The 70,910-nt window shown below is 47.3% G+C and overlaps 1 protein-coding gene and 1 long non-coding RNA gene across 2 annotated transcripts in view; both read left to right on the forward strand.

The window, feature by feature from the left end:
- Positions 1–18,684: 18,684 nt before the first annotated feature.
- HS3ST6 (heparan sulfate-glucosamine 3-sulfotransferase 6) lies at positions 18,685–53,632 on the forward strand. Its single transcript, XM_001365603.4, has 2 exons — positions 18,685–19,374; positions 52,751–53,632. The coding sequence occupies exons 1-2, from the start codon at positions 18,836–18,838 to the stop codon at positions 53,367–53,369; spliced, it is 1,158 nt and encodes a 385-aa protein (XP_001365640.1). The 5' UTR covers positions 18,685–18,835; the 3' UTR covers positions 53,370–53,632.
- Positions 53,633–69,084: 15,452 nt separating this feature from the next.
- Positions 69,085–70,910, forward strand: part of LOC103097799 (uncharacterized) — a 19,639-nt gene continuing 17,813 nt past the window's right edge. The window contains exons 1-2 of the long non-coding RNA XR_470342.2: positions 69,085–69,164; positions 69,789–69,884. This is a non-coding gene — a long non-coding RNA (uncharacterized LOC103097799). The remainder of the gene's footprint in view (positions 69,165–69,788; positions 69,885–70,910) is intronic.

Below are 70,910 nucleotides of genomic sequence, written 5' to 3' on the forward strand. Positions count from 1 at the left end.
GTCTCTGTCTCTGGTCTCTGGTCTCTGTCTCTCTGTGTCTCTCTCTGTGTCTTTCTCCCTCTCTCTCACTCCCTCCCTCCCTTCCTCCCCTCCCTCCCTCTCTTCTCTTTCTCTCTCTCCCTCTCTTCCTTCTGTCTCTCTCTCCCTCTTCCTCTCTCTCTGTCTCTCTCTGTCTCTCTCTGTCTCTCTCTGTCTCTCTCTGTCTCTCTCTGTCTCTGTCTCTCTCTGTCTCTCCTCTCTCTCTCTCTCTGTCTCTGTCTCTTCTCTCTCTCTCTCTCTCTCTCTCCCCTCTCTCTCTCTCCCTCTCTCCCTCTCTCTCTCTCTCTCTCTCTCTCTCTCTCTCTCTCTCTCTCTCTCTCTCTCTCTCTCTCTTTCTCTCTCTCCCTCTCTCCCTCCCTCTCCCTCTCCCTCTCCCTCTCCCCTCTCCCTCTCCCTCTCCCTCCCTCTCTCTCTCTCTCTCTCCCTCTCCTCCCCTCTCCCCCTCTCCCTCTCCCTCTCCCTCCCTCTCTCCTCTCCCTCTCCCTCTCCCTCCTCTCCCTCTCTCTCTCTCTCTCTCTCTCTCTCTCCTCTCTCTCTCTCTCTCTCTCTCTCTCTCTCTCTCTCTCTCTTTCTCTCTGTCTGTCTGTCTATGTCTCCCTCTCTGTTTCTCCCTTTTTCTCTCTCCCCCTCCCTTCCTCTCTCTCTCCCTCCCTCTCTCTGTCTCTCTCTGTCTCTCTGTCTCTCTCTCTCCCTCCTCTCTCTCTTTCCCTCTCTGTCTCTCTGTCTCTCTCTGTCTCTCTGTCCCTCCTCTCTCTCTTTCCCTCTCTGTCTCTCTCTCCCTCCTCTCTCTCTTTCCCTCTCTGTCTCTCTGTCCCTCCTCTCTCTCTTTCCCTCTCTGTCTCTGTCTCTTTCCCTCCCTCCCTCCTTCCCTCCCCCCTCTCTCCCCCCTCTCAGGAGGCAGGTACCATGCTCCTCTCTGGAACCTACCACCCCTCCTCAAAACACACACACACACACCACACACACAGTACCTCCCACTGAGTTTTTATGAGGCCAGGGAAAAACACTCAGATTATTTTCCATGTGCCGTCACAACTTCCATCACTCTGTCTAGTGATTAGTGCCAGGCCTTACAAATTACCCTGAAGTCTGGAGAAGTATGAATATCACAGTCGGAACCCTGTAGGCGAGGGGGCAGAGGTGGCAACCGCTGTTGGCAGTCAGTCCTGCTACAATGTCCTCATTATATTTGTATTACTGACCTCATAGAAGTAGCTTTGACATAATGGAAAGAGAGTTGGCCATGGAACCGGGGAAACTCGAGTTCAGGTTCATTTTTGAACACATATGAGCTGTGTGACCTTGGGAGAGCTACTTATCTCTCAGTGCCCTAGCAATGTTCCAGGACGATAAATTGCCGCTACCCTACAGTGGTAAAGAGAGTTTCCTCTCCCAGGAGTTTTCTGTATCAATAAAATCACAGGCCCAGTCCCAAGCCCCCCAGTCCTATTAACCTTACGGGGCTTAGCTGGGAGGGAAGCTCTTCTTCAACCTGACGGCACTGTAGAAACATGAGCTGTTATTTCTGGTCTCCGAGCAGAGTTGTGTGACAATCTGGGGCAACTCTGCAGCGGCGGAGCCCTTCTGGAGGACCGAGAAAAGGATCTGTGTTTTCACATGGCCATGTACATGTATGTTCATGTATGCACACCTGGAAGCACTCTCCTGTTTGTGTGCAGACACATCTATGTATATTCATCACTGGGTGCATGCACTCACATGTACGATGCAAGCAATGATTTTTCCAAAAGCAGAGGGGAGGCCTCACTCCTAGCCCCTCCCCCACTACCCCAACACACTTGAGACCTGCCCCAACATGAGTCTGTGGCGGATGGTGTGTTCCAGGGACAAGTCTTGCTGGGCTCCCTGGGCCCTCTTCCCTTGATCTGGAAGCCATCTCCAGGCTTCGGACCAAGGGGGACGTCCTAGCCTGGATTGTGAGCCCCTCGCAGGAGAGGAGGCTGAGGTCTCATCAGGGTCAGGCGCTCAGGCTAGGCTTATCCCTCCTCCAAAAGAGCTCGGGAAAGGCTCTTCCCTGTCCTCACTCTCTCCTTGTGCGGAACACACCCTCTGTGCATCTGTGGCAATCCAAGTTCTGAGAAAATCCAGCCTGTGGAAACTCCCATCCTTGTCCTTACAGAGCAGTGGAGTCTCGGGAGCCCTGGGGCATGAGGAAGGAGGTTCCTTTGATGATAACATCCCCAGAGTGGCTGCCAGGAATTTGAGAAAGGTAGCATAGCATTGTGGGAAAGAAACCTACCCTGGGAAGTCAGAGACGTCGGTTCAAGTCCTACCACTGACCAGGCATATGACTTTATGTCACTGGTCTAGCATAGAACAAGACAGGTGGATCATGGGATTGCTAAGATATTGTCTAGTTCTACTATGGAAGGTTCAGGGCAGCTGGATAGAGTGACAGGTCTGGGGTTAGAAAGACTCATCATCCCAAGTTCAAATCTGGCCTCAGAGACTTCCTAGCGGTGTCACTTCATCCTGTTGGCCTCAGTTTCCTCATCTGAAAAATAAACTGGAGAAGGACATGGCAAACTACTCCAGAATCTTTGCCAACAATACCCCAAATGGGACCACAAAGAGTCAGACATGACTGAAAAAAAACGACTCAACAACAATATGGATGGTGGTATGGAGTATGTGCCAGGAACTTAGTCTTCCCCCCCTAAATCCTTACCTTCTGTCATCAATTGTGCAATAAGGATTAGGTGATTGGGATTAAGCACCTAGGGTCATAGAAGTAGAAAGTGTCTGAGGCTGGATTTGAACCCAAGTCCTCCCAACTCTAGACCTCATGATTTATTCACTTTGCTACCTAACTGCCCCTTAGAACTTGGGCTTATTAGGACATAGAGAATACTGCCCTGTTAAGCTCCCACCGATTTCCCCCCATGGCTCTGGGACCCATTTCTTTGACTTGGATCCTGGGTACTTTTTCATTGTGTCTCTACCCAGAGTGAATAAACAGATTCGGTGCTCTCCTGTAGATCGCAACTCCTCAGTGTTGCTTTATTCTCTGCCAAGTAGGCCGTGGGGTGAGAGTGGAGAGAGCGCTGAGTTTAGAGTCAGAGGAGCTGGATTCAAATCTCCAGGTTCTGTTCCACACGACCATGCGAACTTGGCAATTGGCTTCCTTCTTGGATTTTCTCAGCCATAAAAATGCAACCTTTGTTTAGACCAGATGATTTCCAAGTTCCCCTCAGTCAGAAAGGATGGGGAAAGAGTGGAGAGGCTGCTGGTCTTGGAGCCAGGAGACTCGGGTTGAAATTCCAGTTCTGACACTAGCCGTGCGCCCGGGGAGAGTCGTTTGGCCTCTCCGAAAAGTGGGGCTTATTACACTTGTACCACATAATCTCCAGGGTTGTTACAGGGAAAACGTTTCTGGAACTTCAAAGGGCTACAGAAATTTGAGCTATTCCGATGATTTACACCTCTCTGCTCCCAAGACCCCAAAGCCAGTTTAGACCTTCATCACTTCTCACCTGGACCACTTCAATTACTTTCCAACTAGAAAAAAATAGCTTTTCTCTTATTGTTTATTTTTTCCTTCCTTCATTGCCGAAAGCTTTTTACTGAAAAAATGTCCTTAGAAGAGGACCCATCGTTCCTAAGTGAGAGGAGAAGACTCTTGCTTCACCCCAATGCTCTTGGGAAAAGTACAGAATCAAAGGATCGTGGCTATGGGGCTAGACGGCGCTGAGAAGCCTTCTTACCCAATTCCCTCCTTTGGCAGATGAGGACGTTGAGGCACAGAGAAATGAAGGGACCTATGTAGGATGCCACAGATAGTGACAGAAGGGGAACGTACCAGAATCTGGGAAGCCTTGGAGAGGCCTCCTGCAGAAGACGAGACTTGAGCCGAGTCTTGAAGGAAGCCAGGGAAGCCTGCAGCCTTTCAAGCAGGGGTGACAAATGCAAAGGTTTGGAATGGGGGGATGGAATGTCAGGGTCAAAGAACAGAGAGTAGGCCAGTGTAGCTGGGTTGTGGAATCATGGAGGCGGGTAAAGGGCTAGAAAATTGGAAAGGGAGGAAGAAACTTAATTCTCTAGTAACACCGTATAAAATTCAGCTCTGGAAAGGCTCAAAGTATTTAGAGTAATGTTAGAAATCTGGAGGATTTTATAGGTCTTTAAGAGTGGGGGGAGTTGGGGCAACTAGTTGGCTCAGTGGATAGAGAACTAGACTGTAGTTGGGAGGTCCTGGGTTCAAATTTGACCTCAGACACTTCCTAGCTATGTGACCCTTGGCAAGTCACTTAACCCCCATGGCCTAGTCTTTACTCCTCTTCTGCTTTGGATCCTCATGTTAATTCTAAGATAGAAGGTAAAGTTTAAAAAAAAAAGGATGATGAGAGCAAAGATGCCTCAGAGAGTGGATGGTGGCCTTTATAGCAACAATGGGCAAAGCAAGGCCCAACTGCAAAACTTCTGTCTGAGAGAACCCCAAATCCTTAGGATAGGAGTATAGGTCTGAAGGACTGTATAGGACCCAGAGGGGATTGGGGAGAGGCAGGACTCACCAGAGAGTGGGTGAGGTGTTGACTCTAAAAAAATATTTTTTTTTGTAACAAAATTAAATGCCAAGACAAATAGTTATGTTTGCTTAATAGCTAATTTTATAGCAATTTTTTGTTGCCCCTCAGTTGTTTTTCAGTCACATGTGACCTTTCAAGATCCCTTTTTGGGATTTTCTTGGCAAAGATACTGGAGCAGCTTGCCATTTCCTTCTCCGGCTCATTTTAACAGATGAGGAAATGGAGGCAGAGTGAAGTGATGTGCCCATGGTCACACAGCTAGTAAGTATCTGAGGCTGAATTTGAACACTGGACTTCCTGCCCCCAGGCCCAGTGAGTCACCTTTAAATTCTGACCAATGTATTATTACAACACTTAGTTTCTTCCATTAAGTGTCTATCAGGATTCTCCATCCATTCATTCTCATTCACTTTTTCTCATATGATACTAGTTAGTGTATACTCTATTCTTCTGGTTTCTTTTGCCCTACATTATTCCATAAAGGTCTTTCCAGATTTTTCTGTATTTCTTGCGTGTGTCCATCTTAATTTCTATATTATATCCCATTACGTTAATTATACCACAATTCGTTTAGCCATTTCCCGTTGTCAAACATTTAGTTTGCCTTCAGTTTTTTGCAATTACATATAATGTTGCTATGAAGAATGTTTGAATGTGTAGTTCTTTTTTCTCCTTTAAAGAAAAATAGCACTATTGAGGTATATTTCTAAGAAAAGAATTGCCAAGTCAAATTTATGCTGATTTTTAAATGTCTATTATATCTTTCTAGATTACTCTACAGAAAGACTCCTCAAGGTTGACACTCTAGAACTGAGGGAGGGTGCCTGTTTGCCACAGCCTCCCCAGTACTGAGTACTTTCAGTGGCTGAGTCTCTAACAGCTCTGAGTCCATGGCTCTTCCAGGGGAGTTTAAATCTATGATTCAGAAGAACCATGTAGGTCCAGGAGGGAGAAGATGCAACTCACCAGAGAGGAAAAGGGGTGAGGAATAAAGGATGTCTTGGGTCCAAACTGTTAGCCTTTTAAGCCCAACATGAACTCCTCACCAAGGAATTTTTAGTTGAATGGAGGAGAGGATGATACAAAATCCATTATAGTACAGTAAAATGTGAGATAAATACAAGTGAGAGGTTCAGATAAAGAACTACGAGAAATCTGAGGAAGTGAAAGTCATATGAAATGACGTCTAAAAAACCCTTACCTTCTGTCTTAGAATCAATACTAGGTACCAATTCCAAGACAGAAGAGCAGTATTGGCTAGGCAGTTGGGGTTAAGTGACTTGCCCAGGGTCCCACAGCCAGGAAAACAGATTTGAACCCAGAACCTCTTGTCTCCAGGTCACCCGATATAATTTAAAGATCAGTGGATCAATAGATCAAACCCAATCCTTATTGGTTTTAGACAAATTTCCTCCCCTCTATGAGCCCCAATTTTCTCATCTATAAAATGAGAAAATAGATCCATTGTTGCCCCATTTACACTTCACTGAGGATAAATGACTAAATCCCTGTATTGGAAGAACCCAGGGCATTGCAGGCCTTCCTGGATCTCTTGACTTTATTTACATGGATGGAGCATGCTGGTGATCCATTGATTATTCTTTGCTCTCTGTCATCTCAATCACATCCTCATCAACGACTGCCTGCCTTTATACTGCTTCTATTTAGTTCTTTACCAATATGCATGACATGTTTCTAATGCCCACCATCACGTCTCTAATTCTCATGAAAGGTAAGCATTTAAAAAATAAGAATAAAAATTTGGACGATTCTTGGTTTTTCTTATTTTTAAAAAAACCCTTACCTTGCTTCTTAGAATCAATATTAGTTATTGGTTCCAAGGGGAAGAGTGGAAAGGGCTAGGCAATGGGAGCTAAATGACTTGACCAGGGCCACACAGCTAGGGAATTCAATTTTGACTCTTCACTATTAAAAACAACTTGGTAGAGGGGGCAGCTGGGTGCCTCTGTGGATGGAGAGACAGAAAGTCCTGCATTCAAATTTGGCCTCAGACATTTCCTAGCTGTATGAACTACCCCCATTGTCTATCCCTTACCACTCTTCTGCCTTAGAACCAATACATAGTATTGATTCTAATGAGGAAGATAAGGGTTTAAAAAAAACTTGGAAAAATGATGCAAAAAGAGATGGGCATAGTTAAAGGGAGAAAATTGGGACCATGGAAAGAACCGAGTTGTTTCTTAATGGCAGTCTAACTTGTTCTCCCATATTCAATTCTAGATGTACAGATTGATCTTTTTAATACAAAGCTCCTCTCATGCAACTCCCCTGCTCAAGAATCTTTAGTAGCTCCCCATTGACTATAGCATAAAGTCTAGATTCTTCAGTCTGACAGTCAAAATCCTTCACAATCAAGTATATATTAATTATCCACTTACTTTTTCAATCCCATCTGTTATAGCCTCCATACATATCCTTTGTGCTCCAGACAAATTGGACAAAAATGGCCCAAGTTGCCAAAGGGGTCCTTGCAATAACATTTGATCCAGGGCAATCGCCTTGCATTACAGAGACCTGAAGGGATGAAATGCTGCCTGAAGTCATTTAGTCAGAAGTCAGTGATGAAGCTTGAACTTAAGCCTAGGCCATCTGTTTCAGGGTTTGTTTGTTTTTTTGGTTGTCCCTGTTTTATTCTTCTCCTAATGTGCAGCATACGCATGGCTTCTCCCTCATTTCCTAGCTTTACAATCCCCTTCATCTAGATCTTCCACCACGGGTTTACTCACCCAGGTATCTGTTCAGTCATGCCTAGTGAGTTCTCTTCTAGGGTAACATTGTCATATCTAGAACCCAATTTATTGCCATTATATATGACTATCAATCATTTCATCAAAAAGGCATGTATTGGGGGCAGCTGGGTAGCTCAGTGGATTGAGCTTCAGGCTCAGAGATGGGAGGTCCTGGGTTCAAATCTGGCCTCAGTCACTTCCCAGCTGTGTGACCCTGGGCAAGTCACTTAACCCCACTTGCCTAGCCTTTACTGCTCTTCTGCCTTGGAACCAATACTTAGTATTAGTTCTAAAATGGAAGAAAAGGGTTTTTTTAAATTGGTACTAAGTATCAGTTTTAAGGCAAAAGTCTAGTAAGTCCTAGGCAATGGGGGTTAAGTGACTTGCCCAGGGATTCATAGCTAGGAAGTGCTTGAGATCAGATTTGAACCCAGGACCTCCCATCTCCAGGCCTGATACTCCATCCACTGAGTCACCTAGTTGCCCCACTTAATATTGATTCTAAGACAGAAAGTAAGTGTTTTAAAAAAGAGAGAGAGAAAGAAATTCAGTACTAAAGAGTGGAAAGATAATATTGGAGTTAGAGGACCTGGGTTCAAATCCTAACTGTTCCTTTCTGTATGACCTTGGTCAAGTCACTTTATTTTTGTGCAGGGGTGGGTGAGGTACCATTTTCTCTTCTGTAAAATAAATGGGTTAGGCAAGATAATGTCTAAAGCTCCTTTCAGTTGTAAATCCTAGGATCCTAAGTGGTCCAGCCTGGTTAGCACCCCAGACACACTTTAGGGACTCGTATTTATATCCTCATTCCTTCAGGTCCTTACCCTGGGTATTGGGGAATGAGAGAGGATTGAGAGTCTGGGGATTCTTCCTCATCAGTAGAATTGGGGGAGGGGTGGAGCTCTTCTAAGGCCCCTTCCAGCTCTAAGTTCTATGATCTGAAGAGGACAAGGACTGAAGAAAGCCAGAACTCTGCCTGAAGTTGACTCTTTCTCCTTTTGGAACCTCTTGAGACCTAATTAAGTCTAGATAATTGTATTAACTGACTAATTAACAGAATGCTGATTCTATGCAAAAGGGCCTGTGGGTGCAGACCTCAGCAGGCCCGGGACAAGCAAAGATTGGGCTGGGGCATTTTATGGAAGTCTCCTGGAGGATTCTGAAGGTTATTCTAGCCCAGGGCTTGACAGGTGCAGAATGGAGGAGGGGGTGGTAGGAAGCCAAGGAGGTGCCTTTTGTCTAGGATTCACTCCAATCTGCAGCTTCTCTTAGGCTGTCCCCAACTCCTGGAATGTCCTCCTCCTCCGCCTCTCCAAATTCTTCAAGAACCAGTCCAACTTCCACCTTTTCCAGGAAGTAATCCCTCAGCTACTCTAGCCTATGACCATCTCTCTCACCAACCTTGGATTGGCTATAGTCTTTCAAGAGTATGGGTCTTGTGTTCCCTACCAAACTTCAGGGTCCTCCTTGGTTCAAAGTTCTGGTGTCCTTTTAAGGCTCCCCTACTTAGGATTTAGAGTTGAGAGTACCTTAGAAACCATATTAACCTGAAAGTACTGAGGAGCTATACCTGACTGGCTAGGAGATCTGGACATTCAATCCACTGTAGAAATCTTGCCACCTACCTTGCTGCTGCTCCATTTCACTGCCCAGGAAATAGTACTTTCTAGACTAGGCTTCCAGAAAAAATGCCCCCAGTTCCTGGGGTAATTAATCTAAAGTTTTGGAACACATCCCCTAGGCAAAGTTGTCTTGATTGGTGAATAAATGAAAACTCAAATTTCTATCTCTACATATACATGTATAAAGACATAAATAACTGAAAATGACTAAGCAACAACTCTCCCTCCCTCCCTCTCTCTCTGTCTCTCTCTCTCCCTCCCCCCTCTCTTTCTCCCTCCATCTCTCTCTCTGTCTCTTTCTCTGTCTGTCTGTCTGCCTCTCTCTCTCTCTCTCTCTCTCTCTCTCTCTCTCTCTCTCTCTTTCTCTCTCTCTCTCTTTCTCTCTCTCTCTCTCTCTCTCTCTCTCTCTCTCTCTCTCTCTCTCTCTCTCTCTCTCTCTCTCTCTCTCTCATAGCCATTATGTCTAACTGGCTTCTGATAACCTAGACTGGATCAGGCTTCATATCCCATGTAGCCACCCATCCTGGTTATCTGCCTGCTGCCCTTTTACCCCAAGTGTAATCCCATTTCTCTTTCTTTTTCTTGCTCTGTTTGTAGTAATCAAACAAATACTATTGTTCTGCCATTGTTAATGGAAAGAGAGTGTCAATAAATTGCCCTACAGATTAATCTACCATTCCTGCAATTTTATACTCTCTCTTCCCTGGCTACCATTTTTATATAGTTGTTGCTTCTCTTTATTGGAATATAATCTGGGAGACAAGGATTTTCATTTTTTATATTTCTATCCTTAGTGCTTAGCACAGTACTTGGCAAACAATAAGCATTCAATAAATATTTTTTCATTTACTCATTCATTAATTCATTTAGTTCAAGAACTCTTAACCTGGGGTCCTTGAACACGGCTTAAAAATTTTTTTTACAACTATATTTTGATATGATTTGATTTTTCTATGCTCTTGGATGTTTTATTTTATGCATTTAAAAACATTAAAAATAAGTATTACAGGCATTAAAACATTATTCCAAATAATTCACAGGATTTACTAGACTGTGAAAGAGATCTACCACATAAAAAAAGTTAAGAACACCTGTTCTAGTCTGACTCCCTCAGTTGAAGAATCCAAGGTTTGGCATAGGTGAAGTATTTTAATCACCATTTGACAGAAAACTGAGGTTTAGGTAAGTGACTTATCCAAAGTTCCATAGTTGTATATGCAAAACTAGGACCTCTGATTTCAAGTCAGTTAAGAGTCATTTGGATTCTTTATCAGTTCTCTCATTTGACAGATAAGAAATCTGAGGCTCAGAATAGTGACAGGACTTGACCCAATTCACACAGATACTAAGTGGCAGGACCAGGGCTCAAACTCTGCCCCATTTTGGCAGACTCCTTTGCTGGGGTGTCCAAAGTGGAAATCTTTCTGGCTAAGTTTTTGGGTCTATTCAAGTGGAAAACAATAATAAAACTGCTACCGGACAGATCTCAAGAGGGATTTAGTAGGATCATCCATTTGGAACTAAAGGGATTTGGGAAGATATCTAATCCAAGAGATGAAGAAATTGAGTCTCAGAGAAGTTAAGGAATTGAACCAAGACGAAGTTGGAATTTGAACCCAGGTCTTCTGACTCTAGAGAATGTTCTTTCCACATTGAGTGTCTAACATTTCTTTAGGAAAGGGGGGAAAAAAATAAAAAGCTTGCCAGGAATGTAAACTTCCGGCAGGCCTGGGGCTGAGCTGAGGTTGCTGGTCTGTCTGTCTGGGAAGGATTCCCACCTGGAGGCTTGGAGCCAGCCAGGACCTCCTTCCGCTGCCTTTAGGGGGCAGGTGGTTAATTCTCGTCATGTGGCAGTGTCTCAGCCTTGACAGTGTTTACAATCCCCTGTCCCCTCTGATTAAACGCCCTGCCGCAAGGGCCACGTTTGGCTTTTGTTGCTGTAAGGCTCCCTAGAAGAAGCAACTGGTTTAAAATAGTAATTAGCCTCCCTCCCAGAGATCCTCAATGCAGATCTCGGCCCCAGCAGCGCCACACACGTCTCTAGGGGAGTGGCTCTTCTCCAGCTCTAGCGCCATCTTCTGTCCCCTTGGGCCCCGTCTCCTGCTGTTCATAGCCATCCCAGAGGGGTAGACAAGGGCCCTAACAGAGCCGAGCGCTTCTTTCTCCAGGCCCCCAGCCTCAGCCTTCCAGCCAGCTGGCCGCGGGCTCAGGCTAGTCTCCTCGCCTCCTCCCAGGTTGGTTAGACGAGGCGGTATTCCTGTCCACCTCAAACAGATCCGGAGGCTCCTGGAATAGGAAGTCTAACCAATCAGGTGACTGCTCATCTCACGGGATTCTTGTCCAGGGTCCTCCCAGACTCGGCCACCTCCGGAGGCTTCCCTGGCGCTTGCCTGACGTCGCCGGGAGCGCTCTGCTCGTTTGCCCATCACTCTTCATTCTTGCCCCACTCTTACGCCTGTTCAGATCCTGCTCCTCCATTCAGACCCACTTCAAAACCCAACCCCTCTAGGGAGCTCACCCTGACTATTCAAGGAGAGCCTCTGCCCAGGGCTGGTGGAAAGAGACCCTGCAGGGAAGGCGTGGTGGATAGAACCCGGAGCTCTCCCGTCTGGTCCTAGGAGAGCCGAGTCAGGAGTGGGCGCCCTGGGAGCCACTCAGTAGAAACGTGAATGAATGCCTACCCCTCGGGCAAGGAATAAGGGACTGCCAGGAGACCCGGCTGTGATTCCTGGCTCTTCCATGTAGCTGTGTGACCTTGGGCAAGTTTCTTCACTTATCTGAACCTCAGTAGTCGTTTCGGTCAAATGGTGATAAAAATAGTTGCGCTATGTCCATCAGAGGGCTGTTGTGAGGAGGGCAATCCGCAAACTGAGGCTCTGCACAACACAGGAGCTATTATTATCCCTCCTGCTCACAAAGATGCCTCTCTTCTCTGAACTCTAGAAATGGCATTTAGAGTCTGAGTGACATACTCTAGTCCTTGATCACACACTATGGAGTCTTGGTCTTTAATTGTTCCTTGTCTGTCTTCCTTCCCTAGTGAAGACATGGCACTGGTGCAGAGCTGGCACTCCAGGGTGCTCCTTCCCCCTCTTCCCAGCGCCCAAGGACATTTTTGCATGCCCCCCTCCCTCTGACCAGTGGCCCAATGCAAACAGTTCCCCCCTCAGTTCTCTCTAGTAATGGGGGGGGGGGTGACTCACTGACAGCTTGAATTGCTCTCTGGGCACTTGAACTCTAAAGGTTTACCAATGCTGTCCTAGTGGAACTTCCTGGGAGCTCTCAGTGGGCAGAGGATTCACCTCTTTCTATTGGGTACTCAGTGTAGCTGAGTCAGAGATGCAAATATAGGGAGACTTAGGTAAGGGCGTGCTAAATGAGTGGAGTGGTTGGCTGGTGGCCAGGTAAGGTAAGATAAGGTGATAACTTACTAATCAGAGACTAGGGTCCTTCATTCCTTCCATTGATTGATCGAGTGTGTGTGTGTGTGTGTGTGTGTGTGTGTGTGTGTGTGTGTAAAGTTTCTAATCCTTTCACTATTCTGACAGCCTTTCTCGGCAGATGCTCTCTGGTGGTTAATGACCTTTCTAAAATGTCATGACCAGAACAGAATACAATATTCTAGACCTTGTTTGACCAAGACAGAGTAGACAGTCTTACCTGCTTTGTTCTGGACACTGCTTCTGTTAATTTAGTTTAAGATGACATTTGCTTTCTTGGCTGCCATGACACGGTGCTGACTCATTTTAGTTTGTAGTCCACTAAACTCCAAAGGGTTTTCCACACAAACCTTAGTCCCATCATATCTCCCCCATTCTGCACTTATATACTTGTATTTTTTACTCCAAGCATAACATTTTAGGCTTATCCATTTATCCCTATTAGATTTTATCTTTTTAGATTTAATCTATTCCTCTAACTGGTAGAGATATTTTTGGATCCTGACTATTACCCGGTGGGTTGGCTATCATTCCATCCCAGTTTCAAGTCATCTGTAAATTTGACAAGCATGCCAACTATGCCTTCATTCAAGCCATTGATAAAAATTTTGAACAGCTCAGGGCCAAGGATAGAAATCCCTGGGGCTTTCTACTCCCTCCAGGTTGACATCGATCTGCTAATCACCACTCTTTGGGTCTAGTCATTCAATCAGTTCTGAATTCACTTAACAACTATCATCCAGCCCACATCTCTCCATCCTGTCGACAGGGATGTCAGGAGAGACTTTGACAAAGGCCACCTGACAGTCAGGTAGATATACTGTGTCTACAGTTTTCCCTCAGGAGGGAAAACCTTTCCCTTTGGGGGTCTTCAGATCTTTTTATGGAGCCACATTTTCTTGGGGAGCACTGCAGACTGCAATTTGACATATCTATGGCATGGGTTCATTTCTTGGGGACTGAGGATTTGTCCTTTTGCTATACCCTTGGCACTATAAAGTGAGTCTAAGAAAAAGAAACCGGGTCCTTAGTCCTAATGATCAATATGTTATCCACAAGTAAGAGTACCTGGATTTAGGTCTCTCTTTTCCCTGAAGCACTCTTTATTCAGTAGGGAAGATGTAGGGAGAAATAGGTTAAATTATTTATTATAATTAATGTGTTGTTAAAGATATTTGCAAATTAAAGCTATGTACAGTATACAGCATATACAGTATTTTGCTAGAAATACTTCCCTAATTCAGCACTCACAAGTTGCAGTTGAGTTTTTATGAGCTCTTATTGAGGTTATCTTTAACAGTGAGCCACAATTAGCTCAAAGCAAAAGCATTATTCAAGATGGCATGGTAAGAACAGAAGCTTCATAATATCCCTTCTCCCATAAATTTGGGGCATATTCTCTCATAAAAACATTCAATATCTGGAAGAGTAGGAATAGGTCTAGAATGTGCTGGTGGTGAGTGAGACCCATGGAGGCAAATTATGGACTCTGATATGTTTTCTCTTCTCTTGTACTTTGGGTGTAGCATTTCCAAGTCAGACTTTCTGGACTGATTCCCCTCCAGATCTCACCTTCTATTTGTTAAAGCTAATTTTCCCTTGAATTCACAAATTACTGACTCTCTTCTCTGCTGCCAGGGATCAAACTCTCTCTCTCTCTCTCTCTCTCTCTCTCTCTCTCTCTCTCTCTCTCTCTCTCTCTCTCTCTCTCTCTCTCTCTCTCTCTCTCTCTCCCTCCCTCCCTCCCTCCCTCCTTCCTTCCTTCCCTCCCTCCTTCCCTCCTTCCCTCCCTCCCTCCTTCCCTCCCTCTCTCCCTTTCTCCTGGATGCAGTGTCTACCTCTGGGTATTACTCTACTGCAAGAAATTCATGCCACGCCAGAAGAGGAGGGAATCATACTCTACAAAGCCACTTCCTGCCTCAAATGTCTCCACTGCCTTCGGGGTTGGCAAGCTTACTTTTTTAAAGGCCACCAGGGACATGGCCAATCTTTGGCAAGCTTCCCTTCCAATTCCATCAGGGAAACTTTTTCACACTTCCTGAAGGGATAATGGGACATAGAGAGTCTTTGTACTGCATTTTGTTTAATTCATTAACACTTGGTTACCTCAGTAAATATATCAACTACTAGTGAGAGGACCCCATCTGCCCACTACATATATGTGTATATATGTATGTTCATTTAAGCATATGCATATTTAAAAATGTATTGCCCCATCTGGTCTCCAATGGGATAAGAGTAAGAAGAAGGGTTCCTTACTCACTAAGTTGGAGGAATTACAGGGTACCTAGTGGGGTCATGGAAACTACCAAAAAGACATCGATATCATGAAGGCCCCCTAAATTCTGGGAAAACTTTTAGAAAGAAAAATTTTTTGGCAAGCAGTTCTAGAATTCAGGTTCCATCTGCCTTTTTGCTGGTTCTCTCTCTCTCTCTCTCTCTCTCTCTCTCTCTCTCTCTCTCTCTCTCTCTCTCTCTCTCTCTCTCCTTCCTTCCTTCCTTCCTTCCTTCCTTCCTTCCTTCCTTCCTTCCTTCCTTCCTTTCTTTCTTTCTTTCTTTCTTTCTTTCTTTCTTTCTTTCTTTCTTTCTTTCTTTCTTTCTTTCTTTCTTTCTTTCTTTCTTTCTTTCTTTCTTTCTTTCTTTCTTTCTTTCTTTCTTTCTTTCTTTCTTTCTTTCTTTCTTTCTTTCTTTCTTTCTTTCTCAAATTAAAAAAAAAACCTTTACCTTCTGTTTTAGAATCAATACTGTGTATTGGTTCCAAGGCAGAAGAGTGGTAAGGGCTAGGCATTGGGGGGTAGGTGACTTGCCCAGGGTCACACAGCTAGGAAGGTCCCATTTGAACCTAGGACCTCCTGTCTCTAGCCCTGGCTCTCAGTCCACTGAGACACCCAGCTGCCTTCTTTATGTACCTCCTTATATACCTTTCAATTTCTCAGTGGAGGTGGAAATTGTGAAGTCTAAAGATACTTCCAGCAGGCAAGTCAGCCTAGCCAAAGCAGCAAAGAGCCCTGAGGGAGACATGTGCCAGGTGGGACCAACTTGACAAATCAAACCATTGCCAAAACCTCAATCACCACCTCACTTCAGACTTGGATAGAAATAATTCAGAACCTTGAGCCCAAGAGTCTTGGAAATAGTAGAGCCTCTCTGTCCCACTCTGGTCATTAGTCCTGCTTTTAGCCTAGCATCTTTAGCCATCATCAAGGGGAACAATTCTGGTGGAGAATGGTTCCACCATCTTCACTACAGCTAAAACCACCTGCTGACCAACCACCAATGATGGGTAGGCAATCACCAAAGTCCTAGGAATAGCCATACTCTCCCCCTACTACTGATCCTACTTCCAGAAACCTCCCACAGCCACAATATGGTAAGCAAACCTTATGGAGAAGGGGGAGGAAGATATGAGGTAGCATGAGCCAGGCAAGACAAATCACTGTCATCTTGACTACTGCTTCCTTTCACACCAAAATGGAGTTGACCCAGGACCTGGAATCTAAGAACAGACAGGTAGCAATAATCTCCACACTACTGACCCTGCTTCAAGCCCAGTTTCCTAATAAGGAATCAACCTTTTCTTAGGTGCTAATGTTAATGTTCCTTATGCCAGAGTGATCCCTGCTATGGAAGACCTAGAGAAGAAAGTTCTTGCCACCAAAGTCCTTTGTACTGTCAAATGATTCAACATCAGAAGTAGATTTAGTTTTGTTTCTTTTGTCCCCACCCAGTGGAAATGACATTAAAGATGCATTACCACCAAATCGCAGCTAAAACTTTCTATATATTCTCTCTCATTAGAATTCCTTTAGAATGTGATAACAGGGATGGTTTAGTTTTTCTACTTGGGTTCCCAGAACTCAGCACAATGCTCTGTACATAGTATGTGCTAATAAATATTTTGGTTATTTCATTCATTCATTCCTAGAAGGTGTGAGGTCTGGGACCATTCCATGTACATGTTAAAGTTACCTCCCAGGCTGCATCAGTTTTAGGACCCATTGAATACTTGACCACTAGATATTCTTAAAAACAAGCCTCTGATCCTGGCCAGGAGTTAGTCACATCAGTCCAAAGACACTACTAGATTGGAGACAAGCAGGCATTTCTCAATGTATTAGACATGGAGGAGCACACTTCCCCCCAATCTTGTTGAAAACCACCTATGATGTCCTATGTCCTATGATGAGCAATTCAACTGGCAAGGGCTACTGCCAGGATCCCAAAGCCCATCAGGGTATGGGTGGGTGTAAGACAGTGAGGGAATGAGGACCACATTGCTCCTTTCTTCATTGCAACTACACACACTATGGGGCTGACTTCTGAGCCTATCTTCTATTCTGTCTTCCCTCCTTCAACTGAATTTGTCCTTGGGTAGTAGTGGCTTTGTACCAGTCCCCTTCTAAGAAGAGAGCCACAATGGTGTGGAGCCCTAAAGTTTCAAACAAAGGATGATCATTCCATACTGCTGAGCCTGTGTGTGTGTGTTGGGAACAGGTAGGCCTGCCACCTTCCTTCAGAGTCAACCAGACACTGGGGAGTTGGGGGTGGTGGTGGTGGAGAAAAGCTCCCAGGCAATGAGACTCTGGAGGTGGAGGTCTAGAGGTAGCACCACTGCCCAGCTGGAGACCACAAGCCAGACATCTCCCCTCATGCCAGGTCACTGGGCAGATTTTCCAGATGTGGGAGGGAAAGATGGGGGTGGTGTGCAGTCAAGAAAGTCAGGACAGGAGATGGGGGTAGAAAGTAATGGCTTACACCAGGAGGCTGTGGAGGAGATTGAGAGAGGCAGAGGAAAGGGAGAGTCAGGTGAGGCAAAGGAGGAGAGAGAAGGGAGGTAAAGGAGGGGAAAGGGGAGTAGAGGAGACCCTATTGGGAAGAAAAGGCCATGGGGGACCGGGAAGAAAGAGCTGAGGGAAATGAGGAGGGAAAGGTAAGGTAAATAAGGGAGGGAATATAGGGAGTAGAGGAAGGAGGAAAGGAGGCTGTGGAGAGGAGGAAAATAAGGATTGGACAAGGGGGAAAGGGAAAGGAGGAAGCAGGGGACTAGAAACATGGATGAGGAAAGAATACAGGAGGAGGAAGGGCATCTGGGACCTAGAAAAGGGAAAAGAGGGGGCAGGGAAGCAGGGATGAGAAGGCAGGAAACAAGGGGGCCAAGGACAGGTTGTGAAAGAGGGAAGGGAGAAGACAGGGGAGAGGGGACAACAAGCGGTAGTACATGGACTGGCGGGAAAAGAAGTCACAGCAGTGGGGTCAAGCCACTAGAGAAGACAGGAGAGGAAAAAGGACCCTTGGAGAGCCCCCAAATAGAAATCCAAGTGAAAGACACAGGGACAGATGCTGGCTTTGAGAAGCCTTCTCATAAACAAGAAGTTTCTCTTTTTCTCTGTCTCGATAACGGCGCCGGGAAAGCAACCAGCCCTGGTTGGTTGCTCCCGAGCAGGAGCCAAACGAGCCCTGCCCGAGGCTGTACTCGGACACGGACTCCTAAAATTACACTCTGGCACGTTCAGGCCCTTCTGTGAGAGCGGACAGGGACGCCCCCTGTCCAGTTGTGCCCCCCAGAAGCACTCAATGACGACTCTCTTACCTAGAACAAGTTGTTACCACCGCTCCCCCCCCCCGCCCCCGCCTCTGCCCCTAGGACAGGTCCCAGCCCGAGTTTGAAGTGGGGGAAGGAGTTCTTCGCGGCTTCAGGGGAGCCAGACTCTGAGGAGTGAGAACGGGAAGGGTTTAAGGAACCCTCTAAGCAGCCGGACTAGAGTGGCGGAGTTTGGGTGGGAATCCCAGCTCTCAGCGTTGGGAAGCGCCAAGCGTCTATCCAGGGTCTCTTTATGTGTCCGCATGTACTCTTGGCATGTGTGTCCAAGTGTCCCATAACTTGTGCCCATGTGTCTCCCTAGGGTCCCATGGATGTTTTTGCTCTCCCAGGAAGGTGTATATCTGGGCCATGTTCGCTAGGGCCACATATCTCCGCGTTCCTCCGAGGCCCGCGTTCGAGTGACTGTCCCGGGTTTGCAGCAATTCTCCAGGAGGAGGTGGAGCTCTTGGGACCCCGCCAGGGCTGATTTCGCAGCTCCTAGCACCCCAAGCAGCAGGGACTACCCCGGGGGGCGGCGGTGGCGGAGGAGGAGGATTGGGTAGGTAGCGGGAGGGTAGAAAGAAGAGAACGTACTCTGGCTGGGCGAGGCGAGGCGGGGCGGGCTCAGGCCGGGTTGGGGCGGGGCGGGGCAAACGGGGGCGGGGGCTTCTGGGCCCCTCCCCGCCTTTCCCCTCCCCTCTCCTCCTCCCCCGCGCCCCGCTCCCTCTGCCTGGGCCGGCCGGCGGCCGTGCAGAAGCCGAGACGCCCGGCTGAGGGAGCGCGGCCAGGGCCGGGATGCACGCCCCGTGCGGCACTCCACGGCCCCCGCTCCGGGCTCCGGGCGCAGCGAGGCTTCATGGGACGTAGCGGCGGCGGCGGCGGGGAAGGCAGCGGCGCGGGGGGCCCGGGGCCGGGGCTCCGGGCGCACCTCGGGGCGCTGCTCCGCGCGCCGCCCCGCGCGCCGCTGCTGCTCTCGGTGCTCCTACTCGGCACCTACTTTTTCTATTGCCTGTCTGGCCCTTGCGCCGCCGCTCGCCCCCCGTCGCAGCCCGCCGCGCCCCCGGCCACCCGCACCCCTCAGCCGCCGTCCTGGGCGCCGCGGCCCGGACGGCTCCTCCCAGCAGCAGCAGCTGAGTCTGAGGCTCCTCCAGAGCCCGAGGTGGAGCGTGGCGGAGCTGGGGCTCTCCGAAGCCCCGGGACACCCGGCGGGGGTGGGCTGCCGCTGGCCAGCAGTTTCGGAAGCCGGCGCTTCCCGCAGGCACTCATCGTGGGCGTGAAGAAGGGTGGCACGCGAGCCTTGCTGGAGTTTTTGAGGGTGCACCCCGACGTCCGAGCTCTCGGCGCCGAGCCCCACTTCTTCGACAGGTGCTACAACAAGGGGCTCGCCTGGTACAGGTAAGCGCCCCGTCGTGCTCCCCGGCAAGCCTGGGAGTACGGACCTTAGACGACCCGAGTCTGACTAGGGTAATAGCCATTCCTGAAGGCAGCTGTAATCTCTTTTGACCCCTTGCTTCGCTGGGAGGGTCATCCCATCGGGTACCCTTTTCCTCTCTTCTCTGAGGAGACCACCTTTTGAGACGATGTTCTCTTCTCTTCAACTTGGCATGCTTTTCTCCTTGGGACAATTCTTCGCCCACCCCGGCCTGGGATCTTCTTTCCTCCCCGCAGCCGGATCCTTCTCCTTCCCTGTGGGGACTTATGGCCTCCTGTTTTTCCCAAAAGTCACCTTCGGGCACCTAGAAGGGCTTTTGCCCTAATGTCATGTTCGACACACTCCTTACCCCACCTTTCTTTTTTGGGGAGAGGGAAAGCCCTCCCTCCCAATCTCTTTTGTAGCTAAGGCCACTCGAAACACTTTTCAGGGTCTGTCACAGACGGTGGGGGTGGGGGTGGAGAGGGTGTTGCCCACAAACTTTTAGCAACTTAGAGAGAAATGGGTCCCGGCAGTTCCGGAACGGCTTTTAGCGAATGGCCTAGAAGAGCATGGTATCCTTCAAGACCCCACCCTACCCGGCCAGGTCCTCTAGAAAGGATTGTCTTTCACGGGGAGATAGGAAGAACTGGGGGGTGGTGAGGGGGGGCAACGCACAATGGCTCAGTATCTAATTAGGCCCCTGTGGAAAGTAGGGGAGCAGCGCAGCCTTGCAAGATGGGGGCTTTGGAGGGATAGACGTGTGTGTGTTGGGGGTGGGGGCTGGTTCCGGAGAAGGAGGGATGTAGGCTCAGGAATCCCCCACCTTCCTATGCTTTGGCAGAAGCCCAGAGATCTCTGAAGATGGGAACGAGTAAGTAAGGGTGGGTGACAGCCACAGAATCTTGTAAGGTCGGGGCTCCGGGAACAAGTCGGTTTCTAAGGTAAGGCAGCGGAGCCTTGAGCACTGAAAAGGGTCCCCTTGGCTTCTACATTGAACTGGTGACCAGAACGCAGTCCCCTGAGTCTTTTGGTTTCCACAGTCAGTCTAAGGGACTGGCTGAAGATTTAGGGAGGGTAATAAGGCCTGGAGATGGTCTTTTTTATATCCTGGAGTGGTAGAAACATGTTCCTTATTAGCTGGGAAACCCCAGAATGCAGAAAGCCAGCGGGTCTACCGAATTGCCAGTTGGCAAAATGACTGGCTAGAAGTTGCCTCTAATGGGGATAGTTATTTCAGTTTGGGGGGGTGGGAGATGGGCGTTGAATTTGGAATGGGGGGAACCTGCGTTTTCAAAGGCTAGCTCTGCCTGACTTTGGATGAATCACCCAATCTTGCTGGGCCTCGATTACAGTTCCTGTTATTGTGGGGTAAGAGCTTTACTAGCTGATTCTGATTCTTGGTTTGGGGGGTGAATCTTCCCTTGTGGCTGTGGCTGTAGTCCCTGTATCTTTGCTGCTTGCCTATCTATCAGGGACCAGGAAGCCGCTCAAAGGGAGAGTCTTCCCATGACTGGAAGTCTTAACTAACCCTTTCTAATAGGGAAAGACATTGTGTTTGGGAAAGCGAATAGACTCACAAAGCTTAAAGACCTTCCCTCTTGTGCTAAGCCTGCAGGGAGCCACCCTCCCTGTTTGCCAGCTCTCAGGGATTCAGGCTTTGTGAACCACACAGACAGGCAGCTCTAGAGGTTGCAGGGTCCGAGTGGACATGGGAAGAATGTTTGGGAAACGACCCTTCTCTCTATTTCCTCCCTCCTAGCAAACTCCATCAGGGCATCGCAAGTGTTTGGAACTTTGTTTGGGGGCTCAGGCAAAGCTCTTTGGCATTTGGGGGGGATTTAGAGGCAGAAGTGAACATGGTTTGGCAAGAACAATCTGTGTACACAAATTATTAGTGCTTTAGTCCCCCCTTTTTCTCTTCTCAATTTGATTCCTCTTCCCCAGAGGAGGCACCTGGGGCAGTATCACCATGGCATGAGGTAAAAGTCTCCATTTTCTCAAGGCAGTTAGCAGGAAAAGGGTCCCACAACTCCCCTGCTGACTCCTTTGACACAAGCAGACATTAAGTACTGTTGCTAGAGGAAGCAGCTGGCCCAGGACTGAGTGAATGAGCTTATATAGTCCTGGAACTAATGCCACAGAAATGGCTGGTCTGCGGCGGATGCCCCAGCCTGGTCTGGCTAACTCGGAATCTGGCCCCTCGCTTTCCTAGCCTTCAATCCCAGATCTGGATACCATGCACTGAGTCCTAAATTCGGTATATTGTAGGTTGTGGGGCCTTAGAAGCTTATGTGCTTTGGGCCATGGGAGAGAGGAGAAGAGTTTTGGAGAATAAAGAGAGTAGTGTCACAGAAGGACTGCATCCTGGGCACATTTCAGAAGGCATCTTGGTTTAGTAGCAAGAAGAGTGGAATTGGCATCAAGATAACCTGGGTTTGAATTCTAGATCTGCTTCAACTGAGGCCTTGGGTGTTTCACTTATCTGAGCCTCAAGTTTCTTATATGTAAAACGAGTAGGTTGGACTAGATGATTTCTAAGATTCCTTCCAGCTCCTCTTTCTGTGATAAGCTTATTGACTGGGGTTTTAATTAACAGGAAAGAGTTAGGACGAGTGTCTGTGACTCAGACGTTCATAAACCTTGCAGAGGTTTGTTTTCCCCACTTCATTCTAGTTTAGAAATGTGTATGTGTATGTGTGTGTGTGTGTGTGTGTCTGTCTGTCTTGGGAGGGCTTGAGCCCGGTGTGTTGTTCTGAAGCTTTCAGCTCCAGCCCACCAGAGCTGATGTGGGTTTGAGACAGGCCTACCTGGTGTGTGTGTGCATCCGGGTGAGCCCCACTCCAATTACAGGGTTACTCCATTAGCTTCAGGATTTAGTGTTATTGGCAGCTGGAAAGTGGAATTAAGGAGATGCCTCCAGGAGGGAGGGAAACTGAAGCTTTGTGATCTCTTAGATGGAGGCTCAGACAGTGTAGACATGCTGGTGTCCACCTCAGTCTTTGGTGTTTCCTGGTTATCCTTGCCTCTAAGAGCATATGTACCATATGTCTATCCAGAAACACTATTATCAAAGGCAGCTAGGTAGCACAGTAGATAGAACACCCAGGTCTGGAGTTTGGAGGATCTGGGTTCAAATCTAGCCTCTGATACTTTTTAGTTGTGTGACCCTGGGCAAGTCACATCATCCCCACTACCTAGCCCTTGCCCCATTTCTGTCTTAGAAGTGATACTAAGACAAAAGGTAAGGTTTTAAAAAAACAAAACCAATGGCGAACGGATGATTTCTTTTCTTTTTAATGTTTGTGTCCCCAGCACCCAACACATAGTAGGCATTTCATAAATGATGATGGATTGACTGAGAAAACAGAGACTTAGAGAGGAGTTCAGTGACTTCCCAGTGTCCAGTCTGATGTTCTTTCTGTTCTGCCAATTCCAGCCCAGTTTCCCTCTGGTGCCTCCATAGTTAGTGAATATGCTTTGTGCAGGGGTATTGCCCATTTCCTCCCTGTAGAATGCAAACTCCTGGAGGACCAGAACTACTTCATTTGAATGCATGGGTCTGTGCTGAATAAAAGTTTGTGGAATTGAATTGGGCTGAAAGTATTTCTGATGTTAATTAGAGAGAAGCAATAAAGCTCCCTTTTGGGCTTTCTGGATGACCCTGGAAGGAGGTTGTGCCTGGTCCAGAGTGCTCTGGACGGGGTGTCGGGGAGGGGAGGGCATCCTCGTCTGGCAACTCTGCTTCCGCCCCTACTCACTCTGTGACCTTGGACTAGTCTGTTCCCTTCTGGGTCTCTGTCTCCCCTTATAGCAGATGAGGAGTTTGGACAAAGTAGATCTGGAAGGTCCCTTCCAACTCTTGACAGTCTGATTTGTAGATTGTCTGCCTTCCTTCCTCCCTTCCTCCCGCCCCCTCCAAGATAAATGACTGCTGTCCCCCCCCCCCCCCCCTTTTAGCCCTTGAGTTTATACTGATAGTGATATAGAAGGCTCTTTTTAGTGGTTCCGGGTTCATGTATCACAACCCAATCAATCTCTTAAGGGGTGTCCCTGAGCGGAGGCCTCTCTGGGACCTCTTTTGGGCGGAAGAGAGGGTCAGAGAAGACAGTTTTTAGCTTGCAGGAAGCAGGTATGTCTGTTTAGGAGGGAACAGCTATGCTCTCCCCAGCATTCCTAGTGGCTCATATTCATGGGAAGTGTCAATTCTCTGTTCTCAGAGGCAACCTGGGCTTCCCTGGAACTGCGGAAGGCAAGTTTAGAACAAAGTGTTTCTGCTTGAAGACTCAGGACTGTTTTTAAAAAAATTCTATTTTATTTTAAATCACCAATTCTCTCCTTCTCTCTTCCCCCAGGGATGGAGATGGAGTAGGCTAGGAAAACAAAACCGTTACAAATATGTATAGTCATGCAAAGCAAATTCTCCGGGAGTCTTTTCTGTAGGGTGGGTTAAAAACAATGTTGCCCCTGCATAATAGAGTGAGTTCCTGAGAAACAAAGCTCTCTATATACCTTCTAGACTTCCAGAATGGCTGATGGGGGTGGGGAACAACCTTTGGGGTCATTAAATCCAATTCTATCTGTTTACAGATGATGAAACAGTAAAAGGAAGAGAGGTTTATTATCCAGTCACACCACAAATGAGTGATGGCTGGAACTAGGACTCCTAGTCCCCGACTCTAAAACTTCCTGGGGAAGTAAGGCCCTGGTTATGTCCAATGGACCAGATATTCTCAACACCTTCCTCTCCCCACCCCCCACCAAGCGGATTTTACGCTGGAAGAGACCTCTAGTCCATCCTCCATATTTCACACATGAAAAAACTGAGGCTCATTGGTCAAGTGACTTGCCCAAGATCACCCAGGTAGTAATACATTTGGAAAGGGAGGATTCGAATTTAGGCCTCTGTGCCCACTTTAATTTAAACAATTAACATAAAAGTGGGGATAATTTGAAGAGATGAAGACCAAAGGTTGAGGAGCTGCTACCTCTTACACATGGGTGGATGAACATCTCTGAAATTTCTACCACAATCCTGTGGGATCAAGTGAAGAAATCCAAGCCTGCCCACTCTGGCAGTCAGTAGGAAGGGATGGAGCCAGCCATTCATTTATTGATTGAAACCCAGTGTCAATAACCACACTCTGGCCCCCCTGAGGGTTGGTCCTGTCTCAAATGATCTTTGTCCCATTCTGAAATAATCCTGTTGTCTCTCCGGGTCATTTCTTTCCCCTGAAGTTAAGAAAATCTCAATGGCTGTCCTAATTTCCAAGGGCCCTGGCTAGTCTAATAGGGTCTTTAGAAGGCTGAGCTAAAGTGGATTTTGCTACTTAGCTCTGCCCAGGAATCCTGAAGCAAATAATTATAGTTGCTCACCCTGAGGAGGAAGTAGGATGGAGCAGGAAGCTACAGGGAAGCCTGAATGTTAATTGGAGCCCATATTTAAAAGCTTATTACTGACCTTTGAGAAGTTTTGACTGTATTAAGCTTGGGTGGGGATTGAGAACTTGGCTAATGAAAGGGTTGAGCAAAGGCGCCTTAATACCAGGGTTTAGCCCTAAAACAGTTTTCAAAGAGCCCTTAGAATCCGACTGCCTCACCCTGCTGTCTTGCTGGAAGCCATTTGGAAGGGTAGCCTGCCTTCCACCAGGGGATGCCCGCCCAGGAAGGAGGGTCCTTGGGGCGAGGGGGCAGGGCCATGGCCTTGGCGCTGCCTGGCCCGGCGGATCTCTGCCTTATAGAGTTGAGGAGGGGAATAGATCTCTTTAGAGGCTACAAGAAGTTTGTTCTGGGGTTGCTTTTTTTTTTTCTGAGTAGGGAGAATAGGAGGCTTTTTGTGATTGGGGGTAAATGAGGGTGTGAAGTTGTTGTGTGGGTGGTTTTTTTTTAAATGTGTTTATATGAGTCTGTGAGTTCATAGTGAGGTGTTCATATGTGAGTGTGAATGTACTTGTTGGCAAGAATGGTGTTTGTGGTTGGGAAAAGTGCAGTTTTTTAGTGTATTCAACAGATATTCTCACCTTGTAATCATAATAGCGAGCATTTATATGGCGGTTTATATTGAAGTTTGCCCAGTACTTTATGTGTGTTTTATTTTTTATTTATTTTTTCATTTTTTTATTTATTTCATTTGATATTTGCAACCATCCTTCGTGGGAACTGTGGCGGTAGAGTTGAGGCTTGCCCAGGGTTACCCACCCAGTACCTGACAGATTTGAACTCGGGTCTTTCTCTGTCCATTATTCCACCTAGCTGCCTCTTGAGGGAGAGGCAGCCACCCCATAAACTAGTCCTTGGTCCCTGCCCTAGGCTTGGGAGGCAGGTGGAGCAGGGACCCAAGTTCTTGGGTTTAAGCTGAGTAGGACTGTTCCTTTGTCCTGTTCTTCCTGCTGGCTTGGTCCAACAGCCATCTTGCTCTAGCCTTTTACTGAGAGGGGTCCACTTGATGTGGATGTCCCCACGGGGCAGATGATGGGCAGAATTTTGCTAACAGAGGGATTCTCTAGCAGAGAGAGTGGGAAGCCCCCGAGTCCCTGGAGGTCAATCTTGTACAAATGTCTACAACCCGCAGCATCAGGGTCAGACCCAAGGGGGTCATGGAGAATCCAAACTTTGGGGATTTGATGAGGGGGAGGAAAGAGAATTGCATTAATATAGTCACTGGGGTCTTATTAGTAATCAGCATGCATTAGTCTGCAGGGAACAGACATGTGACCTCATTAAATGCCCCTACTGATGACCAGTGCCTTTATTGATTCATTGAGTAGTCTGGAGGTCATCCTCCATCCTCCTTAGCCCATTTGAGTGTGGAGGCAGCTGTGGGTGAATGCTACCTACCGGGACCTGTGTGGTACCCGAGGATGCTTTGGGCCTGTGCATCTTAGAGTGTCTATGTGTGTGTGTCTGATGCGTGACCCCCATCTATTGCCTCCCAGCACTCCCCCAAGCACACGCCTGTGGCTGCTGCCTGCTCTGAAGTCACCATTGTAATCTTCTGCTCTGTGACCCTTGGCTAATTGGAACAGCTTCAGAGGGGGCAGCTGTTGAGTGAGGCGGTGGGGGGGGGATGGCCCCCCAGGGAGCAATCCTTCTGGATGGGCACCATATGGTAAAGCCACTGGGCTACATGCAACAGAGATAGCCCTGGGCTCTTCTCTTCTCTCGGCAGTGAGTTACAGCCCTGGAGACCTTTAGGGGAGGGGACTTGGGTCAGGGGGGGACAGAGGACAGGAGGAAGAGGCAGGGAGAGCCTCAGGTACCCAGCGGGTCATCAGGGAAGAACAGGACTTGGGACCCATGAGGCCTTGAATACCAGTCCCTGGTCCCCTGCCTGAAAGGCGAATTTCCTCTCCTTCCTCTCCTCCCCTTCCCACCCCCCAGCCCCCAGCCCTTCCTTCCCGGGGAACTGCTTTTTCTGTGTGCAGTGACCTTCCCTCCATCCTTCTTTCTGTCCTTTCTTTTTGGTTATTCAGAGCTTCTGGGGGTGGGGAACAGAGTGGGGTTCCTTAGGCCTCCAGCCCAGCTTGTGGGGGCAGGGCTTCCTCCTTAGAGAAGGGACTAGAGTATATTTGAATTCAGGCCGGACTCCGGGTGGGAAGCTGCCCTTCCCCCTCCCCAGGACCATTTCCCCCTCTCCTCTCCCTCTTGCCCCCTTTCTCTGCCCTGCAGCTCCATCCCCAAACCCCGAAGGAAGGGGAGGGGCGTGGTGACCACCCTGTGGGGTGGCCACGTCTTCTGCCTCAGATTTAGGCAGTCCCCACCTCCTCCAGGTTGGGTACAAAGGCTCCGGGAGCCCTGCCAGGAAGGATCTGACACCCCCAAACGCTGAGTGGGCCCCGGGCCAAGTGGGATCTTTGACCTCGAGGGGCACCCCTAACCCGTTAATCCAATTTACCTGAAGTTCTTTTGCAGAACTAGAGAGATTTTGTATTCTAAATGGTAGGATTGGGCGGTGGGCTGAGGAGGAGGGGATAGGAGAGTACCCTCCCTCACTGGTGCTTTGTTCCCTGAAATACAGGCCACACCCCTCTAGGGGGACCTTATGCAGATGCAACTCCTCTGGTATTATAGGGTTTTCTTTGCTATTCAAGTCTCCCTCTGAGGCTAGGGGGAGGGGAGATGATGGGGGAGACAGGGCTATTTATCTGCAAAGAGGATGGTAATCCGGGTCCCACCCACAGCCCAGGGACCCCCTCCATCCCGGCTGGGGCTGCTTGTTGAAAAGATATTGATTCATTATTTGGGCCTCCCCAGGGGGCCGTGGCGGTCTTGGGACCTCGGGAGTGACCTAAGAAAGCTCCCTGGCCTTGGAGCCCCAGCTCTGAATCCCGGCTCTGCTGCTTCCTAGCTGCGCTCCTCTGTAAAATGAGGAGTTTGGGGCCTGATCTCTAGGGTCTCTTTCAGGTCTGTCTCGGAGCCTTTGGAGGGAGGGACCATCCGTTCTACTGCCTGTCTGGGGAACTTATCTGGACGGTCAGGCGAGACTGAGGGAGCAGTTGGTCGCCTGGGGCCTGATGAAAGCCACAGGGAAATGTATACCAGATGTGAATCAGCAGAGATAATTTGTTAGACAATTTGTAAGATGCTGGTTGTATGGGGGTGTGGTTCCCCCTTGGTCCTCTGGACTCCGAGCCTGGCCCCCTCCCCAAAGGGAAGAAGGGGCCCGGGCAACCTGCTAGGAGAGAGGGGGGTCTCGGGCTTCCAGCCCCTCATTCACCACCGGAGCGAGGTGTGATGGGAGGCGGCCGTCTCCTTTTCGCCTGTTCCAGAGGAGCCTCTTCACTGGGGCCCTACCAGGGGGAGTTTCTGCAGTAGGTACCCTGAGTGCTCTTGTGATTGGCCAGGATTAGCTGTGCCATCTCCAGCCTGCTGCCCACTATGGAAGCCTGAGGGGGCTATTCCTCCAGATGGAGGAAGCCCAGTTTGGAATTGGAGCCCTTTTCTGGAAGACCTTAAAGAAGGCACATTACTGATCCGCATGCATCCAGGAACCATGCTGAAATCTGTAAAAAGGGGTTGGTGAGGTTTCCAGAGCCCTTGGAGCCACAGCATTATTACAGGGCTGAGGACAGTGGATGGGCAGTATCTCCAGCTGCTCCCGCTTCTTTTTCTGGGTGGTAGTAGTTGGTTGAGGTGGGCTGTCAGGAATTCTTTTGGACCTCCTTGGGTGATTGGTCACACCACAAAAAAACACCAGGAGGGCTCAGGGAAGGGAGATGCTTGGCCAGTTGGGCTGGTGGGAGAAGGCTTCCTGGAGAAGGCTGAGTTTTGAAGCGTATTGGACAAGTCATGTTACCTCTTTGGGCTTCATTTTGCTCATCTATAAAATAGGAGGTTTTGAATAGATTTCTCAGGTCACTTTTAGCTCCGAGTATCCCAGTATTTAGGAAGGGACTCTTGGCTAGTCCTGTCTGTCTTGTTAAAGGCAAGGGTGTACTGAGATGAGCAGGAGAAGGGTAGGGAATGGAAGTGGATTTTGGGACAAATGGTCTTAGTCTCCTGAATTTAAATTAAAATTTTTACCAGAGGACATCCTGAATTAGCCATAATGGGCCAGGAACCATCAGCATTTGGTTCTGGGTGATTGTTCTTCTCTAACCCAAGGCCCATCCTTTTCTCCCTCCATCCCTCAAAGAATCCAGCCGTGACTGTGCTGGGGAGACTGGAAACAGAGCAGCAGACTAGGAAACTTCAGAAGCTGTTTCTGATTAATTTCTCCTTTCTTGTCGATTTTTCTTTCCAGAAAAGAAGGGGGAAAGGGAGAAGGGGGGAGTTGGTAATCTATCCGGGTTTGAAGAGGGTAATCGGTTTTCAAATAGGCGGGGAACGGAAAGGAAATCCCTAGCCAGTTTCAAGTTGTAGTCGACCCTGAAATCCTGCAGGGCTTCCTGGAGCTGGGAGCATAGCTGCTGCTGCGGCTGCCCCTTTGTCCGGAAGAGAAGGATTTAGCAAAGCGATTTTCTGATCTGAAAGTTTTGGAGTCAGTTTTTTTCCCCCTTGAATTCTTCCCCTGACCCTCAGGATTGGGGAGAGAGGAGGGGAAGGTAGCTCTAGGGAGATGCTGCTTCAGTTTCCTGTTCTGGGGCCAAGTATTCCCAGGATCTCTAGCAACAAGGCCGGCTTTTCCTTTGGGGGTGGGGCTGGGGGCAGGATGTCTTCCTGAGTGCAGCTTCAGATGCAGGATGATGGGAAGGTGAACCAGTCCCCTAAGGCTGCTTTCAGACTCCCTATCACTCTTGATACCCAAAGCCCAGGTTGAAGATGGGAGTGTCCAAAAGGCAAAGTATACAGAAAAACTGTGTGAAAAGTTAGTGGTGGGAAAAGTTGAGGCTGGGTGGTACAGTGGAAAAAAACCAGTCACTTTGGGTTCAAATCCTGCTGATTCACTCTTACCTATGTAAGCAAATCACTTAACATCTCTTGATCCCAGTTTCCTCACCTCTCAAATGCTAGCTTTTAAAGTCCCTTCTGTGTCAAACATCTCTGATGCTGTGACTGTGAAGGTGGCACGGCAGGGCTAGGTGTCAGTCAAATCTGGGCTTTGGGAAGGGCAGGCTTACATGACTAGGGCACAGGGCAGCAGCAACTGAATCATTTCCCAGATCCCCAGCCCCCAAGTATGGGCACACCTGGGCAGAACTCAAATAGGAATTCTTCTAGCCTGGGACAGCCCAGTGTGACTCAACAGGGGAACATCCATGGGAAGAAAAGGGGTGGGGAGACCCAGATCACAGTAGCACATCCAGAAGGTCCAGTTAGAGGGGGTTTAGGCAGAGTCTGGTACATTCTAGCTTAGGGGTAGTTGAGTTGGTTTGGGATGGGTCCTGGAGAAACAAAGTCTGGGAAAAATGAATGAAGGGTGCTGGACCTCAGGGCAGCCTCCCGGGTCCTTTAGCTGCTCCTGCCCTTGGTTTCATCCTACCTCTCGGCTCAGTTTAGTAGCAGTTTTGTCATTGACATGAACATTTGTCTCTCATTTTTTGATCAGTAAAAGGAAACCAAAGTCTAAGTAAATGAAGGTCCCCAGAGAAAAACCAGTGAAGGACAGATAATGAAACATACCTCCCACCTCATGGCAGAGGCCAAAGACTACTGGGGCAGAATTTTGTGTACATTGGCCGATGGGGTTGCTTCATTGTTTTCCTTTGTCCGGTCAGGGAGTTCTATCTTAGAAAGATTAAAATGTCTGTGTTATAAAGACAGGAGGCATCATTGAAATACTTTTAAAAATGGAATTACTTTCATTGAAATATTTTTAAAAATCAATGAAACCCCCCAGCCCTAACACCACACACACAGAACCCATTTTTCGGATGCCGACCCAGAGGCAGAGTCTAGGGAATCAATGGGGACAGAGCTAGGACCCCTGGCTGTGCATTCCCACACCTCTCCCTAGCAGCTGGGCTGTTCTTTTATCTCAAGGGTTGAAACTGGTGACCCTAATGATTTGTTTAGTGTCTGAACACCCAGGGTTCCTCCCAGCTTCCCACCACCCTTTCTTTCTTCTGCTAATCCCCCACGTGCCCAGACTGAGGGTAGGGAAGACTCAGTTTCTCCTGTCGTCAGTCTCTGGTCTCCTGCCCCCTGCCTAGGGTCCAGAAGGGTAGCTCTTCCGATAGCCCATTCCCAGAGTTGTGAGGTTTGGGTAGCAGAGACATAACTCGATGCTTGACTGAAAAGGCAGTGGGATTAGGAGGTTGAGCCCCCTACTCAGATAACCAGTGCTATTTGTCTGCTGTGTGAGAACCTTGGGCTGGGAGGAAGGCCCAGCTGTCCCTGGCCCCTGGATCTAAGGGAGCCTACCCCCTCCCAGCCGCCTCCTGAAACAATGGTCTTAAATTGGATTGGAAACAAATCCCTTCTGGCCTCCTCCTGGAGGGCCCTTTAGAGCCAGAGTACAGAAATGCTTCTCCATCCTCACGGCCCCCTCCCTTGTGCTGTGTTCCAGTCCTGTTCGAAAGCATTCCCTGGGAGCAGCGGGGCTGCTGGGGGGGGGGGAGGCAGGCACACCCATTTGCTCCCTGGCTCTCTGGTTTCCATCAAGAATACGAAGAGCAGTTGTTCATGGTGGGCCCTCGGCTCGCTTGTGAAATGAGACTCGCTTCTCGCCCTGGTCCCCAGTCCGTGGCTCACCTGTCCACGGCACGCAGATGGTGAGCCAGATGAGCCTGGTGTAATGAGGCTCACTTGCTAACTTCCTTTGTAAAATATTTGCTAATCACGTCTGCTGTGCAAAAACAGGGCTTCCATTGACCAAGGAGCGCCTATCCTTTAAGGGAGACAAGACCCCGGCACACAGGACTACGATGGTATAACCACTACAACAAGCACATTGGAGAATTGCAGGGCGGAGTGCTCCGTGAGGCTTGGGGGTGGGAGTGGGCACTCCTGAGGGGACATCCAGGGAGACTTCACTGAGGAGGGGGCGTTGAATTTGACCTGAAAGGATGGGTAAGGGAAGAGGCTGTGGATGATAGGCATAAGGAACAGTGTGAGTAAAAGTTGGGAGGCCAGAGGGCCCAGCGCATGTCTGAATGCCAGAGAATGGACCAGTTTAACCAGAGCACAGAGTACAAAGGGAAGGAGAATTATATCAGGCTGGAAATGTCGGAAAGCTCCAGACGGTGGTTGACTTTGGGAACTAGTCTGGGCAAAGGAATTTGAATTTCATTTGGGATGCAAATACCTTAAAGCCTTGGGTCCTGAGATCAGATACCCTAAACAGGTCATTCATCTCTCTCCAGAACAAGAATAAAAAGTTGGCATCTAGGAAAAAATCGAGTGTTCTGGGACCAATGAGTGTTTTTGAGTACCAGATTTAGGACTTAAGGACCTGATCCTTGTACAGATCTCTATGGACTCCTTGGGCCCCCTGGGCTGGATGAATCGCTATCTGGGCTCCCCTAATATGTCTGGGCTTGGAATCCACCACCTCTTGCATATTTCTATGCCTCTTCTTTTTTTCAGCATGGATGGTTCAGGAATCCCAGGATCACAGAATCTTAGGTTTGAAAGGATCCTATTTAGAGCCGAAAGGGACCTTCAAGGCCACCTAGATCAATCTCCTTACTTTACAGATGAGGAAACTGAGTTTCAGAGAAGTTAGGTGACTTGCCTAGGGTTGTTTAGAGACAGGACCTGACCTCAGGCCTTCTTTACTCCAAGCCCAGCACCCCATCCAGTGTGCTGTGCTCCCTACAGATGATATCTAGTTCAAATGGCACACTCCCCTTTTTGGTGAGGAAATTGAGGTCCAGAGATATTAACTTGATTTTTCTCAGGTCACACAGAGAATAGTGGCATAGCCAAGATTTGAACTCTGTTCCTCTGCCTCTAAATAGAACATTCTCAAATAACTGGGAGGGCTGTCTGAGAATAGGAGGGAAAGACTAAGAAAAGCTAAAAGCCAGCTCTTTTAGCTCATTAGTTTTCTGCTTAGTGTGTTAGAAAGGGATAATCTGTGGAACTATTTCTAGTTGTGGTAAAGGATATACTCTGGCTGACTAAAGAGATACTAGGGGAACCTGAGGGTGCCTAGTTGTAATGAAGATAGAAATACTTCTTGAGAGATAGATGTTATTAGAGGGATTACTCTGGGGTTGCCTATTGATCACCACTGATGGCTAATAAATCAAATTATTTCCTACCCTCCACCCTTCACCTCCTGGCTGCTTTTGTGAATTATTGTGCCATACAGAGTAAACCAAGGTATTTGCTATGTTGGCCCTTTTGAGGGAGAACCTTTTTGGTTTTCTATATTCTTAGGTTATAGGTTTATGAAAAGCCACACTATATTTTATATACTATATTGATGCCCAGAGGCTATTTTTGTACCTCATCGTGGTATGGGGGTGATTCTAGGTTCTTCAAGGTTTTTCTAGGAGAGTATACATAGTTTTTGTTTTTAAAACCCTTACCTTCTGTCTTAGTATCGATTCTAAGACAGGAGAGTGGCAAGGGCTAGGCAATGGTGACTTGCACAGTTAGGAAGCATCTGAGGCTAGATTTGAACTTGGGACCTTCTGTCTCCAGGCCTGGAGCTCTATCCACTGAGCTACTTAGGTGCTTTGAAGCACATCTTGACAAATTCTACCATCCTGGAGAATTTTTGAGAAAATCTTTCTCAATGATAGGTTGAGCTTACTGGTACAGAAACCAGTTTGTCATTAGTGGACTGGACACCATGGCAACCCATGAAACAAAATACAAAATGGCCCTTAATCCTATGCAACCTCACTCTCTTCTTCTGCAGTACTAGAGGCAGAAGGGAGGAAAAGATGGCAGGGGATACTAAAAAAAAAAATGGAGGCTTCTTAGATCAGCTTAATGGTAGCTACAGAGATTATTACCCAGTGGCCAGTGATGACATATTTCTAGGAGAACTGAACCACATCAGTATTGATATTTTTCTGATAAAACCAGAAGGCAAGGAAGTTGTAACTAAAGGAAAGGAGGTATGGCTCCCAGGTTGTCCCTGAGGAGGTAAGCAAAGAGTTGGTTACATCAGGCACCCAGAGGAAATGACAACCAGAATTTTGTGGGAAACTTCGATTATCTTGTTGCCGTACTCATCATGAGCATGAGTAAAAAAATTTCCTTGAAGACAATTGCAAATTGTGTGTCAATATTGGTCAATGCATGAAAAAATTCTGTAATGAACTTGATGAGATTCTTCAAACCAAGTCAAACAAATGAGTTTGGTAGTTGGTGCCCTCAGTGTGAAAATGGGAAACAGGAGGATAAAGAAAAAAGTGGAAAAAAAGTGAAAAAAGAGGGTGAAGGTGCCTCAGTAGGTCCTGGCACATCTCTCTATCATCAGTGCTTTCTTCCAGAAAAAGAGTCAGAAGTTGCTGAATATAATGAGTCCTGAACAGTATCCCAGAAAATGAAATTGACAGGAAGTGATCACTTAGTGCTGTCTCATTTAGCCCATTGATTAGTCAGAGCAAGGGTCAAAATAGGCACCAAATTAGGAAAAGGGACAGAGATGAGAAGATACTGTGAGCGATTGCAAAAGCTTCAACCCAGCTATTCAGAAGAACAGTCAATAGGAAAAAAGGAGGGGGGGATAGAAAAAGGCAGACATTGACCTTGATTTTCACCATTTCCTGTAAAAGTTTAATCAGTGTAAAGCAAGAATTTCAAAGAGGAAGTTTAAAAAAAGGGACTAGAAAATGCCTTAGGCTGCAAATGTGGCATATCTTTACCCAGTAGAGAGACACGAGAGCCAGGGTAGCACTAAATCAACACTAATACTATCATAATTGATAATGCTGCTGCCAATGCTGCTGCTGCTACTGCTACTAGCATTTATATAGTTTTATATTTATATTTGTAGTTATATATATATATATAGTTTTAAGGTTTGCAAAGCACATTATAAATACTGTTTCATTTGATTCTTTTTTTTTTTTAACCTTTACTTTCCATCTTAGAATCAATACTATATGTTGGAAAGCAGAAGAGTGGCAAGGGCTAGTCAATGGGGGTTAAGTGACTCACCCAGGGTCACACTGCTAGGAAGGGTCTGACTGAGGTCAAATTTGAACCCAGGGCCTCCCATCTCTAGGCCTGGCCCTCAAGCCACTGAGCCACCCAGCTGTCCCTTTCATTTGAATCTTACAACAACATTAGGAAGTAGGGGCTATTATTACACACACACACACACACACACACACACACACACACACACCCTCATTTTACAGAGGAGGAAACTGAGACAGAGGTTAAGTGATTTGCCCAAGGTCTATAGCTTGTAAGTATCTGAGGCTGGATTTGAATTCAGGTCTTGACTCCAGGTCCAATGCTCTTTCCATTGCACTTAATTGTAAAACAATTTGAAGGAGGAAGACAGATAATTGGTAGTGCTGCTTTATGAAAGCAAAAATGAGTTTGGAAAACATGGTTTAAAAAAACACTTGGTGTGAGACCCAACTGAGCCATATCACCCCTGCCCAGTATTCCAGATGATGTAATAGATAAGGCTTTGTACTCTGTCCTTATCTCCATAGACACAATTCAAACAATAGCAACAACTCCCCTTTCAACAAAGTTGGTCCTTGTGAGCATCACTGGCTCTGTTTTACAGACAGAAACTGAGGCTTGGGGAAATGAAGTGATTTGCCCAGAGAAGCACAGCTGTGAAGTGGCAGAAATGAGACTAGAACTGTAACAGTTAAATTAGTCTCTTGAAATACAAATATTACATTTTATGAGATTTATTAAAAATTATTAGAAATCAAGGAATAAAGAAAATACAAAATAAGAAAAGCACATGCCTAGGGCTGATTAGCCCATTCACAGCCACTTACTACATCTTGCATGCCCAGTAGAGAGACCGTGTGCTTAGAAGCAGAAGAAGAGAGTCTTGGGAGGCAGAAAGCCCTTTAAATACTAAATTGTGTTCTCGCACTCAGGTGAGGACTCGGGTGAGATTATAGGGAATTCTGGGGAGTACCAAGGACTTCTGGGGATTGAAGTCCAGGGTTCAAATCTCCATTTTACAGAACCTAGGGCCTCCCTCCAAGGCCATTGCTATTTCCATTAAACCAGGCTTTGCTGGTCTGCCCATCTGTAGCCCAAACTGTGGCAATTGCTAGCCCCATATAGGGGGTTAGCCTATGCTAAATTGAATTCAACAAATATGTTTTAAATACAGAAGGGATCAAAGGCACAAGGAGAGGATGTGGAGGTGGCCTCTCCAAAAAGGTTACTGGTTCCCTTTTCCTCAGACACTGGGTCATGGATGATGATCTAGTAAAGGAGACGGAGATGGGGTGGCCTTTGGTCCTTTGGAGGGCTGTCAGCACAAGCATGCAAGCAGGGATGCACAGATACTTGTGCAGAGACGTGTATTCCTGTAAGATTTGTTACCCAAAACTGGGGCTGGTGGAACAGGACTGGGTGCTACCGGCAGGAAGGGTGTAGAGAGCCCCAGAGAGCTGTGTGACATCTGGGCTTCATTTACCTTAGCCGTCAGAAGAGACAGCAGACGAAGATGGTTTCTGAAGCCCAGTGCTGCATGAAACTCCAGAGCTCCCTGGGCAGGAGTCTTTGCCCCACCAGGGAGAAGACCAGATCCAAAGAGGAAAGCACTTGATGGTGCTGGAATCCAAGATTGTTGCTTAGTCGTTTCAGTTGTGCCCAATTCTTCATGACCCCATTTGTATTTGCTTGTTTTTTGGCAAAGATACTAGAGGGGTTTGTCATTTCCTCCTCCAGCACATTTATAAATGAGGAAACTGAGGCAAACAGGGTGAAGTGACTTGCCTAGAGTCCTATAGCTAGTGTCTAAATGTCTGAGGTCAGATTTGAACCCAGGAGGATGAGTCTTTCTGCTGTATCCACTGCACCACCTAGCCACCTCCTGGAATCCAAGAATTAGCTTCTGCCCTTTGAGAATCTCAAACTGGAATGGGAACAAACAAATAATAGCTGACATTTATCTTGTGCTTCTAGCATTGTCAAATGTCTTATGCATGCATTTTCCCATTTCCTCCTTCCAACAACATGAAGTAATCCCCGTACTACAGGTCTTATTCTTCCCATTTTACAGGTGAAGAAACTGAGGCTTGGGTGAAGTGACTTGTCCAGGATAACTTGTAGGTATCTGAGAGAGGGTTTCCTCTCCAATTCTCTCATACACCTACATTTAGTACTCTTTTCAGTCAGCTCCAGGCTATCCTTAATTGCCTCCAGAAACAGATATTAAAATCCTGTTTGGCTTTTACCCCCACCCCCCACCCTGAGCCTAGAGCCTTCCTATCTTTTCAGTTTTCTTACATCTTGCCACATATTCTGCAATCCAGTGACACTGTCCTCAATGCTCCTCATATGGAACACTTGAATCTCCTGTCCCCCATGCCTGGAGAGCTCTCCATCTTCACCTCTGCCTTCTGGCTTCCCTGACTTCCTTCCCAGTTTAGATCTCACCTTCTGTAAGACACCTCTTGCAGTTCCCCTTACTGCTAGTGCCTTTCCTCTGGAATTATCTGCACTATGTCCTGTATATGTCTTTCTATAAACATAGTTGTTTGCATGCTGTCTCCTCTCATTATCCTCAAATGAGGATCAAATGAGAATATTTAGAAAGTGCTTAGCCCAGTGTCTGGTACATAGTAGGCACTACATAAATCCTTCCCTCCCTCTGTCCTTCCTTCCTTCCTTCCTTCCTTCCTTCCTTCCTTCCTTCCTTCCTTCCTTCCTTCCTTCCTTCCTTCCTTCCTTCCTTCCTTCCTTCCTTCCTTCCTTCCTTCCTTCCTTCCTTCCTTCCTTCCTTCCTTCCTTCCTTCCTTCCTTCCTCCCTCCCTTCCTCCCTCCCTTCCTCCCTCCCTCCCTCCCTTCCCCCCTCCCTCCCTCCCTTCTTCCCTTCCTTCCTTCCTTCCTTCCTTCCTTCCTTCCTTCCTTCCTACCTTCCTCCCTTCCTCCCTCCATTCCTCCCCCTCTCTCTCCCTCGCTCCCTCTGTGAGCTCTTTCAGGTTATGTGACTTCCCACTAGAACAAGCTGTCTCAGATCATAGCCTGGGCAGGATCTAGGCCAACTGTGGTCACTGGCAGCTAGAAAGTGGTATGTATAGACAGACTTTCCAGAGGTAAATAGAGGAAGCAGGAGCTGTGGCTAACACCCTTGGGGAGCTCCCAAAATGGAGGGGGAGGGGGGACAAGAGACATAATCTTTTCTGACCTACGAGTACCTAGACAGAGCCCTGGTGCCTGTCCTGGAATTCTGAGAGAGGCAGACAGACAGACAGACGCTGTCTCTCTCTTTCTCTCTCACACAAACACACACACACACACACAGAGCAATGCTCATAGAAGTTTCTTTCTTCATGTATTTATTCCCTTTCTAACTTCCACCTCCAAATGTGGTCACTGACACATGGAAAGCCAGACAGACTAGGCAGAGGTAAACGTTTTAGAATGTTCTGCTGGGCTTTGGGGCTAAGAGGCTCGAATGCTGGTCCAACAAGGAGAAGGGCTGGCTTTGGGATGTTGTGGAGCAGATATTTTCCTGGGAGTCAGGAGATTTGGGTTCAAACTTCAACTCTATTGTTAACTCTTTGTGTAACCACGGCCAAATTATTTTTTCTCCTTTCACCACTCTGTGACATGGAGGCATCAGAGCTGGAAGGAACCTTATAGGTCACGGAGTCTAACCCCCTCTCATTTTACTGATGATGAAACCCTGGTTCCGTTAAGTGACTTTTCCAGGGTCACACAGCTAGTCCATACCTGTCCAGTCCAAGTGAGGTGGATGGAGCCGGGTGGCAGATCCCGGGGAATCTCAGTTTGGAGGACCGGAGGGGACTTGGATCCATCCCTCAGGGTGGGGGTGGGGGCAGGAAAGAGGAGATACTCTTGGAAGATAACAAGATTGGACGCTGTGTCCAGAGCGTCAGGAAGTCACTTTAGATTTTCCTCTTTCCTGTATTTTAAAATTCCCCACCTGCCCTTCCTGCCTCTCTTCTTACCCCGCGCTCCCCTCCACACCGTCTGTAGCTGAATCCTGGCCTGCTCGCTTTCCGTCCTCTCCATCAGTGTCTCTGCAATGCTCTCCCTCATCATCTCCGTCTTTGGGATCTGACTGGGCTCAAGCACCACTTCCTGCCCCCTCTTACCAGCGCCCTCTGCAGCTACTACTGCCTTCCCATCCCACATTACCTCGCCCCTTGCCTGTCTCCTGCTAGAACAGAAGCCCCTTGACGTTGGGAACCATTTCTTTTTTGTCTCTTAGCACAGCGCCTGGTGATTAGTGGCTATTTAATGTAATTAAATAGTAGTTAATGAAGAATTAATCAATTATGGTAGGTAACACATAATTAAATAATACATTGGTTGATGTGGATACCATAAATGGGAACCTACAGGTACATACTTGGGCCTGCGTGGAATGCTCCGTTCCTGTTCAAACAACAGGGAAAATGGGGGGCTGGCGTAGGAAAGGGCAGTGAAGGGCCTGCATCGAGAAGGGACGGATCCTCAGAGGATGTGTGACTTAACTCGCTTTCCTCCTCCCCTTCCCACTAGAATAAGGAGGTTCAGTGAGCTCTGATGGTGATCTGTGGGAGACTGGGATTCCCCAGCAGCAGAGGCCAAGGGCTGGCCTTGTGGGCTGTGCAAGACACTCCCAGGATCAGAGGCCCCGAGTCCAGGGAGTTTTTAAAACAATATGTTCTAAATAGCGGGTCTCTGGGGAACCTGGAAACCCAGAGAGTGGAAGCCACCCGGGACATGAGCACCAGTGGGTCTAAAATGACCTTTAGTCAGTGTCCAGATGGATATTGGTACACGGACTTGTGGTTTTAGAAACAGATCTGTCTCTGACCCGTTGGGTGACCTGGCAGAATAGATCATCCTCCACTAGGATGGAACTGGGACACAGTGAACAGAGAGAGTGCCTGGCCTGGAGTCAGGAAGACTCGTGTCCTTGAGTTCAAATCTGGCCTCAGAGAAGTGTACTAGCTGTATGACCTGGCCAAGTCACTTCACCCTGTTTACCTCTGTTTCCTCCATCTATAAATGAGCTAGAAAAGGAAATAGCAAAGAAATAGCAAAACTAGTATCTTTGCCGAGAAAATCCAAATAGAGTCATGAAGAGTTGGACAGGACTGAACTCGTCATTTGGTCTAAATTCCTTATTTTAGGGGGCAGCTGGGTGGCTTGGTAGATTGAGAGCCAGGAGGTCCTGGGTTCAAATCTGGCCTTAGGTACTTCCCAGTTGTGTGACCCTGGGCAAGTCACTTAACCCCATTGCCTCGCCCTTACCAATACACAGTAGTGATTCTAAGACAGAAGGTAAGGGCTTAAAACAAATTAATTAATTAATTCTTTATTTTACAGAGGGGGAATAGATAAGGGTGTAAAGAATCCTCCCATCCCTTGCCTTAAATTTGGGCATTAAGGAAACAGCCTAGTAACATAGAATCCCAGACTAGCCCCAGTCCAGAGCCAATTGTGAGGCTTTTCACCCTCTCCAGAGAGGTCTTGTGGACCTCCCTCCACTCCTCTTCAACTTCTCTGTCCCATAAGAGAGACCCTTCCCCGTCCCCCCATTATGTTTAACTTGAAACAACCCAGGGCAAAAAGAAAACGAGACTCAGCTATTTTATAGTGAAAGGAGCTCTGAATTTGGAGTCAGAGGATGACTTGAGTTCCAGTTGTGACTTGGTGACCACCCTGGATAATCCGCTCCCCTCTTCGGAGCTCGGGGCCCTTTTGTTGGGGGTCGAGAGGATATTGAAGGTATTTCCCAGCTCTAGTCATTGGGAGTTAGATGTTCAGAACTTGGGCTTCCAAGGCGCATACCAGGATGCTTCCCCTCTCCAGTGGGTGCTTAGCCCGGGGCCGGAGACCTTGTTTTTTTGGCACATTCTGACAACTGATTTTTCAGATCGAAGGGGTTTCCTTTGTAATCCAACGCGTTTTATTTCATGCCTTTAAAAATGTCTTTTGCAGAGGGGTTCACGGCGCACGAGAGGTTAAGAGGCACAGACTGAGCTGGGGGCTCTCCCGCCTTCTGATCCCCCCACTTTCCTTAGGAGGGGGAGGGGGGATGGCAGGGGCTCCCTGTTGCCATGTGGATCCTGCCTGTTTACTCTGGCGGGTCTCTGCTGAGCAGCTCCCAAAGCCTGAAACCCAAGGTGGGAACGAAGCCACAAGCATGTTTGGAATCAGCCGTCTCAGCGCCCGCCCGGCTGAGCTGGCGCGGTGGCTGCACATGGAACTATTTTGCTGTATCGATGCACAGGAGGGGAAGGTCCGCGGGACTGTGGAGGGTGTCCGAGGTGCCCAAGTGCCAGCTTGTTATCCTGAGCCCCGAGACACCGGCTCGAATGGGCGCGGGCGGCTTCGGGGACCGGCCCCTTGGCAGGGCTGGCTTCCTGGGCAGGGCTGCCCATGCTTACCCCGTTGTGGCAGCTCAATAGCCGGACGTCTCTGCCTCTCAGCAGAGTGGGTGCTGGGCTGGGAAGAGCCCTTGGGGGTCCTGGCTGGGGACACCTACGGCGCTCAGAGCCTTGCCTTTGACTGGAAACTTCCTGTGCTGGCAGCCCTGAGGCTGGCCGGCGAGGCAGGGTGCTGGCACCAGAGGACCTAGCGCCTGTGTGCTTACTGCTGTCTCCTGCGGGGCTCAGCACGGTGCTAGGCACTCATGCGCTTGATGGAGATAGGGTGGTTAATTTTCCTAGTATCTAGGAGAAGACAGGCAGGGATGAAGACTTATTTTTTATAGATGAGGAAAACCAAGATCTAGTCAACGGGTGGCTTTTGAGTCAGTTTTTCCCATCTGTAAAATGGGGATAGTGTTCACATTACCTACTTCTTGGTATGGATGGGAAGAAAAGTGCTTTGTATATTGCAAAACTTGATAGAAATTCGAGCTGGTATTAGGGTGTATTCTTTCCCTTTCTCTTCCTCCACTGTCCCAGGAGCCCCAATTAGAAAGGGTCAAGTGGGTGCTAAATAATTCAACAAGCTGGGGCTACCTGGGTGCCCTGAGGCATGCTCATGCCAGCCAACCTAAGAAGGGATGCAATTAGATGGAAACCTGCAGGGTTGGGCCCGGGCCCACGGCGGAGCCCCACCCTCCCCTTTCAGGAAGCCCTTCTGTTGGACCCGAGCCAAAGCCCTGTCTGAGAAGCTCCATCTGATGGGAATTAGGTCGAACAGACTAGGGGGAGTTTTTTCTTCTGTCCTCATTTGGGTTTACAGGCTTTGAGCCTGGCTGGGTATAGCCGCCCCAGAGTTGAGAAGAACCAGAGTTTGATCATAAGGGAACATCTGTAGCAACATCTGCAGCTTGGTAAGAGGATGGTTTACAGCAAACACAATGTCAATGGCTCATTTAGACAGCTCAGCCCTAGAGGCTGGTACCGGGAGGCAGGGAAGGAATCAGAACTAAGAAGAGACCTCATGGATCATCCAGTACAACCCCCTCATTTTTTGCCTTGGGGTTTTTTTTTAAATTCTGGACTTAACAAACATAAAATAAAGAGAGCATTTCTGTATACACTCAAATAAGAGAAGGGGGTTGTACATAAAAGTGTTTATCTCCCTTGTGTGCAATTGGTTTTTCTTTTTAAGTATATAATAAATTCAACATAACTTTCTTTGTAAAATTGTTTTTTAATGTAACTTTCAAAACTGTTGTGCTTGTCTATTATTCCTTCTGGCCTTCTTTATGTTCTCCTGTGTGCGTTAAAAAAAAAACAACAACTTCAGTGACCTCCCTTTCCTTTCTTTTCTTTTCCAAACAACCTTCTTTATCTCAATCCTTCTCTCTCTCACCTCCAATCCCCTCTCATTGAAAAAAAGGGAAAAAAACCCACCTTTTTTTTTTTTTTAACAAATATGCATTGTCAAACAAAAACAAATTTCCTCATTGGCCCTGTCCAAAAATTGTGTGTTTCATCTACTTTTGGCTGTCTAGATCAGGAGATGGGAACTCTCTTTTGCCGTTGCTACTTTGGAACGGCGGTTGGTCGTTGCATTGATCAGAGTTCTTAAACCTTTTGGTCATTTTGCTTTATTCTGGTTCTGCTCACAGTTTGTCGTGTAAGTCTTCCTAGGTTTCTCTAAACCATCCCTTTTGTCATTTCTTACAATGCAGGAATGGTCCATTTCATTCATATACACCATTTATTCAGTCATTCCCCAGTAATGTGACAGGTACTCCCCTAGTTTCCAGTTCTTCACCACTTAAAAAAAAGAGCCAATATAAACATTTTTATATCTGGGTCTGCTTCTTTATTTGATTTTTTTCCCCCCAAACCAACTCTTCATTTTGTCACAAGGAAGATGAGACCCAGAGCAGGAAAGAAGTTTTTTTTTTAAACCCTTACCTCCCATATTAGAATCAATGCCATGGATTGGTTCCAAGGCAGAAGAGCTGTAAGGGCTAGGCAATGGGGGTTAAGTGACTTGCCCAGGGTCACACAGCTGGGAAGTGTCTGAAACTAGATTTGAACCCAGGACCTTCCATCTCTAGGCCTCACTCTCAATCCACTGAGCCACCCAACTGCTCCCAGAGCAGGGAATAAAGTTTGCCCAAGGCTTCATACATAGTAACCTAGTTGCAGAGACTGGATTGGGATTGAAATTTCTTGTTCAATTCAGTGCTTTCCCCAACAGTATCCCATACCAGTTCCTGGGCAGAGCTACCCACGGTTAGTTACCCTATTGGGTGAATTTAATAACCGATGTCCTTTGCAATCTAGGTGGGGTGGGTGCTGGGCTGGAAAGAACTTTCTGGGGGGGGGTCTCTGCTATAGACACTGCCAGTTCTCAGAACTTGCCTTTGGAAACTTTGTTCTGGAAGCCCCAAAATTGCCACCTTCACCTCATATCCTCTTCCCTCCCCCAAAAAAGAAGAGAGAAGATTTGGGATTTTAGAGCTGCCAGAGCCTAAGAGATCATCTTCCCCCAAGTGACCATTTTATAGATGGGGATACTGAGGAAGTTAGATTAAAATATTTGCCCAGGCTTGGAGTACCTAGCCAATGCTGATAAAGGCTTCTGGACTGAATGGCTTCCAGTGCTGAATCTGAGAAGAACTCAAGCAAGATGCATTGGATTATTTGTCCTCCCCAAGGTCCTGGCATCAGCTTAGAAGCCAGAAGATGTGTGTGGTCCCCTTTTACAGTCCCCCAACACCCCCTTTACTTTGTAATAGCGCCGGGCAGGGGTAGCCGCTGGGGCTCCCTGACCTCAGAGCTCCATGCGGATGTGCATAGTATGGAGGGGTGAACCTAGTTGTTTCTCTCTGGTTTCCAGATCCATTCTCTACAGCTTGGAAAATTGTAAAACACAACAAAAAAACGAAAGAGAAAGAAAGTGATGTATTTATCACCTTAGACGTGGGTTCAGATGGCCAGACTCTCATCTGCAAAATGAAAGGGACTGGATGATCTCCAATTCCATCTGTAGCCACTGTGACTGACGTGATCCCATCTGAGCGTGGAGCCTTTGGAGGTCCTCCGTGGCCCAGCCCCTTGCCCTGTCCCCCGTGACTAAACCTGAGAAGGCAGCTGCTCTCATGCATTCCCAGAAGGCGCACGTCTACGTGTGCATGTGCGCTGGGGGATGAGTTAATCCGGTGACTGAGCATGAACCTCTCTGATCTCCATCACCCCAAATCCCGAGATCATCCGTGGATCCTACGCCTTCCATCTGGAAGGGTCCTTAGAGGTTAGCTGCCTCCAGGCTCCTCATTTGACAGAAAAGGAAACTGAGGCTTACACTTAGGTCACACAAGGGAAGAAATAGAATTTGAAGCCAAGTCCTCTGTCTGCAGTTCTAGCTTGTCTCACCGTACCACCGTGTTCCTTGGGTGATGGCGGCTCTTCAGGGGGAACTCTGCTTTGAATAATTGAAGGAGAAAGAGGAGGGGGTCAGCAGGAGACTAGAGCTGCCTGTTGGGGCGGATGAAGTCACAGGCAGGACACCTGTCACAGGCCCCCTGGGGACCTGCGTCTGACTCAGACTCTGAGTGGGAGGGCAGGTGAGCAATGACAGGATTTCAAATGGCAGACACCATGGGGCTGCACCTGTCCTTCCCCAGGGCAGGGGGGAAGTGTGCTTATCACCCTGTGGAATCCCTCACGTCTTCCTTCTCTTCCCCTCCCCTCCCCCTAATTACTTAATTGGCTACCTCCTCTCTTTTTTCCTAGTGAGGAGCCTAAAGCAGTATTAGAATAGTAGAAAGAACACTGGTTTCAAAATCTGGAGAACTGGGGTTCAGATACCAGCTTTCTTTTTTATTGTTACCCAGAGGATGTCCTTTAACTCAGTCGTGCCTCAGTTTCTTCCTCTGTAAAAGGCGGGGATCACATGCCCTGAAATACATTCCCTTCCAACTTGCAATCCAGACAGCCTACGATCTGCTTGGTGGGGGTGGCTGTCTGCTGGGAGACTGAGCCTTTCCCCCCCTCTTATTTAGCTGAATGGGGATAGCCTTGGAGGGCTTGCTAGTCATGTCATCGACTTCTCACACCCACTGAACAAGCCTTCTGCCAGGAACTGCCAGTGGGGAAGCCGGAGGGGCCTTTCTCCTGGGCAGCCTCAGTTCCTGAGAACATAAACAGTTACTGAGCTGCCGCTCGTGTGAACCCCAAATCGGATCTGAGCTCTGGGCATGGTCCGAATGTCCCGGATGAGAGAGGAGCCGTGATAATCCCGCCCTCTCCTCTAACCCAGGAAGACCACACCTGCAGTGTGGGGTACCGTTCTGAGAGCCCCGTGGTGGTGGGGGGGGAGGAGGTGTCTGGGGGGAGTGCAACTGGGGCATGGCGGAGGCGAGTCTCAAAATCACACCAAAGGAAGACCATTTGAAGGCACTAAAGTGGTGTTAGCCCAGAGAAGAGGAAGCTTAGAAGGTATGCAGCAGCTGTCTTCAAATATCTGAAGGTCTCTCCATGGGGTTGAAGGATTAGGGCTGCTCCCAGAGGGGAGAAGTAGGATCAATGGGTGGAATTTACAGGGTTCTGGGTTCTTAGTTCTGGGGGATGGGTTTCACCGGCTGGAATTGTTCCCAGGGGTGGGGTTGATGGGAGAACCCAACTGCCAACCAGAATCGGAAGGCAGGGGCTGGAGGGTGTGGCCTCGTTTGGCCAACAGAGAGGGGCACCGCCGCATGCTTCCAGGACGGCAGACGCCACTGAAATCTGAAATTTCCCTGGAATAAAATACGAGGGCTCTCAGGAATGAGCAGAAACCCTGCTTGCTGGCTTGTTCTGGGCTTTGGAAATTCATCTACAGGGATGGCAATTAGAGGGTCTGGAAGTCTTGCTCGTTAGCTCCTTTTCCCTTCTTCCATTCCTGCCAAGCCCAAGTCAATAAAGGAGGCAGACTCAGAGGCGTTTTGAGAGGTCTTCAGAGAGTGGCTGCCTGGTCCCCAGGGTGATCCCATCACCTTGGCACTCAGTGTCATCACCTTGTTTATTTGCTCATCTGGGATCATCACTCCATCACCTATTATCCCGGCCCTCCCTAGTCCCCATCACTCCATGGGGCTGCCACCCTATAACTCTGGTACTGATCGCCGCATATAACAAACAAAAACTCACACGGATTTGGTACTTTGTCATTTTCAAAGTGCCCTGTATGATCAGCAAATACTGTTCTCCCCACTGTCCATATGGGGAGCCCAAGGCTGATCACAGAAGCTAGTCTAAATACCTTAGCTGGGATTTGAACCCTGGTCTCCCACGACATCATGCTACCTTCTATCTTGTTGCCATATAACTTAATCACTGGGGAGTCATCAGCTCCGAACCCTGACCCCCAGATGGGAAAAGATGCGACCTTTAACCCTAAGGCCTCTGGAACATTTTCCCCCCAAGACAAATTCTTTTCGGTCCTGGGGATGCAGGTTGCCCAAATTGATGGAGAACCGTACGCAACCAGTTTGGGGAGAGGCAGGGAACACCGCAGAGTTTTTAGGTGAGGAAATTAAAATGGTATTAGACGAAGAAACCTCCAACTAGTTGGGCAAACCCACTCAGCATCCTGTTGGGCACCAGAGGGTTCTACTTAGCATTCTGGAGCCACCTGGCAGAGGTTAATGAAAAAGCACAATTGGAATTAAAGAGAGCTTGTCCGTGGCCTGGAGGAATCAAGGAGGCCGTCCCTAATGGGTATCAATAATTAGGGGAGATAATTTAGGGCAAGGCATGAATGAATGAAAATATACAGTGGAGTTACTGCAGAGCCTGGTAGGGGGATAGCATAGAGGGACCTCCAGCTTTCACCGCTTCGAGTCAGTGAGATGAGGAGATGGGTTCCAGCTGAGAAGGAGCATCGTGTTGGGCTCGATAGGACCATGAAGAGGGCTGGGTACCGCAGGAGCCATTGCTAACCTCAGCACACATTCAGTGTGTTCCAGGGAGGCCCTGGGAGCTATAGATTGGAAGTAGCTTCACTGGGGTCCTGACCAGGACAGATGCATACTGCCGGAGGCTCTAGGTCACTAAGTGCTCAGAAATCACCAGAATGAACTAGGACCTCTGACGATGTCAGGCCACAAAGAGGAGATGTGGTCTAATGGAAGCAGCACTGAGTCTCAAGTCAGAGATCTGAGATCCAAACCTGCTCCTACTTTTTTGGTGGTGTGACTCGTAGGCTAGTCATTTATAGTCATAGGATTTTGAACTAGAAGGAATCTTAAAAGTCTCTTGGTAGTACGAACCCCTTATTTTACAGATGGGGAAACTGAGGCCTAAAGCCATTAAGGACATGGAATAATGAACAGGTTCTCTTATTTCTTGAGATGCCATTAGCTCTTAAATCTGAGAAGCTTTTAAGTCTGGTAAGGATAGTGAGCAATAATCCCTAAAGGCTATCTCTTGTCTGTTTTTTTTTTCCTTCATACCTTATTTGATCTCCCTACCTCTTTGGGGGGGGGGCATTGGAAAGCCCTGTTGAATCTCAGAGATTCCTCTACACCTTATCTGTCCCAAACGGGTCATTTCAGGTTCTTCCCACTTAGTGGTGGGACTTTGCTAGACTAGAGCAGGCGACAAATTGCCCTTCCCCAGCTCAAGCTTCCTCATTTTAAAAGATTGATTATGACAGAGAGAAAGAGAGAGAGAGAGAGAGAGAGAGAGAGAGAGAGAGAGAGAGAGGGAGAGAGAGGGAGAGAGAGGGAGAGAGGGAGAGAGAGGGAGAGAGAGAGAGAGAGAGAGAGAGAGAGAGAGAGAGAGAGAGAGAGAGAGAGAGAGAGAGAGAGAGGGAGAGAGAGAGAGATTGTCAGTGTCAGTGGTCAGTGTGGGTCTGCTTGGTTCTGGATATGGGAGTCAGGTAATGAGCCGGGTTCTGATCCCAGATCTGCTCCTTGCTACCTGTATGACCTTGGACCTGTCACCCATCTTCCCGGGCCTTCATTTTCTCATCTGGAAAGGAGGGTAAAGGGCTTTCCCATTGCTAAATCCTAGAATCCTAAGAAGCTGACATGGTTAAATAAATAGTTCTTAGAGAAACCCAGTGATGGGGACTGAAATTATTTTCATAACTATTTCCATTGATTTCCTTAGAAATTCTTTTGTGCTTCATTTTGTACATTTAAGAAACTGTGCTGAGAAGAGGTCCAAAGGTTTTTACTAAATGAGAATGCCCAAGAAGGTTAAGTGTCCTTGTGATAGAAAGACTAGTTGTGGGGTGAGAGTCATGAGACTTGGTTTCTAGTCCAACCACTAATTCATTTGATGATTTTTGATCATTTCCGTGGGCCTCAGCTTGCTTATTTGTAAATTGGGGGCATCAAAGTAGCTATATACTATCCTGTATGACCATAGGCAAATCCTCATCTCTGGCCTCAGTTTCCTCATCTGTAAAGTAAGAGAGTTGGAATAGAAGGCTTTAGAGGTTCTCTCTGACCCAGCTCCCCAGCTCTTGTGTAAGTCATTTCCCACGCTGGGGGGGGGCTTCCCTTCCACTTCCTGCTACCTGACTCTTCCCTGGGTTCGTCTTTTCTCTCCATCACACTGTGTCTGAGCTCCCCAGGGGCAGGGTGTCAGGCTGCTCCTTCTCTGTCTTCCCTCTTCCCAGTGCCAGCTGACCTCTGAACAAGGCACACAGACACTCAAATAGTGGGGAGAGGAAGTATCCAATAAAATACACAAAGCAGGGAGCTGGGATGGCTCCTTTCATTTTCTGAAACCCAGAAGGAGCCAGACCTTGGTTCTCTTGTCTCCTGGCCTAGGACAGGCTGCAGGTTTTGCTCCAGCCTCACACTCCTTTTGGAGGGAACAGATGTTTTTGCCCTGGAGACCTGGAACCTCCATCTGTCTTTGAAAGTGGTGGGGTTGGGAGGGAGGGAGGGAAGGGAGGAACCTCTTTCACAGCATAGGCGGAAGTCCAACAGGAACATCTTGAGAATAAGTCAACAAACATTCATTAAACAAGAACTGTATGAAGAATCCCCATCATCATGAGAGAGTGGGACAGAAGGCTGGTTTGGGAGTCTGAGGATCTGGGTTTGAATCCTGACTGCCGCCTGGGTGTGTTGTTTAACCTCTCTGGATCTTTTTCCTCATCTATAATTGAGTTAGATGACCATTAATTATTCAACTTTAAATCTATGAAATGATATTTAGTCTCTTCCCTCAAATATTCTGGCTCTAAATATTTGATCACTGACTGAAGAATGGATTGTTTTGGGTCCCCCCCACCCCTGCAACTGGAGGTGAGAAGTTCTGTCTCCTGAGAGGTACTCCAGAAGAACTTTTTCCTGGGGTGAGATGGAGGAAAGAGGGGAGAAGAGAGGCTACGTGGAGAGAAAAAAGAGACACGTTCCCTCAGTGTTCCTGCAGTTAAAGCGTTGGATGCTGCCCAAGACAGACCAGTTAGCAAACCAGCTTGTGGGGGGGAGGGGGGTCCCCATGGTTTATAGGGGCTTTTCAGAAGAGCCTCTGGCCCCCCAGAGGGGCAGTCCCTTTGTCCGAGGGGCAGTCACTCTGTAAGGAAACAAGACCCGAGGCAGGAAACAGGAGGGGCCAGACTCCATTCCGACTTTTATACGTCCATTCCATGATGCTCAATGAGCGAAGCCCCCAAAGCAATTGGGAAACAATTTCTCCTACTTCTGTCTCCATTCCAAGGCTGGCCCAGATAATTCAATTCAACAAATTCTGCAAACATTTACTGAGTGCCTCCCGCAGCCTAACCTCTTAGCGCTCCGTAATGGTTTCCTGTGTGAGTTTTGTCTCCCCGGCCAGAGCCCGGGCGCAGCCTGATGCTTCTCTTGTCTCCCGCACAGTGTCGGACTCTATAAATGCTTGTCACATAAATGAATGCCTAGATGGATGGATGGTCCTGACCCTCTCCCCCGACCATCCCGGGGCCATGGGCTCTGAGCTGTGTCCCTGGGAGTGGGAGCGGCGGCATTAGCTACACTCGCCGCTCTGTTCATCTCGGGATCAATGGTGGGCATTTGTATGACGGGAGGAAGGCTTGCTCTTCAGCCGGGGTGAGGGGTTAGTCTGCGACGGAGGCTTAGAGGTCAGGCTGGGGCCAGAGGCGGGGCTCCATCTGGGGCCTGGATTTTAGGAGTGAGAGCCGTAAGGAATTTTAGGGATCATTGAAGCCACCCCCCTCGTTTTGTATTATGAAATCAAGGACCGGAGGTTAAGCCGGTGGCTGGGGTGGCGATGGAGAGGGGGGTGTTGACATAGCTAGTCGGCATCTGGACTGGGATTTGAACCTAGGTTTCCTGGCTGCTGTTTCCGAAGGGATAGAGTTTGGGGATGCTTCTCCCCATATTCCCAATCTTCCCCATATTTGCCCCTAAAAGGGGATGTGTTGGGTGATGGCTCTGTGCCCCCGAGGTATCTCAGATAAAGAAGGTGTAATTGAAGGGGAGGGGCGGCCATATGGTCACCATGTTGGGTATTTTCTGGTCCCAGGGCTCAGCTGGGTACTTTGACGGACCACTGGGGTTCCCTTATCTTCGATCGCTTCTCCTATAGATTATCTGCTGGGAGAGAGAGTTCCCAGCTGGTTTGTGCTCCTGGAGATCCTGGGGAGGGAGCAGACCTCAGTGTCCCGCCTGGGAGGGAGGGGGAGTCAGTTTGCCAGGGTGGCTAGAGCTCCATTTGTGCCCTGAGTTGGTTTAGGCTAAGCTGGACAGATGCTGGTGGGGTAGTAAAGGGGGGACCAGTTTGTGGGGAGCCCAGAATGCCAGGCGGTGAATGGTGAATGGTCCTTCCTTTGGACACTGGGAGACCTGGCAAGATTTTTGAGCTGGTGAGTGATGAGATGAAAGAGTGCTTTAGGAAGATTAACTGTGTCTCAGCATGGGTGCTCCCTGTGAAGAATGGTCGTGATAACTGCAGCTATTACTGTTCCAATTAGTGATCTGTCTAGTAAAACCCTAATGACTCCATCAGTCATTACAATGGGGACTCCAATCACAGGGTTACCGACCATGAGGGAAATAAACCCTTCACACTTCTCCTTAGCACTTCTGCCCTAGCCCAGCATCCTATAGGGCCCATAAGGCAATGAGCCCCCCTTTCTGCCTCAGAAGACACCAGGGGAGAGCGGCTTTGATGCCACCCCCGAGGATGACAAGTTCAGTTCAATCTCCTCATTTTATTTTATTTTATTTTATTTTATTTTATTTTATTTTATTTTATTTTATTTTATTTTATTTTATTTTATTTTATTTTATTTTAACCCTTACTTTCTGCCTTAGAATCAATACGATGCATTGGTTCTGAGGCAGAAGAATGAATGGTAAGGGCTAGGCAGTGGGGGTTAAGGGACAGCTAGGAAGTATCTGAGGTCTGATTTGAACCCAGATCCTCCCATCTCCAAGCTTGGCTCTCTAGCCATTGGGCCACCTAGTGGTCCCCCTCCTAATTTTATAGAGGAGAAAAACGAGGTCCTAAAGAGATGGAGTGAATTTTAGATAGTAAGTTACGAAGCCAGGATTTGAATCGAGTCACTGATGCCAAATCTGATGCTCCTCACACTACCTGTTGTAGGCTACAGTAAGTTCCACAGAATGTGGCCAGGACGTCTGCTGTGTGGTGGCAGGTCTAGGAGTCAATAACGATGAGGGCGGACTATTGATGTTGAAATAATAACTCCCTGGTCTGGATAGAGAAGTGGGGGATGAGTGGTCAGATATAACCAGGCTATTGGTATGTTTGGCTTAACTAGTGCGGGCAAGGGAGAATTCTCCAGTTGGGAGGATGGGACAGTTATTGGGAAATGACAGTGATGTTTAAGAAAACCCCAACAAGATGGCGGTCAGACCCCTCCCTAGACAAAATCTCCCATGGATGGACCCAGCAAAATGATGTCTAGACTTCAACCACATCAGGATTGAAGTAAATAGCCCAAATCCCAACCCTGTGGACAGGACCAGCACAAATGACCGCGTTTAGAGGAAGCTTCTGAACCAGACTTAGCAGGGTCTTTGTCCTTCCAATCTCCAGGGTCTCTCAAGCTGCCCTTCCCGTTACTTAGACAACATGGACTGAACTCCGGGATCTGATTTAGGAAGAAGACACGGTCCTCATTCTTAATGAGGGGACTGTTCCAATGGGAAGACATAACTTATCTCAGGAGGAGATAAATGTCTAATTTTATAGAGGAGAAAAATGGAAAGAAGATATAATGTCTGACACTGAATTCTAAGAATTAAGAGCTAACAAGAGCCCTAGAGTTCATGTAGTCCAACCCCTTTATTTTACATATGAGGAAACTGAGGCACAGGGAGGTGAGCTTACCGAGGTCACTCGCCTGGAAGTTTGGGAGAACCTTCCAGGATGGGAGAAGGATGGACACTCCCTAAAGTTCATGGGTGGGTAGAGAGTCCTAAAACAATTTGCTCATATGTGCCGTACCCTCTTATCTCCCCAGAAGCCTGATGCCACGGACACTGGATGGCCAGATCACCATGGAGAAGACCCCCAGCTATTTTGTTACAAAGGAAGCCCCTCGGCGCATCCACAACATGTCCCAGGACACCAAACTGATCGTGGTTGTACGGAACCCCGTTACGCGCGCCATCTCAGATTACACTCAGACGTTGTCCAAGAACCCATCCATTCCTAGCTTCCAAGCGCTGGCCTTCCGCAACGGCAGCAGTGGGCTGGTGGATACCGCGTGGAGTGCTGTGCGCATTGGCATCTACGCCAAACACCTGGACAACTGGCTGCAGTATTTCCCGCTGTCCCACTTCCTATTTGTGAGCGGTGAGAGGCTGGTGAGCGACCCGGCCGGAGAGATGGGCCGAGTGCAGGATTTCCTGGGCCTGAAGAGGGTCGTGACAGACAAGCACTTCTATTTCAATGAGACCAAAGGCTTCCCCTGCCTGAAGAAGCCCGAAGGCAGCAGCCGCCCGCGATGCCTGGGCAAGTCCAAGGGCCGCCCTCATCCCCACATCGAGGAGCACGTGGTCCAGCGCCTGCGAGAGTTTTATCGGCCCTTCAACCTTAAGTTCTACCAGATGACTGGGCAGGACTTCGGGTGGGACTGACCCAGACTCTGAATACCCTGAGGGTAGCGGGGTGGAATGGGGAGCCCCTGGCCAGGGGGTCACAGCCAAGGCAAGAGGAAGCTCTCAGAACGTGCCCACCTAGGACTGGCTTGGGCTCGAGCCCAGCCCCAGGCTTTGGAAAGTTTGACAATGGTTCTAATTTATATCTGCTCTCCTAATAGAGAGCGAGCAATTGTACACTTACTGAGTAGAGAGAGATATTTAAGAAATAAAACCGTCAGATAAATATTCTTCCACATAAACCCTTCTGGTCTCTATTGACTGAATATGTTTTCAGGAGGGGAGGAAAAGTGGGAAGATGGGAGGACCGAGCTTTAATCTCTATTTGTGTAGCTCCGATCTTTGGGCAGCGGGCCCATCCTTGACAATCCTCATTGAGAATAACCTGGGGGGCCACTGGCCGAGCCGGAGCCGAGCAAATTCATTTTGTACTCTGTTTCCTCCTTGGTCACTAGCTTATGACTGGACATACCCAAATAATGGTTCGGCTGCCATTTCTGTCCCACATGCCTCATCCCTCTCCCCTGTCCCTTACACACACACACACACAATTCCTTGTCCTCTGCTGATACCTCACCTTAAACCTTATCCCTAAAGCCTTCAACTCCCACTGACTTCTCACTCCAAACCCAGCCTTCTTCCGCCACTCTGACCCCTTACCTAAAACCTTCATCCCCCATTAACCCTTCACTCCAAACCCTCATTCACTGCTCTGACCTCTTACCCCAAACCTACATCCCTTATAACCTCCCCCATGCCTCTTACCCCAAACTTAATCCCTCACCCCTCATCACCCCCTCTCACTAAATCACCATCTCTCCTCTGCCCTCACGCCAAGCTCCCATCTCCCCAATCTTCCTGTCCACAAGCCCCTCGTCTCACAGAATCACCACATCTCCCAGTTGGCAGGGACCTCCTCGGTCATCCATTTAAAGACATTCCTGAACTGGAATTCCCTTTACAATATTCCTGACAGGGACATCCAGCCTCCACTTGAAGACTTCATTAAAGGGGAATCCTCTGCCTCCCAAGGCAATCCGTTCCACTTTTGAAAAAGTCTTTTAAAGGAAGTTTTACTTTCATCAAGCTTAAATCTACCTCCCTGCAGCTTCTTCCCATTAATTCTAATTTTGCCCTCAGAGGCCAAGAAAAACAAATCTAATCCCCCATCTGCTAGATAGCCCTTTTAAATACTCAAAGACAGCTATCGGGTTCCCTCTAAATCTTTCTTTCTCTAGGCTAAACATCCTTGTTCCTTCAATCAGCTCTCATAAGGTATGGTCTTTGGTACCCTGAAGATCCTGATAACCTTCTTCTCACTTATGGGAGACAGAATTTCTCACCTTTTGTTGGGATCCTGCACCCCCACCCCATGCTTCAGAGATCAAAAGATTTAGAGTTGGAGGAGACCTCAGAGGTCAGCTAGTACAAGTCCCTCATTTTATGGATGAGGAAACTGAGACCGAGAGAGATTAGATGACTTGCCCAGGGTCACACAGGTGGTAGGTATCAAAGGCAAACCTAGGACTTAGTGGTTCTGAGACCAACTCTATCCACTATGCCAAACTGCTGCTTCTGTCATAATTGACCAAGTAAGTTTTTTGTCAATTCAATTTAACAAATATTTATTATAGGGATTTTATTATTATTTATTTAAACAAATATTTACTCTCCACCTGCTCTATGCAAGGCATTATGTTAAATATTGAAGATACAAGAAAAAAAGAGTCATTGACCTCAAAAAGCCTATGTTATACTGAGGGACATTCTGTTGGAGGAAACCAGAATTTTGTGGGTGTCAAGGAAAGTTGGAAATGAATGGAGAGTGCATTCCAAGGATAGACAATGGCCCGTGGGAATATATTGAGGGAGGAAGATAGTATGTCAAGTTTAGGGACCAGCGAAGTTTAGTTTAGCTGGAAGATAATGTGCAAAGGGGAGGAATGGGAAATAAAGCTGGAAAGGAAGATTATGGAGAACCTTAAACAAATAAAGGAATTTGTATTTTATTCTAGAAGCAACAGGAAACCACCGTGCTCTTTGGGTCTGGTTATTTAGCTAGTTCTGAAGAAATCTAACTAGCATCATCTAGCCCACATCATTCCATCATGTCCACAAAGATAACATGAGACTTTGTCAAATGCCTCACTGAAATCTTAGTATGCTATACCTAAAACTAAAAAGCTAAAGCATTTCTCTGATCTCCTAGTCTAGTGACCCTGTCAAAAAAGGAAATGAGATTAGTCTGGCATGACCTGTTCTTGATGAAGTCAGGTGATCCCATCTTTCTTGGGTTGATTTCTCACCCCATCCTGCCCCAACCCCCCAGAGGATGAGGTTATTGGATCCCAGCTAGCCTCTCTCTCTGAACCCTCTTAAATCTTTTCTCTTAGACTCAGAAAGAACCTGATTTCCTTATGGAGTGCTCACTTGCTCCAAAGATCTTCATTGTTCCTATTTGGGTAATTAGTTTCTGGTAAGAATCTAGTTCTTCATTAGGCTCATTCCTTTCCTAGCTACCAAAATTGTTTTTATTGTATTTTAAACTTTCAATCGGTATATTTTCTTTTTACATCATGTATATTTCTCAAGGTATCTATCCTCCATCTCAGCCCCCCCATGGGTACTCCAGCCATCCTTTGTAACAAAGAATAAAGAAGGAAAAAAAAGTAGTTTGGAAAAAACTAAAAAGAGCACATTTAACCAATTCATTTGCATATTTTCCGCTGAAATCTGAAATTCTGTTCTCAGATGCCATCTTAACCAGCTGTTGTTCACGTCCCAAGTCTGTTGTTCCTATCTGAATCCCCCTCTAAAACAGCAGCAGTAATTACAAGACCAGTTGCACCTCTAAGACCCTCACTTTCTGAACCAGGATCTCACACTCCTCAGGAATTCTTTTTGTGTTCCTTCTGGTCATATCATTTGTTGCCTCGTGAATTTCCTAGAGGCAGCAGTGGTCAAAGGGCTTAATAAGCGTTGAGGTTCTCCATCATATTCTGGATACATGATCCCGAAGACAGCAGACTTCTCTGTTGCTCAGGGCAGGATGACAGTGCCTGTCTCGGTCTCCCTCAGAATGGGAGTCCTCAATCATTACCATTCATTTCTTCTTCCTCTCTCTTTTAGAATGGCTTCTTTCTGAGCGATACCAGTGGCTTCACCTTGTCTTTCCTTGGAGGGTGAGAAATTGCTGTCTCCCGAGAGAGTCCAGCTTAATCCTCTTCACTTCCCTCCCACTCTCCAGCTTCATGGCACGAGTTGAGATTTTCCTCCACTTGAAATGATTTATCTTGTTTCCACTTTGAAGCCCTCGTGCCATTTTTTCAAGGCAGACTTCTTCTTTCTCTCTGATAACCTGAGGTGCAGAGAGGCACTCTTCTAGCCCTTTCCGCTCTCGCTTTATGAGGGAGACAAATCTGCACATTGTGCATGGGGAGCTGAGGCAGAAACACAAACACAGCACCCTCCCTGGAGGATCACTATAAAATTTCTTTTCACACGGCACTGAAAGTGAGGCATTCAATCCTCTGTTTTTGTTGGTATTTCTCATGGCTAATTGTCCCAGCAAATTGCCTCTTGGCCTTGCTTATTTAAGGCACTTGGTGGCTCAATTGCAAAGCTTTATTTATTTATAGTAGATTTCACATCTTTTCTCAGGAGAGGAAAGTAGGTGGTTCACCTGCCTTTGCCTGGAAATGAGCAGTCTCAAGTAAAATCCAATTGCCAGAGAGTTTCTCTCTCTCCTTCTTCAAATGCTCTCTTGTGGATCAGATTCTAGAAACTTCTCAAGTATTCTGACTTCTCAAAGATGAGAATTCTTCCCAAACTTTCCTCCCGCCTTGTTCCTTGCTTTCTCTCGGTGATTGTTGTTCAGTTGTTTTCAGTTGTGTCCTCTTTGTGAACCCATTTGGGTTTGGGTTTTTTTGGCAAAGGTATTGGAGTGGTATTTCCTTTGAGCTCATTTTACAGACGAGGAAACTGAGGTAAACAGAATTAAGTGACTTGACCAGGATCACATAGATAGTAAGTGTCTGAGGCTGGATTTGAACTTAGGAAGATGAGTTTTCCTGTCTCCAGGTACAGTGCTCTCTCTATCCACTCTTCCACCTAGGTGCCTATCTCTTAGTGATGCCTAGCCCCAAATCCCAGAAAAATCTGTCTTCATCAAATGTGTAGAAACTTAAGCTGAGACTCTTAGATCCAATTGGGTCAGGAAAACTCCATTCAAGCCACTGAGTTCAGCCTATGTGCATGTAGTGTTGAGTTTGCGGAACAGCAGAAAGTCAACTTTGACTGCAGTCTGGAGTTGATGAGGAGGAGCAATATGGAGCTGATGACCTAGATGAGAGTTGGATGGTGGAAAGCCTCAGAGGCTTGTCTGGAGAAGGCAATGGGGAGTCTTCAGGCCTGGATGGTTTTTGTGCTCTGGAAGGAGATGGGAAGACCTGCGCCTCACTTAGCAAGATAGGGGTTTTGCAGCTGAATGGAGGAGAGAGGATTAGAGAGGAGAGAGGGGTGGGAGCAGGAAGACAAATCTGAAAGTGATTGCAGTAGTCTAGGCAAGAGACAATGAGGGCCTGAACCAGGAGGCTGCTGCAGGGGTGAGGAGAAGGACACAGATAGGAGATACTGTGGAGGTTAAGCCAGAAGGCTTTGCAATTAATTGCATATGGAGGAGGTGAGGAGGGAGTAGGAAAAGTTAAGGATGGCTGAAGCTGCAGATCTGGGGGCTGGTCCCCCAACAGAAATAAGGGAATTTGGGTGAGGAGGGGCAAAGGAAGACTCCTGAGTTCCTTTTTATATATTTTGAGTTTGAGCTAATGAAATCACAAATTAAGAGTGAAGAGAAAAAAGTAAGGGGCAGCTGGGTGGCTCAGTGGATTGAAAGCCAGGTTCAAAAAATGGGAGTTGCTGGGTTCAAATCTGACCTCAGACACTTCCCAGCTGTGTGACCCTGGGCAAGTCACTTAACCCCCATTGCTTGGTCCTTACCACTCTTCTGCCTTGGAACCAATACACAGTACTGATCCTAAGATGGAAGATACGAGTTTTAAAAAAAGAAAGAGGAAAGTAGTGGGCCTATACACAATTTATGATAAATTTTTCACATATACTATCTCATTTTATCTTCACAGCAACCTTCTGAGTAAGACAAGATGAGTATTATCCCCATTTTACAGATGAGGAAACTGAATGTCAGAAAAATTGTCCAAGATGGCTTTAATAAATTCCATACATGGAATTCAACCCAAGTTTTCCAACTCTCAGTTCAGTTCCTTTTCTATTTGATTTTGAAAATGTTTTACTATTGCTTTTTTCCATCACAGTAACTATTCAATGACCCACCACCACCACCAAATAGGACCCTCCCTCTTATGGATTCATTAACTGTGTCTGAAAATGCATGGCTCATTTCAAACCTAGAGTCCACCTCATTTATGCCAAAAGGATTCCTTCACTCTGTGTCTTCTGAAATCATGACTGAGTTTCGAAGTCTTTTAATGTTGTTATCCTTTATGTTGTTGTGATCATGATGTAAATTGTTCTCCTGGTCTCTTTCATTATATGTCATTTCTAACTAGTCTGCCCAAATTCCTCTGAATTCTTTATATTCATCATTTCTTTTGGAACAATAATATTCCTTAACATTTGTATGTTATAATTTGTCCAATCATTTTCCAATTCCAATTCCTTTTTGTTGTTGTTGCCGCCATTTCCTTACTATTACAAAAAGTGTTGGAGTAGATGGGTGTTCAAGGAAGATTGGCACCTCTAGTATGACATCTTGCCTCGCTCAGGGCTGCTCGTCCACCTTTGGTGTCTACCTTTTGCCCAGCTCTCACCTCTAAGAAGCTGTAGCATATGCAGTGGCCACATCCTGATATAAGTCATCTCAGCCGATGGGTTAAACTAGATTGAGGGTAACTGATGGACCACAAACCTATTGGTGAGTTAGGGTGAATTCTTCCCTCAGTAGAATGGGCAGATGAGAACAATTTGCTCAAATGACCACGAAGGCAGTAATTGCAGGTTCTTGGGAGCACTTAGAGAACCTGGTCAGACATTGAGGACTCCAAGGTCATCCACTGCATCCTGGGCCATTGCCCATCATCCTGATTTTTGTCTTGCCACTGGACTTAGATGGCTTCTGAAGAGAGAGTGAGGCTGACCACTTTGTGCAACTCTGCCCCACTTAAATCCAATCCATGCACAAGTCAAGACATCACCCCACGATGTCATCGGTCCTCTTCCCAAACAAAGGACAAACAACAACAATAAAGTGTTGCTATAAATGTTTGTCTCTATGGGACTTTCCCCTCCATCTTGCTCCACAAAGAGTTTGTACAGTTTAGCGACTTTTAAGGTTTAATTCCACATTGTTTTCCAGGATGGTTGGACCAGTTCATAGCTGTACTGATCTTCCCACAGACTCTTGAACATTACCATTTTTTAATAATCATCTTTGCTAATCTGATGGATGTGAGATAAAACCTTAGAGTCATTTTCATTTGAATTTCTCTTATGATTAGTCATTTAGAGTCTTCTTTCAGATGGTTTGTTGATAGCTTTATTTTTCCTTCTTTTGAAAACTCTGTTCACATCCTTTGATCTCCAGTGCACTTTCCGTAACTTCTAATCTAGTGCTTTAAGGGCTTGTGCTAATTAATTAGTGTCCTCATTCTCCCCACATCCCCCAAAACCTAACATCTCAGTTCCCATATAACACCCAGGCTCATAGTCTCAGCTCCATCCTGCAGCATTAGACTCTGTATCTCAGAGATTCCCAGCCTTTATCCCTTCATCCCTCTCAGCAACCCTTCTTGTTGTGCCTTATAAAAGGAAATAAATTGTAGAGGTTAGCATGCACATGCACATGAGGAATAGAATAGAGATTAATTTCGATAAGATATTGCAATTACCAGCTATACCTGTGCTCCCTCGACAAGCTTCTCATACCCCAGGCTGAGAACCCTCACTCCATCACTTTTCCACAACCTGATGCTGAGTTTCCAACACACATCAGCTCCTACGTCTGGAATGCTTGTTTCCTTCCTCCTGCCTTGTCCGCTATCCTTTTGTCAAGACCGCTTCTAAATCGCCTCCTTGAAAAGCCCCAGCTATTTAGCATTCGCTACAGGAGGTGAAGGTGCCACCAGAATTTCCATTTCTTCTGTAGTGTGCTCAGCAGGACTTTAGGCTTGGGCATTAAATGGCAGGGGTGGTGGCGTGCATGGTGATGGAGGACATCAGGGGACAGCACTACGCTGATTGGACTTCCAGCCAGGGTGCAAACATAGAAGCAGGACATAGAGACCAAGCCTCCGGACCATCTCATTCCAGGTCTGACACCTTGGGTGAGCCACCTGAGCACAGATGTGTACAGATCAGCAGAGGTATAGGATGTAGGCACAGACAGAACCCTTGTGGACTCTGGTGTGGCCCAGGCCTGGGTTGCTTGCTTCTTAACTGATCTCCCTTTCTGCCACCCCCTAGCCCACACCCAACTATCTCAAGCTATTCTCACCCCCTTCAATGGAAACCGTAAGCTCAAAGTGTGTATTTAGGGATGGGTGAAAACATCCTAAGGTCGGCCTCTTGGTTCCCTGAGAAACAGATCCTGCATGCCTAGATTCTGTCACAAGCAGAATCCCTGGCTGCTGGAATTTTCCTGGAATTAATGAATAATAATAACAATGACAGCTTAGATTTGCCCAATACTTTAAGGCCATTAAAGCATTTTCTTCACGATCTCTATAATAAGTTAGCATAGCCTCTAGTAAAAGAACACGCATGCACACACACTTTTTTGTTGTTATTGTTCAATCATGTCCAACTCTTTGTGACCTCATGGACCAAAGCATGCCAGGATCTTCCAGAATCCAGTATCTCCAGGCTAAGCTCATGTTTCTTGCTTCCACGCTGCTATCTAGCCATCTCATCCTCTGCTGTCTCCTTTTCCTCTTGCAAACTTCACTCTTTCCCACTATCAAGGTTGTTTGTTTGTTTTTTTCCCAATGAGTCCTGACTTCTCATCATGTGGTCCAAATAGTTCAGCTTCAGCTTCAGTATTTGACCTTTCAATGAGTAGATTTCTTTTGAGTATTGACTGATTTGATCTCCTTGCTGTCCAAGGGACTCTCAAACGTTTTCTCCAGCACCACAATTCAAGGGTGTCCATGCTGAGCTTCGCAGCTTTCCTTATTGTCCTACTCTCACAGCCGTATGAAAAACAAACTACTGGAAAAACCATCGCCTTCATTATACAGACCTTTGTCAGCCAAGCGATGTCTCTGCTTTTTAGTATACCCTGCAGATTTGCCATAGCTTTCCTTCCAAGAAGAAAACATCTTTTAATTCCATGGCTGCAGTTGCCATCTGTAGTGATCTCTGAGCCCAAGAATATACAATCTGACACTGCTTCCATTTCCTCTCCCTCTATGTGCCAGGAAGTAAGTGATGGGACCAGTTGCCAAGAATAGGGCTTTTTTATGTTATGCTTCAAGCAAACTTTTATACTCTCCTCTTTCACCCTTATCAAGAGGCTTCTTAATTCAAGCCCTCTTTAGGGCTCTTCAGGCTTGAAGACTCCTCAATTCAAATCTGGCCTCAGATACTTCCCAGCTGTGTGACCCTGGGCAAGTCACTTGACCCCCATTGCCTAGCCCTTACAGCTCTTCTGCCTTGGAGCCAATACACAGTATTGACTCCAAGATGGAAGGTAAGGGTTTAAAAAAAAAAAGACTCCTCAAGAGGTGAGTCACATTGGGACCTTCTGGCTTCCATCTTGGAGAGAGAAGATGGAAGAGGCCAACTGATTGGGTTGGTTGCTGGGAAAAGATTTTGGAAAGACATGGAAGGAGTGGGTAGTCTCCATCATCCCCAGCTTGCTACCCTAGACACGGCAAGGAGTTTCTGCTTGGGTTAGAACCAGAACCCTCCCTCACAGTTGAGCCGAGTTATCTTATTTCCAATAGGAGAACTCCTTCGCTCTGTATTGTCTGCTATACATTCTCCTGTGTACATCTCTGATTTCTGTTTTGCTACAATTTGGATAAATGGGTTTCTTTGCTAATGAGGTTCTTTGTGGAGCTTGTATTTCTTGCAAAAGGGGGCAAGCCTTGGATACAGAGTTTGAGTTGTCCTCCAATAATAATGGCAAATCAATCAGAATTAGATCCTGGGGGGCAGCTGGGTAGCTCAGTGGATTGAGAGCTAGTCCTAGAGACAGGAGGTCCTAGGTTCAAATCTGACCTCAGACACTTCCCAGCTGTGTGACCCTGGGCAAGTCACTTAGCCCCCACTGCCTAGCCCTTATTGCTCTTCTGCCTTAGAGCCAATATACAGTATTGACTCCAAGACAGAAGGTAAGGGTTTAAAAAAAAAAAAAAGAATTAGATCCTGATTGCATCTAGACAAACAATATAGAGGGGAGCAGATAGATAGAATTTTCAACTAGTACACCTTTGTTTCTCTGAGGAAAGCAGAGTAGCCTTGGATCCAAACTCCTGTTTTACCTTCTGATGGGAATAAATATCTTCTTTGAAGTGAAGTAGAGGGAGGCACGAAATGCCTATGGAATATCTCAGCAGGGATAAGGGGGCAAAGGGGAATGATCCATAGAGCTGTGCTAAAGTCAATTTTACCTACAGTTTTTTAAAAAATCCTTACCTTGTGTCATGGAATCAATATCAAGTGTACATTCCAAAGCGAGAAGAGCACTAAGAGCTAGGAATTGTGGTTAAGTGACTTGCCCAGGGCATCACACTTAGAAAGTGTCTGAGGTCACATTCAAACCCAGGACATCCCACTTCCAGGCCTGGTTCTCTATCTCCTGAGCCAGCTAGCTGTTCCATTGCCTACAGCTTTTTCAATCAGGTGGTAAGCCTGTCAGGACCTTGCTCTCCTCTCATGTGTTATTTTTAAAAATTAATTCTTTTTTTTAAATAAAGATTTTTTTTTTCATTTCCACCCTTCTCATCCAGTGGGAGAAAAGGGGAAAAATTCTTATAACAGATATGTAGTCAAGCAAAACCAATTTCCCTTTGGCCTTGTCTAAAAAAAAAAACCAAAAAACAATCTCCCTTTGCTTCCTGAGTCTTTCATCTCTTACATATAAGGAGGTGGCACAATGCATATAGTGCTGGACCCAAAGTTTAGGAGACCTGAATTCAAATCTAGTCTCAGACATTTACTAGCTTTGTGACAAGAGGAAGTAATTTAATGTCTGTTTGCCTCAGTTCCCTCAAATGTAAAATGGAGACAATAGTAGCACCTACCTCCCTGGACTGCTGTGAGGATCAGATGAAATAATATAGGCGGCCCTTCCACATCATGACTTTCCCCATCGTAATTTCAATATATTGTGGGTTGACATAAGAAATTAAATGGGAATTCTTTTTGGAGTTTTATAGAAGCCCCAGACCATATGCAAAGGCCAGTAGATGGCACAGAAAAAGTTGAGAAACTCAGGAATTCATAAACTATATGTATCATATTGTATATCAATGTATTTTATCTTCTAATGCCATAAATGTACACACATTTCTTTTACTGTAAACACCCATAAAAGAAAATAAAAGAAAAAATTCGGATTTCTTCTCTGATACGAAGAGAGGGCCAAATCATTTTACATGTATTTTCCAGATTACAGGGAGTACCACTCCCTAAAACCCAATGATGGAGAAGGGATGCCTGTACCTATAAAGTGCTTTGCAAACCTTAAAGTATGATGTACGTGGGAATCATCATCATCATTAATGTCCAAGCTCATATTCTCAGGCTCACCCTAATTATTATTATTTTTAAAATTAAAAAACACCTTTACCTTTCATCTTAGAATCAATACTGTGTATTGGCTCCAAGGCAGAAGAGTGGTAAGGGCGAGGCAATGGGGGTCAAGTGACTTGCCCAGGGTCACACAGCTAGGAAGTGGCTGAGGCCAGATTTGAACCTAGGACCTCCCGTCTCTAGGACTGGCTCTCAATCCACTGAGCCACCCAGCTAGTCAGGCCATCGCTGGAGAGGGATGGAGAGAAGAGCAGAGTCCTGGAGAACTAAGGGGTCCTCCTCCGTGTCTCTGTGAGGCTTCAGAAGAGGATTTAAGTGGAAGGGGAATAATCCCAAGGGTCAAGCATGGATGAGGATCCCCATGACCTGAGGAAGAGGAATTCGGCCTCCTTTGTCACAGGGAAGCTCTTTGTTCTAGGACCTCCCCAGGCCGTGTCCCGGCATCCTTTGTCGTGGAGGCAGGAGCCACCTAATGCAGAAATTGGGGTTTGTAGGGGCTCTTCTGTTGCTGGGAAGGGGGCCAGGATCCTAATGGGGAAGGGGGAGAGTGGCTGGGGGGGTAGTGCAAAAGGGGAAGTGGATCCAGGCAGGCTGGACCGTGGAAACTCTAAGCCAAGGGTGAGGGCGCTGGAGAGTTGGGAGTAGGGTGGGGGTCCTCAAAGCCAGCAAGTAAGAAGCGCCCTCTGGAAAAGGGCAGAACTTACAGAGGCTTTGACCATGTAGGCGAGCCGGCCTGAGCGAGGTCGGCAGGGCTGGAGCCTGGGATCTTGGGACCTGGGGTCCCAGGAGGAGCGCCGCGGAGGAGCGGAGGAAGACTCAGCACGGCCGGACGCGCCTCCACTGGGACTTTATAGTGACGGTGCAATGGCTGTGGGGGGCGAGGCTGGGCTGGTTCGGAGGCCCTCTGGGGGTCTGCCGGACTATGGGCTCCTTCTCAGACCAAGGACTCCTTGTTGAGTGCATAGCCCAAACCCCGCAGGATCCAAAGGAAACCAGAGGCCAGTGAAGATAAAGACGTCGTTTTCTCCCATCCGCGTTCACAGACCCCCTAAAATCTACTCATGGACCCCCTCCCCCGGGCTGAGGGCCCCAAGTTAAGACGTCCCTTCCAGCTCTCCGGTTCTGTGTTCCTGTGGTTCAGGGCCCTGGCAAGGGCCAATGAGCCCCCCACGGCTCTGGGTGCACCCCTTCCTATTGGCACCTCCCCATCTTCCTGAGCAAGGCGCCCCCCCATCCCCGAGCACGAGGCTGGGCTCTGAGGCCCTCGGAGGGGGCCGGCTGGGGTTGGCCTGGTCGGCAGGGGCGCCGGACCGCCGTCTGTCTGTCTGCCTGCGCCCTCCCTTGTCTGGCCGGTGAATGGCTCGAGGCTCCTCGCTTCTCCCCTCCCTCCTTCCCCGCTTGAGGGCTTGCTCCGGCTGACATGGGGGCTTTAGAGTTTCCCAAGTACCTCTGAAAAGCTGGACAGGCTGATAGTGATCCTATTTCTCAGCTCAGTGGCCCCATTCAGCTCGGGCCATATTGATATGCAAACCGCCCGGCCCTGGGTCTAAAGCTGCTCTGTCTCCCCTGAAAGAGAGGGCGCCTTTCCCCCCCCCCGGCCGGGCCTTTCTGGCCGCACAATGCCCCCCGCCAGGCCATTGAGAGCATGTGAGGCGACCCCAAATGCGCTGAAAGGCTGCGGGCCCAGCGGCCCGGCCGGATTAAAGCTTGTGAAGTGGTACACAAACCCCGGCTTAAACTAATTGCTGCGGCCAGGGGTCAAGTGTCTGCATTCATGGTGCTCCGGAGGGGCCACTTGTGGGGCTTCCCAGGTGAAACCAAACAAGGGCCGCGGCCGGCCGCAGAAACGGCCCCAAATTGTTCTAATTCCCAACGAAAACACCCTCCCCGGCCTCCAAACACCCGAGCAGGGAGCATCCCAGGGCGGTGCTGCACTTAGCAAGAGGCTGGAGGGGGTCGGGCAAGGGGCTGAGTTTGGCATCTGGGTCTCGAGACCTCAGTCCCAGCCAGTGGAAAGGGATCTCAGAGGGCATCCGGAGGCTGCTTCGGGGCCCACTGCAAAGAGCCTGGGATGCAGAGTTAAAAAGTCCTCAATTCAAATATGGCCTCAGATACTTGTTAGCTATGTGCTACTGAGCAAGCCAACTCTGCCTCAGTTTCCCCATCTTTGAAATGGGATAATCATGGCTAACTCTGCCTCAGTTTCCCCATCTTTGAAATGGGATAATCATCGCTAACTCTGCCTCAGTTTCCCCATCTTTGAAATGGGATAATCATCGCTAACTCTGCCTCAGTTTCCCCATCTTTGAAATGGGATAATCATGGCTAACTCTGCCTCAATTTCCCCATCTTTGAAATGGGATAATCGTGGCTAACTCTGCCTCAGTTTCCCCATCTTTGAAATGGGATAATCGGCTAACTCTGCCTCAGTTTCCCCATCTTTGAAATGGGATAATCATGGCTAACTCTGCTTCAGTTTCCCCATCTTTGAAATGGGATAATCGTGGCTAACTCTGCTTCAGTTTCCCCATCTTTGAAATGGGATAATCGTGGCTAACTCTGCTTCAGTTTCCCCATCTTTGAAATGGGATAATCGTGGCTAACTCTGCCTCAGTTTCCCCATCTTTGAAATGGGATAATCATGGCTAACTCTGCTTCAGTTTCCCCATCTTTGAAATGGGATAATCGGCTAACTCTGCTTCAGTTTCCCCATCTTTGAAATGGGATAATCATGGCTAACTCTGCTTCAGTTTCCCCATCTTTGAAATGGGATAATCGTGGCTAACTCTGCCTCAGTTTCCCCATCTTTGAAATGGGATAATCATGGCTAACTCTGCTTCAGTTTCCCCATCTTTGAAATGGGATAATCGTGGCTAACTCTGCCTCAGTTTCCCCATCTTTGAAATGGGATAATCATGGCTAACTCTGCTTCAGTTTCCCCATCTTTGAAATGGGATAATCGTGGCTAACTCTGCTTCAGTTTCCCCATCTTTGAAATGGGATAATCATGGCTAACTCTGCCTCAGTTTCCCCATCTTTGAAATGGGATAATCGTGGCTAACTCTGCCTCAGTTTCCTCATCTTTGAAATGGGATAATCATGGCTAACTCTGCCTCAGTTTCCTCATCTTTGAAATGGGATAATCATGGCTAACTCTGCCTCAGTTTCCCCATCTTTGAAATGGGATAATCATGGCTAACTCTGCTTCAGTTTCCTCATCTTTGAAATGGGATAATCGTGGCTAACTGCTTCAGTTTCCCCATTGTTGAAATGTGATAATCATGGCTAACTCTGCTTCAGTTTCCTCATCTTTGAAATGGGATAATCGTGGCTAACTGCTTCAGTTTCCCCATTGTTGAAATGTGATAATCATGGCTAACTCTGCTTCAGTTTCCCCATCTTTGAAATGGGATAATCATCACTAACTCTGTCTCAGTTTCCCCATCTTTGAAATGGGATAATCATGGCTAACTCTGCCTCAGTTTCCTCATCTTTGAAATGGGATAATCATGGCTAACTCTGCTTCAGTTTCCCCATCTTTGAAGTGGGATAACCATAGTGGCTACATTCACAGCTGTGGTGAGCATCAAATGAGATGGAATTTATAAAGTGTTCTGTAAACCTTAAAGTCCAGTGTAAGGGCGAGGCAAATGGGGTTAAGTAACTTGTCCAGGGTCACATAGCCAGGAAGAGTCTGAGCTCAATTTTTTTTTATTTTTACACCCTCACCTTCCAGCTTAGAATCAATACTATGTATTGGCTCCAAGGCAAAAGAGAGGTAAGGGCTAGGCAATGGGGGTTAAGTGACTTGCTCAGGGTCACACAGCTGGGAAGTGTCTGAGGTCAAATTTGAACCCAGGACCTCCCATCTCTAGGCCTGGCTCTCAATGCACTGAGCCACCAACTGCCCCCCATTTTTGATGTTATTACAAGACTGCTCATCGGCATAACTTTATGTATATTCCTATGTATAGTGAAGAGCATCAGCTCAAAGCAGTGGCCAAACTCAAATAGAAATGGCAGCCATGGAACCAAACCTAAGGATCCCTGCCAGCCACATATTGACCTGGACCACATATTAACATGATCTACGTTTTATTCTATTTTTATTTATTTTGTCCGCTATTTCCCAATGACATTTTAAACTTGTTAACAAATGAACATTTATTACGCACTTACTTTTTGCAAGGTGCTGTGCTAAACTCTAGAGACACAAAAGGAAGCAAGATAGTCCCTGCCTCTGAGGAGCTCACAATACAAAGAAGGTCCTTAGAAATCTGCCAGAACAACCTTTTTCTTTTACAGAGAAGGAAACTGAGGTACAGAGACATGTCCAAGGCCACACAGGCAGGAGGCAATATTCTTACCCCACGGAGCTCCTTGGTAATGAATGGAGGATTCTCTTTAGTTCAAAGACAGTGAGATTCTAATGGCTGGAATGTGAATCCCTCCTAATACTCGATTTAAAACTGAACTTGAATGCTAGCAAGTCCATTTTACAGATGAAGAAACTGAGTCACAAGGCAGTTAGGTGACTTGCCCAAGAGTCCACAGTGCCTAGGCCCACACAAATAATGAGATCATGTTACAACATGAGTTCTTTGGGACTATCTTTTGTCTCTTTTTGTATCCTCAGCCCTTAGCACCACACCTGAAACATGTTGCTCTGGTTATTTAGGGTCTTGTTATTTAGTCACTTCCGTCCTGTGAATCCCATTTGGGGTTTTCTTGGCAAAGATATGGCAACTTATTTTTTTCTCCAGCTGGAGAGAGTCACTTATTATTTTATTTTAAAAATATTTTATATTATTTTAATTATAATTTATCATCTATATTAGAATAAATTATAATAATATAATATTTTATATTATTTTCTTACTCTCCAATGATCTTTTTTCTTCTCCAGCTCATTTTACAGATGAAGAAATGGAGGCAAAAAGAATAAAGTGACTTGCCCAGGATCACACAGCTAAAGTGTCCGAGGTCAGATTTGAACTCGGGCTTGTGACTCTCTCCACTGTGCCACCCAGCTGTCCCAACACCTATGCCTAACACATAGTAGGAATTAATATTTACTTATTATAATTATAATTACTTAATTACTGAATTGAATTGAAAAATATTTCAGGGGCTATTAGAGGGCTCAGTGCATAGAGAGATAGGCCTAAAGATGGGAAGTCCTAGGTTCGAATCTGGCCCCAGATATTTCTTAGCTGTGTGACCCTGGGCAAGTCACTTAACCCCCATTGCCTAGCCCTTACTGCTCTTCTGCCTTGGAACCCAGACACAGTATTGATTCTAAGATGGGAGGTAAGAGTTAAAAAAAAAAGAAAAGAAAAATAATTCACCCATCTGGGTTCCAGTTTACAAGGGCAGGAGGAGGGCCCCGTGGACTGCGTTGGTGTGGTCCATGGCTGCGTGTTTTCCTCTTTCCTGGTCTCCCTTTTCTTCCCCCCCTCCACCTCGGGGGAAAACCAGAAGCTCTTGTTTGCCTTGGGGCCTGATTTTGATCTGGGGTCATATATCTGGGGTCTGGGAAGGTGAAGGGACTCAGGATGGGAAACCCCAGCCCTTCGGCTTCCAATCCATCTCCTTTTCCCTTCTCAGGGCGAATACCGTGTCCGGATCATCTACGCGGGTTCATAGATGACCGACTGGAACAGCTGAATGCCTGGGACAGCACGGGATCTGGGTGAATTATGGGTAAGATGAGTAGCATTTGGCTAGGGAGAGAGGAGGCATGGCTCATCAAAGTACAGAGGCGGGAAGGAGGCTGGTAGATGTGGGAGTGGGGGGGGATGGGACAGGGGAGACCTGGGGGGACCCCTGCCTGCCTAGAATATGACGAGGGTCTGGGGATAGCCTGGGCCGCATCGACTGTCAGAGACACTATGGCAGGGATCTTTCTTCAGGTATGGGACTGGGCCGAATGATCTTTAAAATCCCTTCTAATTCCGAGATTCTCTGATTCTACTTGTAGATGAGATGGGACCAGAAGATAGAGGAATTTTGTTTTTTTAAACCATTACCTTTTGGCTTAGAATCAACACTGTGTATTGGTTCCAAGGCAGAAGAGCAGTAAGGGCTAGACAATGGGGGTTAAGTGACTTGTCCAGGGTCTCACAGCTGGGAAGTGTCTGAGCTAAGATTTGAACTCAGGATCTCCCATCTCCAGGCTTGGTTCTCTATTCCAACTGCTCCCAAGATGAAGGAATTTTAAAGGCAGGTTAAAATTTGGCCTGAATATGATCCTGGAATTTCAGAACTAGAAAGGATCCTAAGGATGACATAGTTCAAACTCTATCTGAAATAATAGTCCTTTTTACAATATCCTCCTTAAAATCATTACCAGTCCTTACTTAAAGATCTTCAGTGATGGGGAATTTACTCCTAACTTAGGGAGCAGTCCATTTCAATTTTCTGTAGCTCTGTTAAGAAGTGTTTTCTTACAGGGAGGGAAAAGCCTGCCTGCTCAAAGAACTTGGCAGCACACATTTAATCTCAGCTCGACATGACAGCCCTTCAAATAACTGTCAGAGAACATGTTTTTCTCCTGCCCTAAATCTTCTCTTGACACCCCTGGAGTAGCATATTCAGCCCCTACACCTTAAGGTGAATTATCAGAATTGTTCTTTCTGATAGGAAGCTTAGGGTAGCTTGAAGGCTCTGGGTAGTAGAATGACTATTAAGAGGAAAGGCAGGGGTGACAGCTAGGTGGCCCAGTGGATT

This window comes from Monodelphis domestica, chromosome 7, assembly GCF_027887165.1.
Source record: "Monodelphis domestica isolate mMonDom1 chromosome 7, mMonDom1.pri, whole genome shotgun sequence".
Taxonomy (NCBI): Eukaryota; Metazoa; Chordata; class Mammalia; order Didelphimorphia; family Didelphidae; genus Monodelphis; species Monodelphis domestica.

Excerpts from the sequence above, each read along its gene's own strand:
- HS3ST6 (XM_001365603.4), top strand. The coding sequence starts at position 18,836 with ATGGGACGTAGCGGCGGCGGCGGCGGGGAAGGCAGCGGCGCGGGGGGC. Across the intron at positions 19,375-52,750 it reads AAGGGGCTCGCCTGGTACAG|AAGCCTGATGCCACGGACAC; the intron begins GTAAGCGCCCCG and ends TTATCTCCCCAG.